The sequence below is a fragment of the Ylistrum balloti genome, unplaced genomic scaffold, assembly GCF_031769215.1.
Source record: "Ylistrum balloti isolate Yb309-2 unplaced genomic scaffold, AGI_CSIRO_Ybal_v1 Utg369564, whole genome shotgun sequence".
NCBI classification, from domain to species: domain Eukaryota; kingdom Metazoa; phylum Mollusca; class Bivalvia; order Pectinida; family Pectinidae; genus Ylistrum; species Ylistrum balloti.
The window spans coordinates 803,725-875,813 of record NW_026781863.1 but is presented as its reverse complement, the minus strand read 5'-3'; the positions used below and the strand labels follow the sequence as shown (position 1 = coordinate 875,813).

General features: G+C 36.6%; 2 protein-coding genes and 1 pseudogene across 2 annotated transcripts; 2 read left to right on the top strand and 1 right to left on the bottom strand.

Annotated features, from left to right (window-relative positions):
* Nucleotides 1–30,694: 30,694 nt before the first annotated feature.
* LOC132553430 (uncharacterized) lies at nt 30,695–31,554 on the top strand (annotated as a pseudogene).
* Nucleotides 31,555–31,923: 369 nt separating this feature from the next.
* On the bottom strand, nt 31,924–34,399 carry LOC132553328 (uncharacterized). The gene is made up of 5 exons (XM_060217599.1): nt 34,151–34,399; nt 33,888–33,989; nt 32,803–32,994; nt 32,314–32,453; nt 31,924–32,023 (listed from the first exon to the last, which is right to left on the bottom strand). Exons 1-5 carry the CDS (start codon nt 34,397–34,399, stop codon nt 31,924–31,926), a joined length of 783 nt encoding a protein of 260 aa, XP_060073582.1.
* A 2,607-nt stretch (nt 34,400–37,006) lies between these two features.
* Nucleotides 37,007–46,137, top strand: LOC132553229 (uncharacterized). Its single transcript, XM_060217494.1, has 6 exons — nt 37,007–37,152; nt 41,455–41,686; nt 43,013–43,132; nt 44,171–44,285; nt 44,967–45,205; nt 45,925–46,137. Exons 1-6 carry the CDS (start codon nt 37,007–37,009, stop codon nt 46,135–46,137), a joined length of 1,065 nt encoding a protein of 354 aa, XP_060073477.1.
* Nucleotides 46,138–72,089: the final 25,952 nt, after the last annotated feature.

Sequence of the window (72,089 nt, the reverse complement as noted above, 5' to 3'; positions counted from 1 at the left end):
ACCCAAATTTTGAACGTCCCTTTATTTTAGACACTGATGCTAGCCAGCATGGCTGTGGGGCGGTATTGTCCCAAATTCAGAACGGACAGGAAAAGGTTTTGGCATACTTTAGTACAACTCACTCCCCAGCTGAGAGAAAGTACAGCACCACCCGGTTAGAACTATTGGCTGTAATCAAAGCTGTAAAACACTTCCGGCATTATTTGTACGGGCGGGAGTTCACACTTAGGACCGACCATGCCTCCTTGAAATGGCTTACCTCATTTAAACAACCCGAGGGTCAGGTGGCCCGATGGCTGGAATATCTCAGCGCGTTCCAATTCAAAATCGAACATCGCAGTGGAACTAAACACCTGAATGCCGACGCGTTGAGCAGACTTCCGGGCACTTGTTCGAGCTTGACCTTTGGTCAGTGGTCACGGGCGGAGGTGCAACAAGCACAAAGTGCAGACCCCACACTGGGCCCAGTAATAAAACTGCTACAGGAACATGCCGCGAGGCCTGGGGGTTCTGGCTTAGATGGGCTGAGCACCCAGGTCCGTGTGTATGTGAGTCAATGGGAACAATTACAACTTTGCAACAACCTCCTGTACCGTAAATGGTATGACCCTAAAACAAGGGACACAGCTCCCTTACTGATCGTACCCCGGGAATGGGTGCCTGAAGTGCTCAAACAAGCTCATGATGCGCCTTCTGGCGGACATTTTGGCACGCGTAGAACTTTAGCAAAATTACTCCAGAGATTTTATTGGAGTGGAATGCGGCCGGATGTCCAGCATTGGGTTAAGTCCTGTTTCGTGTGTGGGGCAGCGAAAAATCCTGTTCAAACCCCCAGGGCCCCCCTGGTGAATATGGGTGCCAGTGAACCTATGGAGAGGGTGGCGATAGATCTTTTGGGGCCATTCCCCCTTACCGAAAGGAACAATAGGTACATTTTGGTGGTCGGGGACTACTATTCAAAATGGAAAGAGGCCTACCCCTTGCCCAACCAAGAGGCAAAATCTGTAGCCGAGGTTTTGATTGGTAAATTTTTCTCCAGGTTTGGGATCCCACGGGAATTACATTCAGATCAGGGACCAAATTTTGAATCCAGACTGTTCCAGGAGGTTTGTAAACTATTGGGAATTCGGAAGACCAGAACCACACCATACCACCCCAGTGGGGATGGTATGGTGGAACGTTTTAACCGAACCCTGATAGGGATACTCCGGGCCTATGTAAGTAAAGATCAGTCAGATTGGGACCTGAAGTTGCCTATGGTCACCATGGCTTATCGTTCTAGTGTGCAGGAGACCACCGGCTTTACTCCGAATCGACTCATGTTGGGCAGGGAAATCAATATTCCCTTGACTCTGATGGTCGAGCCCTCACCTTATACCCCACCCCCAACTTTGGGCTTTATTGAAAAACTTCAGTCTGATGGCAATGAAGCGTTTGAACTTGTTAAGACCCATGTAAAACAACAACAGCGGAAACAGAAAATAGGCTATGACAAAAAGATTCATGGCGCAGCCCTCGAGGTCGGACAGAAAGTTTGGCTGCATACACCGAGGGGTAAAAGAGGGTTAAGTCCCAAATTGTTGACATATTGGCAGGGACCCTTTATTATTGAGGAAAAATTGTCGGAAGTGAATTTTCTTATCTGCAAACAAAGCAGTCGAAACCGCCAAGTTGTCCATTTTAATAGACTGAAACCTTTTTTTGAAAGGGGAGACAACCCCTCTGAGTCATTGGGGTGGGAGCCAACACCGGAAGGGCCGAGTGAAATCAGTCATGGAACGGGTGCTGCTGCGACTTTCGATGACCCCCTGGAGCTACTGGGTGATGAACCACTTGGGGACCCCACGGGATCCCCGAGGGAGTCGCCACCTGGTGGCCAAGTGGGGTCGGACTCTGCAATTGATAACCCTCTCGAGTTGGAACTTGGAGAACCGGGGGGGAGCCTGTGGGCAACTCCGGACCGTCGAGTGGGGAGGCGTCGTAGACGGCCTCCCGACTGGATGCGGTCCGGGGCCTATGACCTCACCTGATTGGCCCTTCAGTACATTTATTTGTGTAGGTTAGGGAAGATGTCTGTATAGTAATTTAGATTATGTAGATCCTGTCTGAACTATACTTGTTTTATCTTTCATGTAAAATGGTGCTCTTGACACCCCCTGACCTGGGGGAGGGATCAAGACAGAAGAGGATGACCCGGGCCCCGGAAACTGCCGGCTGGAGACGTCCTGGGAGACTCTCGCCCTCCAGGAACCTTTGGTATTTGCAATGATACAGTTTTCTCTTATGTGCGCGGGTGATTGAACATTGGGATAGCCACCATGGACCCCTGGGGTGGTGGCCACACCCCAGACGTGGCAGTGACCCCCAAATACCTACTTGGAGACCTGGAGACAGGGAGACGTCCCTGGCGGTGAGAGACCTCCACACCCAATCAGGAGAACTTTCGTTTCTGGCGGTAAATAACTGTATGTACGCAACTCGAGGACAGATAACCAGGGGCCCGTGGGACACCAGAGTCGACGTCCACAACAAATTTCCCTCCCCCAGGGAAGCGTGTCAGGCACATCTTTAAACATTACGGACATAGTGACTTAATTGAGTAGGATGTGATGTTGTATATAGACCAAATTAATTCGTCCTAACCTCCTGTTTCCTCTTCTCTCTTCCCTAGACTTCACCATGAACAGATTTGTTTCGGGAAAGGTTGCCCTTATTGGACACAGCTATATCACCAGACTGGAGAACCAGGTTAGGAGGGAGTGGGAGGGGAGGTTTAGAGAAAATTTGGGGTTGCAGGGGGTGGAGGTGCGGTTCTATGGGAGGGGGGGGGGCGAATATCTGGACGCTATGGAGGTTGGTAGATGACATGATGGCGGGGGGGTTTAGGCCGGGGGTGGTGATATTACAGATCGGGGGAATGACATTAGTAATCGGGATTTCAACATAGCACAGTTTATGGGGTTATTCAGGGGGCTTTTGGACAGGTTAGATAAATGGGGGGTGGCCAGGGTGGCGGTCATGAAGGTGTTTCCGCGTTGATAAGACCAACACTTTTTGATTAACCTTGTCCTGACTCCCCCATAGTCAAAATTCATAGGGTGGGTTATTCGGCTTGATAGGTTAGATAGGTTTACAGTTTGGTTGGGTTAGAAAGGGAGGTCACCGGGTAGGGGCTGGTCTGGGTGGCCAGAGTTGATACGACCAACACTCAAGATTAGCCTTGCCTTGACTCTCCCAGGGTTCAAAATTGATGGGGTGGGTTATTCGGCCTGGTAGGTTAGTTAGGTTGGCTTCGAGTGGGGCTCTAGTCCTTGTGGCTAGAGTTGATACGACCAACACTTGGGCGGAGCACCATTCACAGCCATTTAGTTAGAATAGGGGAGGGTGTCCGAATGCCTGGACCGGCTTAATTTAGTCATATGTTAATATAGGGTGGCTTCCCCAGTGATAGCTGTGGGTAGGGGGGGAAAACTCTTGGCCGCCGGAGGAGGAGCAGAATATTTTTTTTCAAGTTTGCTAATTTTATATATGTCATATATTTTTGTTATTTTTATTTTTTGTTATACAAGTAAATACCTCTGAGAGGAAATCATGTTGCCACCAAGAAGATGGTGATTATGGAGGTATTGCCCCTTAGCCAAGAACCTGACTAGTGCTAATACGGGTATTTCTGTTCAAAATGGGGGGTTTCTGAAGTCTAGAATGATGAATTTATATATTTTCATTCGACTGTGGTAATAATATTGAGGTACCACTAATAGACTAGTAATGATCATCATGATAGCCAGTAGTGAAATTCGAACATGGAATGTAATGATTAAGCGGCAGCCATAACTAGTCGGGTTCTTCTATATTGTAAACTGTAGTTCAAATTGTTATAATGTAATGTACACAGTAAAATTGTAACTGTACTCTCTGAATATTTTTCTTGGTTCCAGTCAAACTTGTTGAGATAAAAATGTGAAAATTCGATTGTTTGGAGATGACAGAAATGGACCACAGTGTATCAATTCAAATTATACTAATCAAATAATGTACTGTTATATTGGCTGCTAGCCTGAATTATCTGTAACTTAAGCACTAGGAATGATTACCATGAACATTATGCACTTATCTTAGAAAGATGTTTAAAATATGCTCAATTGTGCTCATCTGTGCTTAAACAACCATTACCATGTACATCTGGTGCTACTCATAGAAAAATGCTCCAAGGATGCTTAAAATAAGCTCAAGTGTGCTCATCTGTGCTTAACAACCATTACCATGTACATCTGGTGCTACTCATAGAAAAATGCTCCAAAGATGCTTAAAATATGCTCAAGTGTGCTCATCTGTGCTTAACCACCATTACCATGTACATCTGGTGCTACTCATAGAAAAAAAATGCTCCAAAGATGCTTAAAATATGCTCAAGTGTGCTCATCTGTGCTTAACAACTATTACCATGTACATCGGGTGCTACCCATAGAAAAATGCTGCAAAGAGGCTTAAAATATGCTCAAGTGTGCTCATCTGTGCTTAACAACCATTACCATGTACATCGGGTGCTACCCATAGAAAAATGCTCCAAAGAGGCTTAAAATATGCTCAAGTGTGCTCATCTGTGCTTAACAACCATTACCATGTACATCTGGTGCTACTCATAGAAAAATGCTCCAAAGATGCTTAAAATATGCTCAATTGTGCTCATCTGTGCTTAAACAACCATTACCATGTACATCTGGTGCTACTCATGGAAAAATGCTCATAAGATGCTCGCCAATGCTCAATGATGCTTAACATGCTTAGGGATGCCAAAAACTTTCCTCGCAGTGGAGAGAATGTAAATTGTATCTACAGCCTGAAGAGATCAGGAGTTGTTGTGATTGAAAGTGTTCAGAAACTGAGTTAACTGCACCTTGAGAACATCTGCTTAAAATTATAAATTTTATGGTGCTTCCCAGAACTTTAAACATTCCAGACAAACAACCATGTGGGGACAAGGACCGTCATGACCCATTATTTTATGGGAAGCACATATTTGTAATATTGATTACTTACTGTTAAAGTTTGGCAATAATTATTTGCTGACGCTCTTGGAGTTGCACCAAAGTAGAAAAAAAAAATCCGATTATACAGTTGTGACTCTTAACTAAATTACAATTGAGCAAGACTTTATATAAGTGACATTTAGATACCAACCAATTTATCTTTAGTAGATTGTAATTTAAAATTGTACAAGCAATTATAGTAATAAAGACTTGGGCCGAGTCATCTGGAAATTGAGATTATGTGTAATAATGCCAATGTTTTTGTATTGTAATTTTAAACTTCATGCTATAGGGGCCTGCCTCCATTGGGTATTATTATCAAATGGTGAAATTTTGTTGTATGTAAAGACATGAAATGTCATTCAAATTTATTGGCCAGTGAGGAAATGATGGTACTTAATCAAATGCAATAGTTCATTATTATTATTAATATTATTATTATTATTAATATTATTATTGTGAGTCGAGTTGGATGTGGCAATTGATAGCACATGGCTAATCTTTTAATTTTAAGTTCAGTTCCGAGAAGTTTGGGCGGCTTTGGCCCACCTGGTTTGTCCTGTGGACCACCTGTTGTTTCAACAGCAATCCATGTGGAACCATCGATGGCCAGCCTGGTGATACATTACCCTTATGGGTGACAAACCTTAACTAGGTCAAAGGTCAAGGTCGGGGTTTGTCTTTCACTGGTGGCAAGACATGAGATAGAAAGGATCAGAGGTAAAGGAGTCAAGGTCACTAGGTCAAAGGTTGATATTGCCGAGTAAAGGTCGAGGTCGGGGTTTATGTCGTTCACTGGTGGAATTGTAAGACATCCTGAGAGGAAATGAGTCATAGTCAGTCGAGTCCAAGGTCATTGGACCAAAGGTCAATATTACCAGGACAAAGGTCATTACTTAACATAGAAATATTTTACGGATTTTGAAACAGTAAGTTGAGTCTCGGCTACGCGGTCGTAGCCTGCCCGGGTGGTTGGGGGGTGTGTAGCGACGCGTGGGTCGCTTCGTGTCGTTTTCCGGAATTTAGTACAACCCTGTCCGAGGAAGCGAGGAACTCTGGGAGAAAAAGTGACGTCACAGCCTCTTCCTTTGGAGGCCAAGATACGATAGGTCGGTATTGAAATTCAGGCAGGGTAATCTGTTAGATTTTTGTGTTGTCAGCGCCCATCTCTTCCCTAAAATGTTATAAAATGGTTTACTAAACATCAGTTGCCACCTACAACCCGATAGGTTTGATTTCCGACCGTGTAATTTGGTATATTTTTCGATTTATGCAGACTTAAGTTTTGGCTGGAACCTCGTGTCGTGATTGAGGGGAACGTTCGCTAGCTGTTGAAATTTTGTTAAATAGTGGATAATTCGAGAATTGGTATTCTCGGGGAGTAGTTTTCTCTCGTTCGGTGAGGCTAATTTTGTGTGCCCCCCTCGCCAAGACGAACGTAGGAGAAGGCGGTAGTGTCGAGTTGGACTTTGTAAATTTGGAGTCGGTCACGTGGCGGAGATTTGTCCGTTCGGCGAGGTTTGAGACTCGCTCCGAGGAACGGTGTCAGATTCCGTGGGCCGAGAGTTAATTTAGCTAGAGAATTTCGACAACCACGACATTGGTTCCTGTCTGGTAGTTAGTTTAGGTAAAAGTTTGTTTATTTCAGGTGGCTTCTGTACATTGTTATGGTTAATTTAAAACGCTCACTGAGCCGGTTAAATGTCTTTCATGCTAAACTTTACTCTTATAAAATATATAATAAATTGTTGAATCTGTTTAATTCTTCTCGTCATTATTGCCAGTACTTGGTCGAAATTTGTTAGTGAAATCTGCAAGCGAAAGCGGCAGTCGAACCCATTGGGCACTTTTATTATTGTAACTACAGAGTTGACGTCCGCGGTGCGGCCACTAGCGGGTCGCGAGACGTCGTTCGTTACACATGTATCATTTTGGGCGATGAGAAAAACCACTCAAAGACTGAAAAGTCGCTTAAGATGTGTATTCAGGATCAGTAGACCATGTTTGAGTACAATGAAATGAGCAAGGGGGCAATGGGATAAGACATTAGCAATAACAGAGTGTCAAAAACACGTCTGCACAGCACAACGAACGAGCTCAGTCTGCCCGAACAAAGGCGGACGATTTACAAAGAAAACTCATGGCCACTTGACTTACACACTCTTACGCCCCTTATAAACTATTACAATACAGAATACAAGACAACTCGACAACATTATATGACAGCTCGGCCCACGCACGCTAACAATGGAACAGGCACCCAGACCGGTTGGCCAAGTGTGACGGCTAAATATAGATCGACTCACCTTGACAGCGGTACGCGCACATGTCCAAAGATAAAAAAATACCACAGGCACTCGATAACATAACTCACGACGTATCCATACGGATATACACTTGCTAAAACATTACTAAAATAGACTACATGTACGTGACAATATACACTTACCAATACTGCCTTACGTTCACTACTTCGGTTTTAATTGTTTGCGAATCCTATCCATTTTGTCACATTACATTTGCATTTGTTATTATCATATTGTTGTTGCTGTTCAGCTGACTTTTCTCAGGCATACGCTCGGCCAATCTTTTTGGGGCGCGTGTATAGAGAGTCGCACTCGTGCACTCGATAACTTACCTGTGTTGCGGTTCATTGATCACGCTTATACAGTTCGTCGTCCTAGAATCAAAATGTTCTAAGTCCACTTTTTGAAAAAAATGACTTATTGGTACCGTTGGATTCGGAATTTAATGTTCTATCTCCCTATATCATGTTCAGCAACTGTCGTTGAATTTTAAAATATTTGCAATGCAATTTTGTTCTATATCCATCCAAGCACTTTTCTTTAGAGTAGAAACGTTCTAAATCCATCCACCAATCGGTATTGGCCATATGAGTCACGTGGTATATGATGGTGCAATGGATGCGGAGAAAAATATGCTGAGGAGGTAGGTGCATTTGCACGCCAAATATCATTGGTTTGTTTCATTTAAGAATCCTATTTTTTGTTTTAAACATAGGGTAAATATTTGTTAATGATAATTGATATAATTTAGAAGGTACAGAGAAATAAGAATAGTTTTGTTTTGTTTAGGAATTAGAACATTTTGGCTCTGGAATATTTTCTTTTTCCATGGCGTAAGAACATTATGTCTCTAAAGACCCCTTACTACTGAATGCTTCTGAACGGATTTAGAGCATTATTGTCCGATATTGATAGATACATACGCGTAAAGCCAATAATTAAGTCAAATACATCCGAAAGTATCTTAAAACGTGATCAACAAATATATTGTTTTATTTCAGTTCACCTGCATCATCACTACTGAAATTCTCAAATATTTAGACTTCCCTCATCTTTTGCAACTTTCACTGCCAGATACTGTTAGTAAGGGATTGTTTCACAGGCAGATCGAAAGCAAATACGAACATAGCAAATTAAAAATACACTAGTCAAAATGAGTCTTATGAATACCACACAAGCACTGTTGTTGCTAGATACCCTTTGTGAAGCCGATACGATTGGAAGTAGCACCAAAACAGTGGTGGAACCCATCATTTCGTTTTCGCTTGATTCTATACAAACAACTTTGAATGAAACAAACGGCATATTGGAATCGAACAATGATATCCCCATGAACATTGCCACGCATACTCTTTTCGAAAACATGGAATTACTGGAGATTCTGTACTATCTCAATCGATTCAAAGATCGTCAGACATATCTTCGGTCCCGGAACATGGTACTTCTTCCATGAATATAACCTGCAACAGGCTGTCTGAACAGAGGAATCAAGATGATGTCTTTATGGTCACAAATGAAGGTTCTATTGTCGATAATGATACATTGAATAATGTTTCAACGGAAGAAGAAATTCATGTAACCACAAATGGCACAAACGATGGAATTAAGCAAGGAAATTAAGAAACCAGAACGCAAAATTAAGACAACAAAAGACTGTGAAGGAAAATGTAAATTCAGATGTTCTATAAATATTACAGCAAATGAAAGACATGTGTATTTCAGGGAATTCTGGGATCTATCCTATGCAGAAAAAAACGTTTTCTATTCAAGGACAACAGAGAAAAAAGGCAAAGGAACGGACAAGATCAAAGACAAATACAACAAGAAGAAATTTCAGCTACATGTATTATTTCTGGAAAGGAGATCAGAGAATCCGTGTCTGTAAAGAATTTTATTTGGCTACACTTAATGTAAGTCAAAGAAGAATAGAGTGGTTCTATAAAAACGTAGAGGAAAAAACATACAACGGTAAACGAGGAACGCGTACAGAATCAAGAATACCAAAGGAAGATTTGACGTACGTAAAGAAACACATTAATTCATTTCCCAGAATTCCAGGTCACTATTGCTGTCAGTCATCACAGAAAGAGTATTTTGAAGCAGATCTCAACCTTTCGAAAATGTATCGCCTGTATCAAGCAAAATGTGAAAGTGAAGGTCGCGCTCCACAAAAAGAATACCTTTACCGACACATTTTCAATAATGACTTCAATATAGGTTTCTATATTCCTAAAAAGGATAAATGTGATATTTGCGAGGAGTTCAAAGCCCGAGGCAACAACAATCAAACAGATGACAACTTGCGTGCCAAATATGAAAATCATTTTGACGACAAAATGAACACAAAAAAGGAAAGAGACTGCAGATAGACTAGACAAACAAAAACTTATTTGTTTTGATATGCAAAATGTAATGACATTTCCAAGGTCAAATGTGTCTAACGTCTACAAAAAAAAAACTAAATGTTTTGAATTTGACAGCGCACTGTTCACTGAACAGAAAAAATTACAATGCGATGTGGCATGAAGGGATCGCGCGCCAGTATGCCTTTACTTACCTGTTAACTTTCTTTTCTTCCACTTAACGTTTTCTTCTGCTTGTATTTTGCATAGATTATATAAACCAGAAAATAAATTATAATTGTCACCGTGTTGTGTTGTGAAAGATTACTCGGAGGCCAAAAGTTCAGTTGTTCGTTTTTTAATATATACAAAGGAAAAAACCTGAAAAGACAAGACGAACTGTAACATAGTTGTAGTGTCTGTAGCCGTGAATAAACTAAAGATGCCCCAGATTGCATCTACCCTGGAAACCATCACAAAACACCCTGGCTTCGTTCCCTCATCTTTACTATCATAACTGATGACGTAATACACAACAAGTGGAATAACTCCCTAGACAAACAGCACAACGTCTACATCTCCTCCCTTTCCAAGTCAATTACTAAATAGTAATACAAAATTAACTTCCGTTTCACTATCTGATGAAATATCTAGTAACTGGAGTTACTATTAAATAAAATACTGAAATTATCTTCATAAACATTTAACTTGCATTACAAGTCTCAAAGTTCCTAGGTGGTTTCAATTGTCACCTCATTTAAACTATAAGAAAAACATTTAACTGTCATTGAAAAATTCCTAACTTTAAAGAACACTATAGAATATACACAGTTCACACAGCAGGAAATGTTTACTAGTCCTAGGTTCCAGTCATCACATAGTGATCAAATTTCTTTGGCAACACAATTTCACGTTTCGGACGCGCGACCGTGCAACTTTGAGTACTGTCCAACTGTCCGTTCACAATTTTACTGTCCGCTACAACACTCGCGTTATCACCAGGTTTGCTTTCTGTTTAATACAAGTCTACAGAGTCATTGTCATCAGCTGCTGCGTTTGAAATGTACTTTTTCACATGTGTGCTGTTTCTTTTGTACCTGGTCCCCTCCGGTGATTCGACCACACAACTATTTCCACGTTTATCTACCAGTTTATATGGTTCCGGATAAAAGTCTGTGTCCACCTTGTCACGCACAGTTTGTTTTAACAGCACCCTGTCACCTGGTTGTAACGTATTATCACACGCCCCTCGTTTCGCGTCAATATACAGTTTGTTCAACTTTACGACAGCATCTCTGTCCCTACTTCCCTCGTACTGATCTCGGCATTTTTCCAATGATTCAACCTGCGGTAACTTTGTCCGTAATTTCCTACCGAACATAAATTCTGCTGGCGACACACCAGTTATGGAGTGTGGAGTGCTGCGATACGCTAATAAGTATGTCCGGACGTCCGTTTTCTAAGTCCTCGGAGATTTCGAGAATGCAATTTTCACACGTTTCATTAACGACCGATTCTGTCTTTCTACTTCCCCGTTAGCTGCAGGAGATAACGGTGTAACAAGTCTATGATGAATGTTGTTCGACTCTAAGTATTGCTTAAACTGACTGGCTCTGAACTGAGGGCCGTTGTCTGATGTAATCAATGATGGTAAGCCGTGGCGTGAAAACATTCTCCAATGCCTCAATTATCCTATCACAAGAAATGTCCTTTGTGATTTCAATCTCGTAATACCTGCTGTAATAATCAACAACTACAATGATGTGATTTCCTCCCGGAAGCGGCCCCAGTAAATCTATGGCCAAGTCTTGCCAAGGCCCCGAGGGCATTTCTGTTGGCTTCAGCGGCTCTGGGTGTGGCTTTGACCCAACTATTTGACACTCATGGCACGACTTAACAAACTTCTCTGCATCTTTGTCCATGCCCGGCCACCATACTTTGCTACGTAACTGTTGCTTAGTAGCCACGATACCCAAATGTCCAATATGTGCTAATTCAACACATTTCTGTCGGAGTGCCTGTGGTATGACAATTCGCGTACCCCGTAACAGAATGAACCCAATTTGTGACAGTTCATGTCTAATGGGAAAGAAATTCACACATTCCTTGCCCCACTTATCATCCGATAAGCATTTCCGCAATTCACTGAGTTCGGGATCGACTTTCGACATTTCCTCGACTTCCCGAGTTGATAGTGCAACTGGTGTTGCTTCCCTTGTCACCATGTACACATACTCCTCAGTTTCGTTTTGCAGTGCATTTCCCTCGGTTTCACCAGACACTAACTGAGACAGAGAGTCCGCAATGTTTCCAACCCCAGGTTCATACCGGACTGTGAATTTGTACGGCATTAATTTCATAATCCATCTCTCAATCCTGGCATTCGGCTTGGATTTTGGTCCATAAATTGCTTCCAATGGCTTATGATCGGTCACTAAATCAAACGGAATTCCTACCAGATACAGCTTAAATTTGTCACAACCCCACACGACTGCTAATGCCTCTTTTTCGGTAGTGGAGTATCTAAGCTCCATGTCTGACAGTGACCTGCTAGCATAACTGATCACTTTCGACTGGCCAGAAGAATCCTCTTGGATTAAAATAGCCGCTAATCCAACATTGCTAGCGTCCGTAACGACGGTTGTCTTCTTGGCGTTCAGACTGAAATGACCTAGCACACTAGCATTTGCTAAACAGTCCTTTAGCTTTCCAAAGCTCCCATGTTGTTTACGTCCCCAAACAAACGTAACGCTTTTCCTCACGAGCTTCCGTAACGGTTCTGATATCGTAGCGAGATCTGGTATGTAACGAGCACTGAAGTTCACAAGTCCCAAGAAGCTCCTGTCTTCTGAAGCGGTTTTTGGCGCTGTCGCATTCAGTACAGCTTTGACACGCTCGGACGTTGGTCCGATACCACTGCCAGATATAATATGACCCATAAACTGAATTTTGTCAAGTCCTATCTCACTTCTTGCGATTTAAAGTAAGTCCCTTTTCACGCATTCGTGACAGCACTCGTTCTAACCTCTGATCATGCTCCTCTTTTGTAGTACCATGCATGACAATGTCGTCCGATATACTCTCAACCCCCTCGATGTCATGGAAAATCTGAGAAATAATGTGCTGATACAATTCCGGTGCTGCGTTTATTCCGAACATCAACCGTTTGTATCGATATAATCCAGCATGTGTGACAAAAGTTGTAATGTCACGTGACTCGCTATCCAGCTCAATCTGATGGTAACCGTAACGCAAATCCAATTTGCTAAACACGGAACTTCCGTTCAACTTGTATAAAACTTCATCGATTGTCGGTATTGGGTGGCTTCTCTAATCACTGCTTGATTAGCTTTGCGCATGTCTACACATAAACGTACATCAGAGTCGGGTTTTGGAACAACAATAACTGGGCTAATCCACTGACTGGGAGAATATACAGGTTCAATTATGTCCAAGCTTTCTAACTCCTCAATTTTCCTGGTCACCTTTTCACGTAAACTATACGGAACACGATACAATCGTTGAGCTACGGGTGTGACAGTCTCGTCAATGTGTAATTTCAACTTAAAGTCCTTAAGTTTGCCAATTCCCTGAAAACATTCGGGATATTTGTTGCACATATCCTCGATATCTCGCACCACATTGACTGTATTAAATGTCAACAACTTCAGTTCATTTGCTGTGGTTTTGCTCAATAATGCTGGACCACTACCTTCCAAAACGAAAACATCGTCTTGTATACAAACTCCGCCCTGTGACGTCATTGGTGTGGTAAATTTGCCCAGTAATGGTAATGGTTGTTTTGATCCATACGAATACAACTTTTTTTGTTACTTTTTTCAGACGTACACTTAATGTTGTTTCTTTTTAGCTCCGCCCACAATGTTTTGTCAATGATGTTAACAGAAGCACCAGTGTCAATCAAAAAGTCTACATTTTGATTATCCAGTTTTATGTGAACTACATCTTTTGCCGATGTTTTCGACCTCACTTAAAAGGAATATTCGTCATCTGAATCACACTCTTTATCAGATACTAAGGTATTTACCTTTTCGGAGTCTCTGTGACGATCATTTGCCGAAGAGTAATGTCCCTTTGACCGACCAGCATGTTGCCCATTACGTGATCTGCATCGTGCTGCAAAATGTCCAACTTTGCCTCATGACTTACATTTCTGTCCGCGTGCTGGGCACTCACTATCACGTCCGAAGTGTCCTTCACGTCCGCAATTAAAGCAAATTTTAGGCTGACGTCTCCCTTTGCTTTTTGGACTTATTTTGTGAATTTCACCCGTTCTCGACGAATTTTCGGTGATAGAATTTTTCTCCATTTGCACAGCATGAGACTGTGACGTTTCCAGACTTTGTGCTATAGCCCTTAGCTGATCCAGAGTAAGATCCTGCCCTTTTTCTAACAAGCGTATTCTGAGCTTTTGTGATGCATATTTCTCGATAATCTGATCCCGTATCTGCTCATCCTCATTTCCAAAATTACAGAATTTGGCCTGTTGTTTAAGTTTCGTTATAAACTGATCAATACTGTCCGTTCCCTGCACCAAATTTCTAAACACATACCGTTCATATGGCACATTCACCTTTCCCTTGAAATATTTGTTTAATGCCGCTACTGCCGTCCTATAAGCTGAAACTTCCTCAACAGCGGGTTCACGATCAGGTAAGGTATAAAAAATGTCCTGCACCTCCGGTCCTGCACAGTGAAGTAACATCGCCGTTTTTTGAGCATCATTTGCTACCCCTTTTCCTGTCACGAACAGCTCAAATCCCTTCAGCCAGCGCTCCCATGTCTGACCCTGCCTGTCTCCACGAGGTTCGAACTTTTGCACACCATTCAGTTCGATTAATTGAGCCATGGCCGAAAATAACAGCAATACCCGTATAACAGCCCTTATGAGTATCCTCGTCGCCAATATGTAGTGTCGGTAGCCGTGAATAAACTAAAGATGCCCCAGATTGCATCTACCCTGGAAACCATCACAAAACACCCTGGCTTCGTTCCCTCATCTTTACTATCATAACTGATGACGTAATACACAACAAGGGGAATAACTCCCTAGACAAACAGCATAACGTCTACATCTCCTCCCTTTCCAAGTCAATTACTAAATAGTAATACAAAATTAACTTCCATTTCAATAGCAGCGTATAGTGACTACACAAATGTATTTGATAACACTAGACTGGTTGTTCATTGTTTATTAAAAGTCATAGTACATAACCATCCTAGATGTTTCTCCCGGCTTCAACTCTCCCTCCGACTCTCTCACAATCCCTAATATCCCCTATACTTAAGTTTTACAACTTTCCTATCATCACGCCTATTGTGCATATAATTAAAAGGGTACGTGCGTCCAGGAGTACCAGTTTTCAATTCCACACCCTTTTGATCTACCTCGTACACATAGCTTCTTATCTTATTTACTTACCAATATGTTCGAGAGAGCGAGACATACAAATGAGAGCATCTATCTGTCCTGATCAATCATGCTGGCGATATTCTGCCACGGTGCTTCAACAATGGGGTACACACCTCGCCCGTTATCAGGCGTGCATTACTACCTATCACTCACGGGATTTTACCTCTGTCCAGCATTGACTGACTTTTGACCTGATGTACTTTTAACTAAGATACTGCTTTCTACGATACACACCATTGCAAAGTTACCGTTAAACCCATTTTTACTCATTTTGTTACACAACATATAAACTCAAAACTACTTTCAAATCGAACACTCGCCAATCACGAATGCGCCACATAAAATAAACTTCCACAGCATTGTCAACTTACCAAGCTTTCACTGGGCCCGCACTGCACGTTGTGGTACATATAGTGGATATATATAGGCGATTTGCTGGACCGCTCGCGCCGACGTCCATCAGTAGAGTCCTAGGACAGAGAGAGACAGAATAAACAGGTGTGGGAAACGCAATCAGCATGTAGTACATTAGCAGGCATTAGAAGTGCGGAGTTGTGTTCACGTTGATGTCATGTGAAGGTCCTATAGGGAAGGAGGAAATATTAGCTATCAAACATGAAGAACAATAAGTCCCCTGGTAGTGATGGTCTCACTAAGGAATTCTACATTACTTTTTTTCATTTATTAGGAGATCATCTTGTCACATTATACAATGATATTTTTCAGAAGGGTGAGCTATGTGACACCCAGAAAACGTCTTTTATTTCGTTATTATGTAAAGATCCAAGTAATTCTACTGGTATGAAAAACTGGAGGCCCATTTCTCTCCTGAATATTGATTATAAAATTCTGCCCACGGTTATTACCAACAGGATAAGTAAAGTTATTGATAAACTTGTTGGCGTTGACCAAACATGCGCGATAAAAGATAGATCTATTTTTGAAAACTGTCATCTTCTTGGTAATATTGTTGATTACGTTAATCAAAAAGACTTGATGTGTGCTTTCATATCTCTTGACCAAGAGAAAGCTTTTGATAGAGTAAGTTGCACATTTTTATTTAAGGTACTTGAAGCTTACAATTTCGGTCCTGATTTTGCTAAATGGGTAAGTATCTTTTACAAAAATGTCTGTTCGTCCGTTATTGTTAACGGGTTTATTTCTGACCCCTTTCCTATCACTCGTGGTGTACAGCAAGGCTGTAGTTTATCTCCTCTTTTATATGTTTTGGTCTTGGAGCCCTTTGCGAAAAAAGTCCGTGACGATCCTGAAATAACTGGTGTAAAACTTCCGGGTTCCTCTCAGTCAGCTAAAATTTCCCTCTATGCAGATGATAGTACTGGTATTTGCTGTTCCGATTCCTCTATTTCAAAATTATTTCATTGGTGTAATCTGTATGGCAAAGCGTCAGGTGCTAAATTGAATAAACAGAAAACTAAGGGTATTTGGCTTGGGAAATGGAAATCACGTTCAGATAACCCTTTCGGCATTAGTTGGGTTGAAAAACATAAGATTTGTGGGGTATTAATTGGTTATAACATTACTCCTGACGATATTTGGCAGCCAGGTTTTCGGAAATTTTCAAGGACCTTGGATTTATGGAAAATGCGAAATTTATCCTGAACACAAAAATCCATCGTTATAAAAGTCCTTGCTTGCAGCAAACTTTGGTATACTGGTACAACCGTCATAATGCCAAGGCATTATTTAGATCTTTTACAGAGAAATTTGTTTAGATTTTTATGGAATTCCAAGTTGGAGCCACTTGCGCGCTCCGTAGCCTATGCCTCTACTACTAGTAGTTGACTTGGTATTGTTAACATTAAAAGTAAATTTCAAGCCATTTATCTAAAACATTGTCAAGATTTTGTTTTCAAACATACCGAGGCCAAGTGGAGGTATTTTACCAAGTACTGGCTCTCATTATATTTTCGAGAATATTTTTCACCTGTTGATAATAGTATTCCACATAGTGAGTTGTGTCCTACATTTTATTCTTATATTTATGGATTTTTTCAGAAATATAGAAAAGACTTTCCCCAAGTCTAATTTTGAGTCTGTGACAACCAAAGAGTTGTACGTTACGTTATTAGCTGGTATTACTAAGGCATTACGAGTTGTGAAGATTTTTCCAACTGTTGATTTTAAAATTGTTTTTCGCAATATTTCAAACAAGTTCTTAGATACTCGCTCACGTGATGTTGTCTTTAAGATAGTACATGAGATTTTACCTGTGAATTTTCGAATGTATAAATATGGTGTTGAATCCTGTAAATTTTGTACTTTCTGTATTGGTTTTGAAACAATTTCACATTTATTCTTTGATCTCAGAGAACAAGATCCCAACTGATTCGGCACTTTGGCGTTTCCATTCACCAGTATGTCTCATTCTAAAAGAAGTCTGTTGTCCTATTTCTTGTGGCAGAATCCGTATCGTCCATTTGGCATAAACGTTGTGTTAAAAGATATGACAAAAAGTCTCTTTCTGATACTCTCGTCTGTCACTTTCTCGGAAATGTTATTCTTCGCATTAAGTCTGATTTTACGCGCCTTTCCAGAAGCACTTTCTCTGAGTATTGGTGTACTACTGATATCTGATATTTTTTGTACCTTGCGGGATGATGATCTTAACATAAATCTCCCGTTATAATTAAAAAAACGTGCTGTGACTTACATGAAATAATACCAATAATTGTCATTATTCTTATTATATTATTTATGTTAACTATCGTGTAACCAGGTAACTTCGTTTACATATCTTGTCCATCTTAGGATGTAGGGATAATGGCACTTTACCGGGGCTACCGGTTGTACAACAGTCGCTGGCGTCATTGGGGTATGTCTCGTAACGTTTTTACCTGTATATATACTAAACAAAAAAACAAAGGTAACACTACTTTATCTGTGATTAATTAATTAACCCCTTAATAAATCCTTACTAATCATGTACGAATAAAGTAATTGATCAATTCTGATAAAACTGCAGTCATGGTTCATTATAAAACTTTGCGTTCATTTGATTTTATTCGACCCTGCGATAATCCCAAATGCGGATTACTCGGGTACGCTATTTTTTAGTGTGGGGGTCTGCGTTCGCGCTAACCCTCGGCCATAAACAAGCAATAATACAAATACACTACACGTGGCGTTCGTCACAAGCCTGTACTAATATCACGACTTAAGTGCACAAACACTGCATTCTGCAGCAAATTATACCACTTGCAAACAGCATATCGACGGCCAAATAACTAGTTTTCTCTGGCTGCAGACCACATTGCATTGCAAATCATATTTGTATATTATATTGCATTGTTGTATTATTCGCTTAATAACACAGAAGAAATCTGCAGGATCTTGGCTCCATTGACATGTATAGTTTTAACATATTTCAGTATGTGTAGATATGAAATGTCTCAAGTGCACAATGCATGGCACTGATTGATCTCCCCTGTCAAGATTAACTAATATGATGATGAACACAAATGGCATCATCTTGGATTAGGTTATGGTTCTTTTTTTAATTCGACATTATCTGCAAATATGTTGGCAACACAACGGTTGTATTATTGATGAAGTGCGAGAATAACAAACTCGTATTCACAAAAGTATGATAATTTTGCGTAACCCCGACTTTGCCAGCTTAGATACACGTAATCTAAAACATTGATTTTTACATATACGCGTGACCTACAACCCTGTGATGTACATGTTCACGTAATCTACAGCATAGATATGTACCACGTGATCTACAACATAGAGATGAACATGTACCTGTGATCTACAGCATTGAAATGTTAATGTACAATTGATAAGTGACAGTGAGATGTACATACACACGTTACCGATCAACATACTGTGATCAACTGCTATTGCATGAATCAATAAAATCCCAACTTCTGGTTCTCGGTAGAGGTCAAATGCGAAAATGTCTATTTGGGTAACAATTTTTTGATAACAAAAGTTTTTTCAAGTTCTACAATGTCGAGTACATTGTTTTTTTTTACATGTAGGGAACTCCGCGCATTGGCTATAAAGATTGATAATATAAATGAAGTCGATACGATGTCAAGGCCATTGGATTTAATTCTGTAAACAAATTACATGATAATATGTATTCAAATAGAATTTCCACAATAACCAAGAATCACATAGTGATACAATTTTGTCAGTAGCATACTGGTATTGATTGCTCTTGATTTTTACAATCTGGTCTGGAAAACCAACTTCCGGTAGGTGTCAAATTTGAAAATTGTTATTTGGGATAAATAATTTTTTTTCTCAAGTTCTACAATGTCTAGAGCATTGATTCTTCACATCAGGAAGCCCTGGGAATTGGCTAAAATGTTGGATAATATAAATCATATTGAACCACTCTCAAGGTCATAGGATTTTATTTTCAAATAGAATTTACACAATAATCAAGCGGCATACCGTGATAAAATTTTGTCAGCAGCATTCTGTGATTTATTGTTATTAACTGTATTTAAAGTACTTTCTCTAAACATTCAACTTCCGGTTCTCGTTAAGAGTCAAATTTGTAATTTGCTATTGCAGATATCAAACTTTGAAAAAATGTTTCTCAATTTCACCAAGGTCCATAAACTTAATAGTTCAGATGCAAGATGAAGATGTTATTATCTATATGGTATGATCACATGAATGATTTTGACCCATTTTGAAGATCACAGGGATATTTTTTTTTGTTTTTGGTCATTTCAGTAACTAAGAAGTCCTGAGTGGTATTGTTTGGTTAATGGATATTGAGTTCAAAAGCTATTGATATTATGAAGAAAATATTGTGCCAAATGTCAACTTCCGGTCCTAGGAAGTGGTCATATTTAGAAAGATTTTTAAGGTAACACAAATAACTGATCTAAAGTAGTTCAAATTTGTGTGTAGATATGTAATATATAAATTACTTGAATGGTTACCTATTATATTGGTGGAAAAGTCTGACCATTAGTTCAGATGTTGTGTATAGGGAAAACGCCCGTCAAGTTGTTGGTCAACAATTTCTAGTTTGTTGTCTTAGTTGTGTAATATCATTGTTTTCGTATAACAAGTTAAGGTTATTGTATGGTTTTGAAATTTCATGTTTAGGAAATAAACATGGTTTTGGATAACACGTTTAGGTTATTGCATGATTTTCTATTAGCAAGTTTAGGCTATTGCGTAGTTTTTGGATAACTAGTTAAAGTCATTGCATGGGTTTTGGGAAAGAAGTTAGGATTATTCCATAGTTTTTGGGTAACAAGTCCAGGTTATTGGATGGTTTAAAATTGGCGACCTTAAATACCCCATAAGCAGCACCGAAATGTTCATAATAGACAATCTATTTTTAGAACAAATGCCAAAGAGGACGGCGATGCCTAAAGTCTATTACAAAAATCCATATAATTTCAAACATTACAGAATGGATAACGTCGTCTTGAACAAGGATGGCGAACAAGTTACTTCAAAACATTACATAAGGATCATAATGGGTTTATTCAATAGTATTGGCAAACTTTTTCACGACGAGGGTATTAAATCTCGAGGAAAGAATACGCCAACGGCTATACTTTGTCTGGATTCGACCTGACGCTCGATCATCTTTCCTAATCAGACACATTTCACCTTATAAAGAGAGGAAATCTGTCTCTGGAAATTCATTTCGCTGAACTCTTGACCCAAACCATTAATGTCTTAAAAAATATTTAAATGTGTCTATGCCAGGAACAGTATCTCGTGCATTAAGTTCGCCATGTTAGTTAGCCTGTAATTGGGATCCAGATACGAAACAAGGTCAACACTTGATTGCCGTATACAAATACGAAGAAAGAAGTGGAGAGTATTACGATCCGTTTGGATTACCTCCCTTTCACAACGCTTTCGTTAACATTTTAAACAGTGTATAAAGTGGACATATAATCCTATTCGAATACAGCAACCCAACTCTAGTTCGTGGTTAGCAGTGTATAGTCTATTCGGTGCACAGAGAAAGAGGGATGGCAATGTCTGACTTAAAGGAAGTTTTTTTTAGAAAGATCCCGATGCAAATAGTTATAATGTAAATGGTTTCCTTCAAAATCTTATAGGTGGTAAACCAGGTAAAGGGAAATAACTATAAAAGTTTATTTTCAAATGCTCTATAAGACCTCTAAATTCAATGAGCCGATTGGTCATCGATGATACCCTTTTATATGGGTTCTTTATAGTTTCCTAACAATCCGGGGTACCAGTAGCCATCATTAGAAGAATATCTCTGAATACTGAAAAAATTAAGTAAAACAGTTTGAGGCCAAACATGATTTTTAAAAGTAACGATTTGCAAATAAGAAATGTAAGATGTTAAAATTTTTATATGACAGAAATTTTAAAAAATGTTTTTGTCATTTCAAAATGTTAAACAGTAATATTTTGTTAGTAAAAATTCAAATCAAATACCAGCAGTAAACAACAGCAGCCAAAGTTGAATTTTGTCGACATTACATATTTTGATGAAAGAAAAACAATAAAAATGTAGTTTTGTAAGAGAAAAATGTAAATTTTCATATAGAAAATGTTTTATTTTCAGTAAAATAGTAATATTTTGCAACAAAGAACTATGAAAAAATACTTTTTTTGCACACATAATACCAACAATACACGCCAAAACACGCAATACATGTTACGTATCGTTGTAAAAGGATGTATATACTCTACAGAACAGCCGATAACTTTATCGAAATACATACACTATTACAACCAAATACATCAATGACATCGTATAAATGACGCTGTCAAAATCAACTAGTGAATGAAAATTCTTCACCATTAAATAAACATAAAATATGCCGTTACACACACTGACTTGGGCAGGGGGGTGAGGGCATTGATTTGGGGTTGCTTAGGACGTCATATTGAATATAATATGGTAAACTAACTTAGCAACTCCGCAGCCATCCTCTCGTATTTATCATGTAGCATTTAATCTACGGGTAAATCCATTGCCTCACGCGAAACACCTACATTTATACCCCATGTGTATATCTAATACCTCACGTGCATATTTACTTGTTCGTAATGCGGAATTGCTTGCACATTTATACTTAATCACGTGTATCTCTATGAAAGCGTGTGTGTAGCCATTTACATACCTCTCCTATACAACTATCTGTAGAGCTACTTCCTAGCTTGGGTGCGTATATCTATAAATGCATATGTATCTACTTCAGATGCACGTGTACATCTGTCACCTAACGTGTATAAACGTTAGTGAACGCTCAGACACACAGGTATCCATTACTAGGCATAAAGTATTAACTCGTGTTTATCGTCAACTCAGGCGAAGAAATATTTAGCCATGTACCTATTCACTAACACATTTGTTTTTAAATTCCCCAGTAGCAGTGTTACACCACCTTATAATTTACACATGATTGGTGGAATGATCGGTTGAATGCATTTGACGTTTTATTTATAACATCTTCGATGTATGTTACACGTCAGGGAATCACTACAGACAGTTTCACCAGTGCACGACTGGGAGATGTTTTAAACCCATCATTGAATCCAAAAACACTTTTGTTATGTGGCTTCACTGGATTGGAATTTTACTGGCGATTCATACTTACTTTGCTACAGGTAGGACCTTTTCTATAAAAAAAAAACACACTTCAAATTAAAATATCGTCTACTCTATCATTCCAGTCCTAATATACTGACGGAGAAAGGAACTGCATCTACTTAAACATTTTAAAATAATAATAATCCGATTATGTTTCTCACCGTAATTTAAAAATTGTATTTTGAAGTATTGTTCGTTAAGTGAAAACTTTTGTTTCTACTTGCTTTACGGTTTACTCAGTAAACATTTTTTGTCTTCTTTTTTAATTTCGAATCAATGCTATACTTAAAGTTGCACCTTTCGGTATTCTATGTCGGAAATCTGTAATAATGGGTTATCATTATTTCGTGTAATTGAACAGGTAGTTTTGATTTATATATCAATGCCTAGTAGTTTCCAAGTCCAACTGAAAATATACCGAAAATAGGTCATAACAAATCTGAATGCCCATGTGCAATGAAAGGACTTGGAAAGCCTCAATCATGGCAGTAAAGATATTGTTTGTCTCGGTAGTCATTCCTTCATTCAGTAATAATTTGGTGTCTTCTTATTCATTCTAAATCAAATATTACGTATTAGGTCATCCGAGACAAAGTCTCATAGTGATCTATTGCAATCACCTTGTGGCCTGCGTCGTGTGTCGTGCATGGTAAACTTTTTTTTTCATTTCTTCTGGAAAACACCCAAACCGATTTCAATGAAATTTTGCATAAACCTTGCATAAAGGTGCACCTGAATTATAAGTTATATAGTCCCCATCCTGAGGGGCGGGACTAAAAACGGTCAGTTGCAATGAAACTTCTGAATATCGAAGTATGGTAGAATGCAATACCCTTCATGGAAGGAGAAGCCTTTACCAAAATTTTCTATTTTTCTGTTTGAAATAGATCAGTCTTGGCTAGACTTGTTAGTAGAGGATGACAGTTTGATGATTAGCACATATTGATCATTGCTCACCGCAAACGGCTGATATGCTGAGCGAAAAAGGGTCCAATTGAATGACATTTCAAAAATTAACTTTTTTATAACTATATAAAGAAGTATCAAAACCTGTTCATTGTGGAATTGTCGTGACGCATTTTATCAAAATTATAAATTTCGTGAGCTCAGGGTCTCACATTTTCCCGTGGGGAGGGAGTAGACTTTCATATAGTTTATATAGGAAAAGTACAGTTTTGCGTTTGATATTTTTTAAAAATTGGAAATAGTTTAAACTTAGTGAGAATTAAGGGTTAAGCAAAAAAGAGTGACATTGACTCGAATTTTATTGACCGTTTTAATTCCAAGATATGTTAGATTTTTATAATATGCTGTTCATTAATGGAAGAGTTTATATATGAAAATTACATTTTCGATTGTAATTTCTTTAAATCTAAAGGAAGTTAGAAACTTTGAAACATGACATGCCAGTTAATTGTTATGCACAGTTTACATTTCCATTCCGATGTACAATGAATCTCAAGTCATCTTGCTCTATCGACGAGATTATTTCTATTTTACGCGTGTGGCAATCGGATTATTTTGCGATCTAATCGACTAATTTAAGATAACTCATTTGACACTCGAAAAAATTGTGATTACTGGTTTGACAATCGGATTATTTTGTGATCTAATCGTTTGCCGGTCGGGCTTATTTGTGATAACTCATTTGACAATCGGAAAAATTGTGATGAATCATTTGACAAATGGACTAGTCAACGTTCGACACTCGGAATAATTTATGATAACTCGTTTGACATTCAGGCTAATTTGTAATTACTTGTTTGACACTCAGAATATTTTGTGATTATTCTTTCGAATATTTAAGGAGAGGAAACAGCGCTTTGTTACCAGAAAAACATGATGAAAATGCAAATTTCCGTCCTTATATGGTTGTTTGTGTTCCTCTTGAAACCCCTCCCCATATGACCCTTGATGTTGGTGTCCATTTGACACCTGTCTTTATATAACCATTGCTTCTGGTATTCCTCTTGACATCTGTCCTCATGTGGTCCTGGCTTCTAGTGTATCCCTTGACACCTGTCCTCATATGACCCTCGTTGATGTGAGGAGAATAAATCTAATAAAAGCAAAAACTCTCCCGATTTGCTCCGCAACGAAATCAAGATAGCAACCCCCTACCAAATGCCTCTCAGTAATGTTCTTTCATTATTGGGGTGAGTGACATCATCGTTTTTGTTTATTTCGATTGAAGGGTTTGTTTTGACAACGTACTTGATGTTTTTGACTAAGGCAGAGTACATATTTCGACTAGCGGGTCGGGTTTGTTGTTTTCGACTGTACCGTAGAGTGTATATATCCATTTTTTTAACCACAGTAGATTACTTGTATGGCACGTTCTGTTTATATTGTTTGTATTTTGCATGCCAAAACATATTTTTTGTTTCATTTTTGTATTACAAAACATTAATCTTTTACTGACCAAATAGCATAACGTTATCACATTTCGTTATATAAATACATTTTTCTATTTGCAACATTTACATTTTTCACTCACAAATTTGTATTTTTATTATTTTGTTTTTCAAAATGTGTTATGATGACAAAAATCCAACGTTTGCTGTTTTTGTTGATTTTTACTGTACTGCTGATGCGTACTGCAGTTATTTGCTCTTTTGTTGTTTGCTGCTGTTTTGATGTTGTTTGCTGTCGATATTTGCTCGCAAATGGTTGCCGTTTTTATTCACAAATTTTACCTTTTTACGATTTTTAATTACACAATATTACTAATTTACATTCTATTCTGGCAAAAACATGATTCTTTCTGAAATTTCAGGATTGAGGAGGATTAATACTATTACCCCTTAAGATCTATTATACATTCAACTAGGTCACATTCTGGTAACAGAATATGATCATGTTTAATGTAATCTTAAAGTTACCTGAATTAAAAAACATCGTACACCATTTTGTTTATTTCCAAGCTAAAGATTTCTTATTGAAAGAATACAAATTTAAACATTAGTTCTAATCATAATTAGGACACAAAAGTTAAAAATTGTTAAACTTGTCTTTGGTTAAAGTACTTTTAACTCTTTCCGTACCGTTGTCGACAGTCGACAAAAATGTGTTATCACTTCTACTTGTCGACTATTTGACAAAATTATGAGCCCCCTCCTCCCGACTGTTGACTATAGTCGCCAAACTATGTTGATGCTATGTAAACGTCTATTGTTTGTAAGCACACACTCGGGAGTATTTATGGGTTGCAATAGCAATTGATTCCGTCAAAAAGAAATTGTTTCCTATTGGCGACAAAGATGAATTTTTTTACCCTTAATTTATCACCAGCAATCCAAGATGGCAGCCCTCCTCCTCCTCCAGAAAATTCGGGAAAATACCGTGTACGTTTATTACAAATACACAGATGTATTCGAGATGGATGTTTACCATAACCCGAAGATTGTTACTGTTTTATAAAATGTATTCTGCTTTCACACAGGGTCTCAAGGTTTCAACTCGGAAAGATGTGTGACCAAAGGTGTAACAAATTGTCAACAATATATCTTATGTACCGAAGACGGAGACGGACATATCTATCCAGGGATAATAAAAACTATATTGCAGGAGTTGCAAATTCCACGTGGACTGACGAGGACGGCATCAATCACTCTCACTGTACCGACCGACCAGTCTGTGATAATATCAAAATCATACCTGGCATTCCAAGATGACGCGTTAACTTTGACAGAAAGAAAGTACAAACCTGAAAAAACACCAGGGGAGGTAAGTAACTATGATCTAAATAATACCAGTAAAGAAAAAACAGATTCACATTGAGGTGTTATCAATGAAGCAAAAGATGCTTACCTTCTGGAACACTTGTTGTTTTCAGGGGTACCTTTCATTGGTATATAATTTGTCCAATATTAAATTCTATTTAGAATGAAAGATCTGTTGAAATGCCAGAATATACTTTGTGTTTTTGTCCAATTATGAATGTTGAAATGAAGTTAATTTAATAAGTTGATGTTTCACGAACTTTGTAAGCATAATATAGCACTTAGACGCTTGCCATAGTTTGATTGAACTTGAGTTTGGATTATGAATATGTTGCCATGTAGGTATTTTCGTGTTGTTTTCTCTTATGCTTATTGCTCATCCATTTCTTCTCCTTTTTAAGTTGGTCCGAGTTGTTACTAATGCGGTGTACATATTTGGAGACATGAACTGCGATATTAATCAGACTGGAAATCCGTGTGCCTACTGTCTAGTGAAGTTAGCTGTAGAGTATCTGATGTTGGACATACAAGGAGTCTCTGATGGTGACACAAGCATGGTCAATATAGCTTTCATCTCAGATAACGAAACTATGGAAGTGCTACCAACGTTTGTGTTAAGAACTATTCACGTAAGTCTTAAACATGTCGAGATAACGCCTTACGTTGCTGCTGTTAGACGAAATTAGTGGTGGCTTATTTAGGGATTTCCGCTCTAAACAACGACAGGAATTGTCGTAACAAATCCGTTGTCCCAGAGAGTATATCCCTATACAATAATAATTCAGATAAATACATTGTGCATGACACAATCCCTATCCACGATAAGACATGTATATTTAGGTTATCTGAAAGTCAAAGTGACCAACATTGGAAACAAATTCTTTGTGTGATATCAATCTGAATGTGTTTGATGCTCGTTAGTTTGCCTGTTGGGTCCGTTGTTGTATACTTTATTCTCATTTGAGAACATGACATGAAGCAGAAGACGTTTAGGTAAAGAATATTTATCTCAACAATATACCAGTCTACCTCCATTGAATATCTTTACCCTAAAATACGTTTGTAGAATTATACTATTTAATCTAGGAAATATATATCGCCAGAACATAAAATGTTTATTGACTTCAACTTTCGTCTATTTCAGAATATTTCAAACAACGTCAACTTACTCACAGATATTCCAGATGTGGTGAATTTTACAGCAGGTAGTGTAAAATCATTTCATCTAGATGCAATGTTTGGAAATCCGTTATCCACATACGATCTGGTGTTACAGAGTCCGGATGCACACCTCAGAATTGCTTCAGTCCGTGTACAGTCTGTAGGGGGGCACTTCAAGGATTTCATACCGATCCCGACAGGTCCTGGTCCGGATGACGGATTGTTTTGCTTGGACGGCCCAGACACTCGAACTCTTCATTTTGGTTACTTGCCTAACAAAGGTAAATAGAAAACTGTATAAAATTAGGATACTGTACAATCATAGTACGTTGATGAGATAATCAACGTTTTTTTATCGCTCCAACCAAGAACCATATCGTCTGGTGACCAATAAGCATCTAAGAGGTAAAGTCAGAGGTGTTCTGAAAGCAAACTATTCTAAATATGTAGCATGCAATACGACATGGTATACTTTGTCCTTCCTGGCCAATAGAAAAAGCTAAATTACAATGAAAAAAAAAGTATAAAGGTTGTAATGTTATGTGCTTTAGATTGAAGGGAATTTTTCATGGTCATAATGATATAGAGAAATATTGTATTTCTTTCTGCGATATGAAGCTTGACGTGTTTGATGCTCGCTAAATTGCTTGTTGGTTCTGTTGCTGTATATCCTGTTCTCATTCGAGAAAGTGATATTATTTACTTGCATTGACCAAGATTCGCATGGTGGGTGTCGTCGATGAAGCTGAAGACGACTGCACTCCCGAAACACATTGTCTTATTCCTGTAGATGATTCTTTTACTCATAACCTGCACTAGTTTCATCATGTTTGAGTTTGAATTTTCTTTTCTTTTTTCATTAAGTGTCTATATATACCGTCATAGTATAATTAATATGAGCAATGTGTTTATATCGGCTGATAAATAATTTATTAGATAATTTAAACACCATTGATCAAGATCACATGTGATGAACATCCTGTAGATGTAAAATGAGGTAGCCACTAGGTAGTACAAAGATATCCGGTATAAAAACAACCCGTCTGTTTACGGTGCTTTAACACAAGAATAACCCAGTTTATTGTGCTTTAACACAGTAATAAAATTACCCATCTTCTTATGGAGTGCTAACACAGTAATCAGTTTTCCCAGATATCTACGGAGGGCTAACACAATCTTAATCCTACCCAGCTGTTTATGGAGGGATAACACAGTAATCAAATTACCCAGCTGTTTGTCTACGTCTGTTAATGAAGGGTTAACAGTAATAAAATTACAGTTATGTATGGAAGGATAAAACAATAATAAAATGACTCAGCTGTTTATGAAGTGTTGACACAATAATAGAATTAAGCAGCCATTTACGGAGGGCTAACACAGTAGTAAAATTAGCCAGCTGTTTATGGAATGTTAACACATTAATAAAAAATACCACACTGTTTACAGAGTGTTAACGTAGTAATGAAATTACCAAGCTAACTACGAAGCAGTTTACTTAAAAAACTTTATGGTCATTGTCACCACATATTATTATACATCACAATCACATATAGATCACTTATACAGACCGACCGACCAACAGACAGACAATAAGATTTAATTACTACATTCAGTAAGTTTAAGTCAGGGTTTTTTTAATCGTAAGATAAATTTCAGTCAGTGCTGATATGTTTATTTCAGGAGCTTATGCTAACACCAACATATCCGCTAATGCTGTAACAATAGAAGTTATCCTGGTGATGACTGATCAGGCGACTCCAGGCCAAATGTACTCTCTTGATGTAAGATTGGAAGTGGATTTTCTGGTAACAAACTACACTACAAAATACTTCAACGCAACTGAACTTATACCTGTAAGTACACAAGATTTTGTTTCCTGTCAAATTGTTTTTCAATTCTTTTATTATCAAAAATTGTACAAAAAACACAACAGAATAGCACCTTTCAACACAAATCTAGATTATACAAAAGAAAGTCATGTGAACAGCTCCTTTCAAAACAAGTATTTAGATTGTACAAACGACACACACGTGAAAAACATCTTCCAACACAAATTTAAATTACACAAAGGACATCAGTGTATAGCGCCCTTTAATACAAATGTAGATTTCTAAAAAGACACGCAAGTGAATAATAACTTTCATTTAGATTGTGCAAAAGACATGAGTGAATAACACATTTCAAATTAAGTTTAAATTACACAAAACACACACATTTTAATTGCAAAATGCAATTAAAATATGATATAGAAAATGGCATGCAGGCTAGTAAAACCTTATGACTGAAATGTCACCAGCTTTACAACCTATACAATCTCAAAAGGATTGTACAAAAAGGCACATAAGTGAATTGTAGGATATACTAAAATATTATACATTTCCGTGTTAGAATGAAGAACCATTTTTAAGGAAGCTCCAAAACAGTTTACGTGCAGAACATAACAAAAATATCGTTGTTTTATAATGATGGTCTGACCGGGAGCTTACATCAGAGCTGGATCCCTTTCAATAAACAAAATTGTAACTATATTTCGAGTTTTAACAATCAATGTGAACTGAACGATGGAAACAACATGACCCAGATGTGGTTAAGATACAAATTTACCAGTGTCGGTAATTATACGGAACGCAGTTCGATACTCAAGAAGTACCATATATGACATAAATTGGTGTTGCATATATTTACTCTTCACGATTAATGAAAATATAAACACTTGCCTAGAAGGTCACCGGTGTTCGCTAAAAGGACAATACAATTATCAAAGTGCACTGCTATAAAGTTCTTCTACTTGGGAAAGTAGTCAATTCTCCTCTAATTGTCGTTATAGAAGGTTTTACTGAATCAGAAGTATATCTCAGTAGGCAGGTTTAACTGTATTAAGGTGAACGAAATGCACTTTTGTTTTTGTAAATTTCCTTATTTATAACGTTCCCTGGTTATTAAATGTAATATATTTATAACTTGCAAAGATTATATATGTGTCGTTTATCTTAAAATGGTGAAATAATAAATGTTCGGTAGAAATCGCATCAAAGAATCTTGGATGAGTTATCGCCCTTGAATTCGAAACCGCTGTGACGTCATAAGTGACAATCTGATCAGAAACTGATCATGGCGCACGTATATAACTCCGATTGTAGCGACATCGACGATATTCCAGAGGTGTCATTCACGCTATATATTCATCCATATATGTATGAACCTGAGACATCGAACAAGGACAATCACATCGACTCAGATTTGTCACATTGTTCCGCGGAACTGCATATAAGAGGTAACGAGGGTGACGAGGATGACGAAGATAGCATGGCTTCCGATCAGCCTGTCTGATAACATGTGTTTCCATATGGCCACTGAGGAGGAAAGAAAATGCTGTCAGGACATGAGTATATTAGAAGAAAAGTTGACCGACATAAGCTGTATCGCCCAACATGAAGGGTTTACTGCGAATTGTCTAAACATGCATGTTTTTGAAACATCCTACTATGAATATGCTGAAACACACGACCCAAGAGGACAACAAGACATTCACAGGTATATACTGTAAAGGACAATTTAAATGAACATCTTTGTCTAACAGATTAAATTGAACATTGATATCCTCTCTTACTAATGAAACCTCTACATAGCATACCTAACTAAATAATCAATTCCTATATTTCACCACTAAGTAGTGGATTAGCAATAACTTTTGACCACAGTCCATTTTGTAGCACTTAAATTACACTGCAAATTCTTGTATATATGCCTTCATGTACCAGTGTCTTCAAACTTTTCAAAATTTCATAACAATTTTTTTTCACTTCAGGAAGTATCGGCTTGTAATATATGGTAAATCTCCGACAATGGTTATGGATGATTTCGTCTCTGTCGAAATTCCCCATGGCACTGCGGAGTTGACTTGCAATGGAAGGAGGAGGAGTATCCATTTCCTTAAAAAAGTGCTGCTTCAGCCTGTTGAATGGTTGTGAATTGGAGCCTTCTGACTACAACCTCCTCCATCAACACTGTGATGTAATCTGTTGGCAAGTTGACATTAACAGTTTAAGGCAGAACAAGAACAATAAAAACTATAACTTGAATGGTCACAGTCATAATGAGGTGTCTTGTTATCACCATCTAATTTGTTATGCCAGGTAGTTATGTTAATATGTTATAGAATACCAGTAAGGTTCTCTAAAAATTGTTTAGATTTATCTAAAGTAAAACAGTGAAAAATTATTTACTTCAATAAAATGGATATCATTAATATACTTTTATATTTAAAATATCACATTAATTTTTTGTTAAGATATCAGGGCAGGTAAATAAAATTAACATACTGAAGTTCTGTTTGACTTTTAATCTCCTTTGGGACAGCATCTCCTTTTCTTCCTTTCGAGAAAGCAATTCGGTATCTGGCAATCCCATCCTCCAGAGTTGAAATGAAAAGCTGCCAGTCTGAAATATGGTAGTACAGTATGTGTTAAGCAAATAGTCCAGTCTGTGCAGAATTATTAAAGAAAAGTATTCAATAAGGTACCATATCTTGTGAATTTATTCATCAGGGTACTGTATTTATCCGGTAATAAGCCCATGCCTGGTAATAAGCCCACCCATTTTTTTTTCTATTATTAGACACTGGCCCCCTGGGCTTATTGCATGATAAATACGGTATCATATCAGGGTCATAGTGATTTATTTCTGGTGTTTTATTTCTATAAGCACTGCAGTATATCGGTATATCTCACCTTGCTTTCATCTGATTGTAAAAGAAATAGCTGGTCTTTGGTGCATTGTGTGAAGCGTCCAAGCATGACGTCTGATGTGCTGAGGACAACTCTCGAACATCTTTCATCAGGAGTTTCCCACATACAATTTTTTCCATTTCCTGAAACGAAAGGGCAGAAATAAGATCTTTAACAAGTGCAGTAAAAATACTGAATGAGTAATAAATATCAATAACATCTTGAAAAGCAAGAACTACTTCCCTTTGCTTTCCACCCTTATTCTGTGCATAGACTAGGTTTGGAAGTGTTAACTGAGACAAATATTTACAAACTGTAACTTTGGTTAATTCAAAAGGATCACTGTGCATTTACATTTTTATATATGTATGATTAGAAAGGAAGCCTGTTATTTGAAAAGTATTACAAATTCATAATATGATAATGGAAAATATCTTATTATCTAATTAAAATTCTTATTATCTATAATCTCAATTAGTATCTTATAATTACCTGGCTTGATCCACCTTCTTGAGATGTCCCCATGTGGAAAAGATCTCTATGCCCCTCGTGAATATTAGCGACATGGTTCAGGATACTTGTCAATTTTTTTCGTACAAGTTCTGCATTTCCTCCACTGCTGGCAGCACACCAGTAAGCATGGTTGCTTATAGATCTGGCCCATTCTCCAGCTATTTTGTACTTCTAGTTTCCAAGAGCTTCTAGTTTCTTGTAGACACCTTTGTAAAATAAGAAATTCATTAGCAATTTAATACTTATTAATTTCCATATATATTCTAGAGTCATGGATAGTAACTGGCTATTTTTCTCCGAAGGAAAATGTACAGCATTTGTCCTCCAATAGCCCTAAGAGGTGTTCATGAAATAAAGTCGGAAGAAAGGGTTGGGTTTTTTTTTACTGGATATGGGTCTAAACATCCTCGGTTGCCATCTTTGATTTTTCACAATGGACATTTCATGTAGATTCAGCCAACATATTAATCACTTTGTTATTAAAATGAAGGATATCAAAAAAGAGGTCTATCAAACACTGACAGAACATACCTGGTAACAGAATATTTTGCATATGTATTGCGACTTGGCAAGGTCTACTCAGGTCAAAGGGGAGGTGTGTGTGTTTATTAATACAAGACATCCCCTAATGGGGTTGGGGGAGCTTATTACCCAGCATTGGCGCCTATTGCTAATTCAGCAAATCTTCAGAGGTGAAATGAAATAAACACCTATATATAGCTAGCAGTTAATACAGGGTAACATACCGAAGTAAGTGCTTACCCTTTGCAACATGCCAAACATCAAACCTATGGTCTATATTTGGATGGTCACTTTTCATCAGCTTTTGGACTTGGCAGTGTCTGTCAGTCAACAAATCAGATATTGGTATGTCCTTATCTTTTAAGAATTGGAAGCAGCGCTTCAGTCCTTTCAGTTCCATTGCGTATGAATTTTCACTTCATTTGACTTTAATATAATTAACATGGGTATTAATGAACTGAAAAATGATTAAAAACATGGTTCCCCCTTTCCATAATACTGATCAATAAATGCACACATATACAAAGTCTTCACTTAATTACCTGGACAAGCTGAATATCCACCACTTTGGCAGTTTCTACATGGATAAGTGTGTAGGATCCGTATTTTGCAGTGTCCTGGGAAACTGCATCTAGCATCACCACCTAGTTTCAAGGAACTGCCACTGTTTTTGATGTAATTCAAATATACTGATTGCTGATGTTGCCAGCATGATAATGTGGATGGAACAATGTAGGTCCTGGCTCTGCCATTTTCTGATAAATCCACATGCACATATACTTGTTACACAAACACAAGTACAAACTGTTGTTTTCATGTGTTGCAAGTTTCTCCTGCTGCAGACAGCACATATGTCCAGCAGTTCAAACAGACATTGTTCAAACACAACATACTTGTGGGCTTTGTCTGGATCAGTGTCGTCACTGTCCAATTCATGTGTTGTTGTGAGATTGTCTTCCAAATCTGCATAATCCTCTAGATCTTCTTCTGAATCATAGTCCTGATCTGGCAGAGAAATATCCATGTCGCTCTCATCATTAGAATAATTCTCCATATCTTTCTAGATGGTGTTGTATCTGTGGTATTGAATGGATGTAGACACAGTCAGGCATGTGGCCTATACCCCACAAGATGTAACCGGAGTCTTCATTTCTGATATTTTTGGTCTGTAGACTAACATGACGACGTTTCTGGGAAAAAATTAATTGCTGTGAACTCCGTATAGATTGCCAGAACATTCCAATCTATTGATTCACATCAAATATTAGAATAGCCATGTGATTCACATGAACTAATCATATACGTTAATGATGTTATTAACACTTCTATTTCTTGGATGGGCAATACATTTTGAACCTACTTACACTATGAGATGTTCATATCATTTGAAAACATATAATGATCAAGAATTATAATAAAAGATGTACTTTTCTGTATTTTATCAAAAATTATATTGCATCACAATCCATTTTCAAGAGCAGAAGTGCATGGCCTTCATAAATATGCTGGGTGAAATTATATATACCGGAGAGGAAGAGGGGGTGGTATATATGTGTACCCGAAATGCATTCAGAGAACACCATAATAGTATATATTATATGTACATTCTGCAAGGTTGTATGAGGTCTGACAGCCAACATTGTATGTCTCTAGTGTCTCCATGTGCAGCTGATTTGGATGGTATTGAATTTGTTCAGACCTGTAATTCGTACTAATCAGCTGTTGATTTGTTACGTCTGTCACAATCTACAAACAAAAAAACTAAAAAATAAATGGATAAACTAAATAAACAAGTGGAAAACATTTTATGTGCTGCCAGTAATATCAGAAAGGGGGGGGGGGTGCAGTTCACTGTGGTTAGGCATAGATTAGCTTATATTATAATTACATTGTATGTGGCTTGCAAGTACAATACATTATTACTTTAAAATATTACGTACATACTACAGTTTTTAATACAACTGATGCAGTTATTTACCTCGAGATGTCGCCTTTTCTGGACTGCTGTGCTAGGCCTAGACCGGCTTCTGCTCGGAGTTGAGCCGACTGAATAGTGTTGGTCATTACGGGCATTGGCAGGACTGGTACCGCTGTCTTCGGTCTGGATGGGAGCGCTTGTCACATATGACGTCACAGATAAGGGCGATAACTCAGTCAAGACCGTTGTGCTTCGCAAGATCGACTGAAGAACTCAATTTACTTACCAAACCCTCTAAATTTGTGTGAAATATCACGTTTTTGTTTGTTATGATACTTTATAACACTCATCGGCAGTTATTTTATTGGTTTTGGTTTTCTGTCACCATTAATATATCTCAGCTTCCTTGAATGATCTTTGTAGACAGGTTTAACTATATCAATACAACATCTGCTTCTTCTCCTGGTCTTACCGACATGTTTGACTGTATGATTACTGTTTTCAGCTTACGGATATACGCGTTAGGACGACTCAGGAGTCTCCGTCATTACCTAAAAGTGGATCAGGAAGTGTGATGTTGATTTGGGAGGTTCCTCCGTTAACATCCGGGTTATACAATTTGAAGGCATCAATATGGCGGTATTCTGGACTGGGAAGTGGCGGAATAACCGTATCGCATACACGATTTCCATTGGTGGGATCAAATATCCCATGTGTTTCTCCATTAACATTTTTAAGAGGTAAACGTCAATGTGACATCCATATCTCCAACATACCCTACACTACAGGAAGTGTTGAGGCAAACAGGATTGGTGTAAATATTACCGTTCTTGTGCTCCCTGACTTTGCGGAAGCATATTCAACCTATAAAATGAAAGTGGTTTTGACCTTACCAGGAAGCAGTTCATCACAATTATTCCAATTCTTCTTCACCGTTACGGATCAGGAAATATTCGCGGTAAAGAATATACTATTACCAAAAGGTTGTTATGGTTATTTCAAAAGCTTCTAAAAATAATGCTCTCATGAAACACAATATAGTTTTCTTTTTCATTTCTTCTGTTTTATGCAATTATGTAATATATATTATTCCCGGTACAGACCTAAAAAATGTATGGGGTCAACCTGGCCCGACCACGTTGGTTTTCCCCGGGTACTCCGGTTTCCTCCTAATGGAAGACCCTCTCGTGCTTCTATCAATACTGAAAAATATAAACTTAAAACTTCTTTCTCTATTGTTGTAAAATATATAAAATTTATATATAGATAACAACCAGTAGAACAAGTAAAACTGTACAACCTTTAATATATAAAATGTTTTACACTATAAAACGATGAGAATCTCGTTATATATTAACCATCGTACAACCAGAAATGTTTATTAAACAATATACCATAGCTATTATGAATGCATGTTTTACATAAATTAACAAGGCGGTGTCAGCCTTCTGTAAAAACATATATTTGAACTCCAATTCAATCAATCTAGGACAAAATATGAACAAAAGAAAGATTTACACCACGAATACCCCTAAATAAAGTATGAGGAGAATAAGACCAGGTGTTCTGAAAGAGTAAGCTACTTCATCGACGACGTTTACTTTGATGTACAGACATGTTTGAATTATTTTTGCACATTATCTAATTATAGTATGATGCTTTTTCACGTTATAGATACCCGATAGTATTACACTCACGGAGGTATGTCCGTCCGTAACAGCCAGCACTAATCTGATGCTAAGAATGCAAACTAAGCCTGATACATCTTACGGCCGTATGCTAGTGGAGATGCCAACAGAATCTGCCGAGCAGGCCTTCATGTTGTGTGGCTTTGAAAAAATACAAAGAGGAAAGAGTGTGGCTTTTCGACAGAAAACAATAATTACAAGGTAGGAACATTCATAACAAAACTAACCGTTCGTTACTTACTTTGACAGCTCTTGGCATCCATAGCGTACTTATGTTGATGGTTTCATATCTTTAAGTTGATTTCTAATAATAGAGATGAGTTTAAGATTAAATCAATATGATAGGTCTCTGGACATGGTATTGGCAGCTGTGGTGTTTAACATACTTTAATGGTATGTATGATGTATTTAAATAATGGGCTTTAGTGTTGTAGCATCAAACGACAGACCTTCGCAGAAACGCATATTAATCATTAAGATACAGACATTATAACCAAGTTGATTTCAAAAAATTCACAAGGATACAATAAGATACCAGGTAATCAGTGGACGTCCTAGTTGTTGATCTGAACCGTTTTCAGATCTTTTAAGTAAAATTGTCAGTCAAATTAATATTACAATCTGTGTGATATTGATTGCTCTAAACGTGGAACTTAATGGATTTTTAATGACTTCCAGAAACGTTTGACCAATTTAACACATTTCTTTCTGAACACTACTATGTAAAAGGAGAAAGCCTTCAATAATGAGAGCTGTATTTTCCTAAAAAGTTGTTACCAGTAACCAGTGATGTATATTTCAATAAGTTTTACGGACTTTTTTTGTTTAAAGCTGAATTTGTTGAAGATTATTTCAAGTTAAAGATGCTTCGTCCCTAAATAATTAGAGGCTGATTTGATTAACTAAGATTAACGTTTAGGGTGTTGTCGATATTGTGCAGGAAAACCGTGATTTTGGGAAAACGCCCATGGCTATTCAGTGAACTGCGATATATTAACACCGTAGGATGGAGTAGAAGGGATGGTGTTATATAGAAATAACATATTCACAATAGGACAAAATCATCACGCTTATCTTACAGCTTGATGAAAAACTGTTACTGATATTTTCATCGCAGGAAAATATCGAAGTCAGCAAAATCAAGGTTGCGGCCTTAGCAACCTCCAACCAAAGGCTGGTAACCACATGATATAATCATTGGAATGTGTGATGCCATCGGTTTTGTTTACGTATTGTATAGGAGTGTGTGACGTTTATTATTGGTATTTTGCATGCAGAACATCATTTTTACAGTTTTATTACAAAATATTACTATTTTACTGATAAAAGAAATTTTACAATGCTTCTTTTTAATTTAACACTCACATTTATTTATTGGCCAGATTTAACATTTTTCACCTCCAAAAATACAGTTCATTCTAATTCGAGCAAATGTAAAAAATTAAAATTAGATGTTTCACGTACCTTCTACTCAAGCTAGTGTAGAAGACGGATATTGCATCAGATATGATCTGTAAATGCAATAAAAGATGGTGGACATTTCCGGAGCCGGTGAAGAGTACCTAGACCTGGGAAATACCTTTATATACGCCACAGCACGAAGAGTAAAGAACGACGGTTCCAACACGACTAACGACGACAGTGTAGCGGCTACAAAACTATAATTACATAACCTTTTTTCGGATGTCGGCTTTAAGTCTGAACGAAAAAGTCGTTTCCCCATCGAATAACCTGTATGCTTATAGAGCTTACATGGAAACTCTCTAAAGCTTCGTTAAGCGGCTAAAGAATCTCCGTTGAAGGGAAGTATATTATAAAAAAAAAACGAGTACGAAAATGGACACGACTAGAGCCGACAATCACGGTTATATCAGAAGGAAATAACTGACATCGAATAGCTACATAGAGATACTAAATTAATAAAGTAGATGTGAGGATAACTTTAACTAGAAGTAAAGATTCGTTTTGTCTGATGGAAGAAGTCGACGGGTACATAGTGACCATAGAAGACATTTAACTGAACGTGTCGAAAGTGAAACCTAGTTCGTCGGTTAGATTGGCACATAGGGACGCGTTAGACCTGACTCTCGTCAAATACCACATCAGCAGAATAGAAATGAACGCTGCTTCCATTCCGAGGGGGAAACTCGAATTCGTAAAAGACAAACTGTTTATAGGACAAATGCCCAAGAGATTAGTCGTGGGATGCGTAGACAGCAATGCCTATAGCGGCGTCATTAACAATAATCCATTTAGTTTCAAACACTAAAGAATGACTTACGTCGTGTTGAACATGGATGGCAATCAGGTTCCGTCAAAACCTTTACAGCCGCATAAGAAGCTATCTGGGTTTATTCAGTAGAATAAGCAAAATTTTCAACGACGAGGGTAATAACATTGCAAGGGAGGAATGCGGAAACGGCAATACTTTGTTTGGATTCGTCCTGACGCCCGATCTTTCTGAATTAGCACAATTCACGTTATGAAGAGAGGAATGTTGTCTCTGGAAATTCATTTCGGTGAACGCTTGACCAAATAAAATCAACAACAGCCTGTATGCCGAATTCGGCAGCATCTTAGAAATCGACAGGTCTTATTTTCTTTTCATTTAATTTCATTGTCTAAAAAAACGAATAGAAATAAGAAACATCTTAAAAATATTTCACCTATTTTGAAAAGTGTCTATGCCTCGTGCAATAAGGTCGCCATGTTCGTTAGTCTGTAATACCCATCCACATACGAAACAAGGTCAAAACTGGATTGCCGTATACATAGAAGTGAAGAGTATTAACGATCCCTTAACTTTAAAATAAACAAGTGTATAACGTGCAGATATGACCATATACAGCAACATAACTATCTAGTGTGTGGTGAGTACTCTATATTTTATTTGGTACTCAGAGAAAGTGAGATGGCTAGGTCTGATTTAACGGAAATGCTTAGAAAAGATTTCGATGCAAATATTTAGTATGTACATTGTAGATAATTTTGTTCCAAGAAAGATGATTTATTATTAGACCATAAAAATCGATGATACCCTGTTCTTTACAATTTTTGCAATAATTGTTAACAACCCAGAGACCGATAGCCATCATTAGAAAATCACTGAATAGTTTAAATGTCCAAATTGCACATTTTGAGTCCAAAAATGTTTTTCAAAAGTAAGATGTTAATATTCAAAGAATAAGAAGATGAAAGAAATGTTGTTCTGTCACTATCAAAATGTTGAAATATTCTGTAAATAAATATTGTAAAATTCTAAACTTTTGTCAATAAAAATATCAGTGTTTGCATGCAAATACCAGCAGTAAACAACAGCAAAACAGCATTAAAATGTAGCAAACATTCGCAAACTACAACAAAAAGCAGCATACAGCAGCAAAACATCAGCAAAAGTTTGATTTCCAATCATCATTGCATATTTTGAACAAAAAGGTTTAACATTATAGTTTTCTTCGTTAAAAATATATTCTACAAATAGAACATGTGATAATTTAAAGAAATGTAATATTTTTTTGTGTTTTTTAGCAATAAAATAACAATATTTTGTGATAAAAACGTGTAAATTATGTTTTGCATGCAAAATACCAACAATGCACACCTTAACACGCCTAGAAGTAATATACCTTTTTTAAAAAAAGGATTATACACTCTACGGTACAGTCGAAAATTTGACATCATCAAAACCAACTTGTCAGTCGTAATACGTACAATACAACAGCAAAAAACATCAATGGCGTCATCAAAATCAACCCGTTAGTCCAAATACACAGACTCCATTTTAAGAAAAAGAAACAGGAATGGTAAGTAAATAAAAGCGATGATGTCAAACACTCTTATACAATAAGGGGGGAAATGATGACGTCACACACTCCAATGGTGTTATTAGGTGGACGGAGGTCTTTGGTTGGGGTTGCTGAGACCGCCATACGCAACGAAATCTAGATGGCGGAATTTCTTTCGCAACCCCTTTTTTACTTGGTTAGTTTTCAGTTTTTTGACCCCTCAAAGAGATGGAACTGTCTGTAGCGGTGAGAGCCTGATTATGGTAGACGACTCCACTGCCTAATAATGCCTTATTCTAACTCTAGCAGTTTGAAACATGTCTATAAGTTGACAGGAAGGATTAGTGACAAACATGGTTTAGGTAATTTGCAAATTCGTCAAATGCCTAAAACACATTGTATGGCCTAACTTTAACCCTAAATCCTTGGATTGTAGTTAGCACGCCTTCTCTTTTTCGAAAAGCCACAGAAGGATATTTAGCGTGCGGGATTTTACAGTCCTAATAAACCCCTTACTAGAACTTTCAATGTTTGTAAAATCCTAACATAAGTTTGGGTTGGTGATATTCTAATAGCCCGTTCAGTTCACAGCGTTACTATAAAATATGATTTAGTCGTAATGCATCCTTTCATAGCATCTGTATTACAGGTGAGATCAAAGATAAAAATCAATCAAAACTAATTCAGAGAATTTTACAATTTCTCTTCACTATTTCAGACGAGATGACGGAATGATCGGGAGACTACAAGTGAAATTTAGTCCTCTGACTAATACAGTAATGTTAAATGAAGAAGGAGGAACTACTCACTACGTCAGAATGAATATGATGGTTACTTATATTAATGACAGTTTACATGTCAATAATTCTCCACTGCTTTTTGAAGCCAGGATCGTCAGTAACAACGTAACAGAATGGAGAGGGAAAATACCAATACATCGACCAGCAATCGTAAGCATGAATTGTAATATTGCCAAGCTTTTTCATTCTGACAATGGATAAAAGTCGAGAGATAAAATATAAAGAAAAATGAATCAGTTGAGAAAGACATAGGCCAAATGATGCTTCGTTACAGGATTTTCGTCGTGTGTTCTCTGTAATGGGACCCTATTCAGAAATATCTAGGTCTCTCTGTAAAGGTTGAATCGACTTACAGAAAAAAGTGTTGTCCTTTAAAATTTTTATAATTGAGAATTTTCAACGTATTGATAAAAAACCGCGATAATTTGATAACATCTAATTAATCGTTCTGTACAGTAACACTCTATGAAAGAAGTTCGAAGGTCTTTTGCCCTGGTGATGTGTCTTAAAAGGTATAATCTTAAAAAAGTAATCTAAAGCAACAAGGTTGTTTGTTGCTATTATTCTTTTACCGGTAGAGACAACAGAGAAGGTTTACAGATAGAAATCCATTATTTCTTATCATTAATGCTTTTCTGTGAATAACAGGTATTTGTCCTGCATTTCAAAGTAATTGTGTGGCACGGACTTAATGATGATTATATGTAAAGTGCTACTTCAAGCCCAATCATCAAAATCGCTCTTCGTCTGTCTTCCGTCGTCGTCCGTCTGTCCTTAAACAATTCTAATTGACTTTTTTTGCTGAGAAGGCAAGATGGATAATTATCCCCAAATGGGACGGCTACCGAAAGTCGTCCATCTTCAATATTGTATAGGGTCATCTTTTATTACTCTCTTTTGGGAGACACAATAAATCTTTCCAACATTTTACATATAAGTTCCCTTTGGTCCTTAGGTACGTCCTTTTGATTTTGAGATTGATAAAAAAATGACTGACAGACAGTCACCTTGTATTTTGATAAAGAAAGTTTCGTTTCAGTGTGAGAAAACTTGGATGGATTTTTCTAAAATTCTAGTTAAAGGTTCCCTAGCTTTGTCATTTGATTTCGGAAGTAACAAGAAAAACCAAAATGGCCGACAGTTAACCATCTTGGATTTGAAAACACAAAAATTATTATTCCTATTTCGTAGAGGAATTATCAAATTTGATATAAGTAAGAACTACAACAGAGGACAGAATACAAAACAGGTTTCATCAAATATTGCTCTCTTGTTTCATTTGAATTTACAGGCTCAAGTTTTCATCCAATCGAAATATTTTGAAAACAATTGATAATCTTCTCACTTCCTGGTACTTTTCTCCTTATACTATCCGGAGTCCCCATGATAAACGCTTTTTATGATATTTTGTCTTCGTATTACGATTACGATTTAGTCGGAGGAAAGAATGTTTTAATTTTGAGATTTTCATTTCAGGAGTATTATCCTGATTTTATAGTTCTGACAGAAATCACAAAAACTGCTGACGTCAATCCCAGCAACCTTACGTACCTCTACAGTCAAAATGGTTCTTACTACCATCGCGAGGCAGTAGTGGTAAGTTACTCATACTAGCATCCAGACGTCGTAGCGTTTTCAGGTATGATAGTGTGGCCCTTACTATCATCTAGAATTCCTCGTGGTAAGTTACTCATATTAGCATCCAGAAAGCATAGCGTTTTCAGGTATGATAGTGTGGCCCTTACTATCATCTAGAATTCTTCGTGGTAAATTATCCATACTTACATCCAGAGATCGTAGCATTTTCATGGTATTAAGTATGATTGTAGGTTTGCTGTTGTCACTATATCTATAATAAGAAGGCTCTAATTCCTCCTTTTGGAATGTCATATTCTCTATTTGTATTGGCCATGATTTCCATGGACTGCCGTTGAAGACGCTAAGATTTCCAGAACACCTTATTCACCTTGTACATGTCATTGGTCCGTTTGATTTTACCCTTGTCACTATTCTTTTTTAAATTTATTCATTGTAAACCCTATAAACAAAATAGATCTTCGTGGGAACAATTAAAAACAGAATGTATTGAATAGTGAAAACACTGACAACAGCATATTTATGGCCCGGGGACATTGCATGTTGAAATATATATGGCTTAGGCACATTAACATTAAAATATTCAAGGCAGTGGAACATTAACATCAAAATATTTAAGGTGTTGGAACATTAACAGCAAAATATCTCGGGCTTTGAAACATTGGCAAAAAATATTAGAGGCGAGGGAAAATCGACAACGAAATATTCAGTCGGGGACTATTGACAACAAAATATTCAAGGCGGAGGATCATTTACAACAAAACATTCAAGGCTTAGGAACATTGAAAACAAAATATTAAAGTATTGAAATTTTGAAAACAAAATATTTAAGGCATGGGAACATTAACAACAAAATATTACGGGCGTGGGAACAATAACACCAAAATATCCCATTGGTACTTTGAAAATAAAATGTGTATGAGATGAGAACATTTATAACAAGATATGCATTGCAGTGGAACAAAAACGCAAAAGCAAATAGGAGAACCTTGTCAGTTATATCTATTCAAAGTAAATTCTATAATATTATATTTACAGTGGAATAACGGCAGTGATGTGTACAGGTTTGAGTTTCCTAAAGTCATCGCCTACTTTTCCTTTTCTGCAAGTTCATGCATTGTGATATGTAACGTTACCGCTGTAAGGTTACCACGTAAGTAAACTACATAAAATCAATAAATATCAAATGACGTCTTAATATAGATACAAAATAAATAAACATCAAATGATGTTACGATACAGATAAGATAAATTAATATACATCAAATGACGCCACAATACCGATAAATACAATGAATATACATCAAATGACGTCACAATACACGTAGATGAAATATATAAAAAAAAAAATCAACATATTTTAATAAACATTGGTATTATGGAAAAGGATTTATTCTCTTAATAACGTTAACACATTACACGAATGTACAACAAACGTCCTAACAATGATACGAACTCCTTCAAATCGAGTGTTCATTAAAGACGAATGTTCTAAATAGTCCATAGACATCGAGAACTTGTATACTGTAAAAACCACAAATTTCCATAGGAAGATTGATTTTCGATAATTTTTGGGGCACTCCTTATCCACGAATTCATATGACCACGAAAATTATAATTTAATTTGTTCAACCGTATCGATCTACGAAACAAGAAGTCCATGAAAAATAATGAAAACCACCATAATAAATTCTCACGAAAATATAGTATTGCACAGTATACATCTAAAGGGAAGAGATATTCATCGTGATCATAAAAGTATAATGAAACATGGCTGACATGAAAACAAGTAAATTATGAATTTAAACAAACATACAATGTATTTATGTTTCAGTGTTGGATTACATTACCATTGTAAAAGATGATAATAAGGTCATGTTGAGGATGTTGCCATATGCCCTGGACCAGGACTTAAACACGTGCTTTGATCTTCCCGTCCCAGGGGATTTCCCCCCAATGCTGTGGCTGAAGATTAAAAACATGAGTCTGTTCGGTGTGACGTCACAGAAATTTGTAGTTCACGCCATAGGTCAAGGCATAGAGTGTACACGTATTGGACAAAAAAGTATACAAGTAAGTTGTTGAGTTCGTTGCTATATTTACATTGAGTTCACGTCATATGTTTAGGTGTCAATATCTGCATTAAAATCCTGTCGTAATACATTTTTATTGTCGAAATTTACATTGAATTCACGTCAACTCTCTAATTCTACATGGAAACCACATTGAGATAGGTGTTAGTTGCGTTGTGAATTTACGATATAAAGATAAATCTGTGTAAATTGCCATGGTTACAAAGGAATGATCGAACAAGAAAACATTCCTTGTAAATAGTAGGATCGATGAAATACAGAAAACAAGTACATTGTTTCTAATGCTGAGAATAATACGAAAACAACAACAACCGTAAAAGTTATGTTGGTGGTATAAATATTATTTTCAATATTCTGTACAGGTTATCTTTCAATGGTTCAGATTGTGGTGGTTTTTCTTAAAGATTGAAAAAATGGCGTTTTCACAAATGTCAAATGATATATAACGAATAGAAGTTGGCATGGATTAATGAACAATGATTAATGAGTCAATGACGATTTGTCAGAGAAAGTAATAAATAGGTTTTGAAAACCACGAAATTTCAGTCTCACCAAAATATGTGATTATACATTATTCTATAATTCTGTGTACCCACTATATTTAAGTTTCTTTCTCACAAGAAAACTGAAGCCTTAACAACAATGAGTGAATCTTTCTGTGTGTTATTTCTGTTAATCTTGTATACCATTAATCTTCAGGTCGGAACCTCTAAACCCGCCGATAGTAACAACTGCAGCATCGACTCCGATGTAGAATTTTGTAAGATCATGTCTTATAATTCTTCTGCGATCATCACCTACTGTGATATAGAATGTGTTTGTAACAATTGTTCCAATGTTCATATTGTCATGCAAAGTGCAAACACTAAACCCTGGAGGCTATGTGAACTCACCATTGAGGATGTAATATAATTATATCGAGAGGAATCCTGAACTGCATACTATACGATAACATGATATTTTTGTATAACACCAAACGGGATTGTACATATCAGAGGAACCTAATAAAGCACTTTAAACATCTAACATAGACTTGTTGAGTATTCCAAACACGATATATACACAATGGTATCGCTGGGTGGTAAACATTATTATGGAGCCCAGGTTCTAGTAAAGAGTAATGTATCCCGTATCCCATATTCTAGTAAAGAGTAACGGAACACAGGACCTGGTACAGATTTATGGAGTCTAGATTCTAGTAAAGAGTTATGGAGCCGACGTTCTGGTAAAGCGTATTGGTGAAAATTTATGTAGCAAAGGTTGTGCTAAAGAGTAGTTGTACTAAAGAGGAGTTTAGAACAGGATCTGGTAAAGAGTAATGGCGCAGATTCTGGTATAGAATAATGGAGCATAAGTTCTGGCAACGAGTAATGAAGTATAAGTTCATGTATAGAGTAATGGAGAATAGGCTCTGGTATATAACAATGGATCATAAATATTGGTATATAGTAATGGAGTATAATTTCTGACAAAGAGTAATGGAGCATTTGTTCATATATATAGTAATGGAGCATATGCTTATGTATAGCGTAATGGAGCAGAAGTACTGAAAAACCGCGGGATTTTGTTCCTGTCATCCATTTCACACCGTTGTATGCACTATTCTATTTTAGTCTATACTTTCATAGAGTTCAAATCAATATTCGGAACCCTTATATTAAGTGCATTGCATTTTCAACATTGCGATTCTTATAATTTTCGTTTTGTGTTATCTGTGTGACTTTTTGTTCTGAAATATTTATTTCATAACTAATACTTATAGCTAACATAACTTCCATTAAGAAAACTAAGTAGAAAAGAGCTTTTCGAATTCCCCTGTGAGTGCTTGCTTACCCATAGACAAGTTGAAATATTCAATAGTCAGACATGCCCTGTGGCTTATGCTGTATAAATATATACTATTTTTATTAAATATATATATATATATACTGGGAGGATAAAGAAACGCAATTAGGAATTTCCAGGTCAACTACGGGAAATAGAAAAGGGTTTTAGAATGTAATTATGGTGTAACTGGAAGATAGTTGACCACTATGTCATCTACGAGAATTTTATTCGTGTACGTTAAGTAAACCTTTCAAATTTGACGTTGAGTACCCCGCTCAAAATGAAGTGCGTCCTGGACCCATCAACTCGTCCCATAAATGTTCTATTGGGGAGAGGTCAGGTCTGTTTGGGGGCCAGTCTAGGGTGGGGGACATTGTTTGCTGCGATATAACCATGGCAAACCCTCACTACGTACGGCCGGGCGTTGTCCTGCTGAAACGTCAGCTGACGCTGCTGTACTAGAGGAACAACATGCGGCGCTAGGACTTGATCTCTGTAGCGGACGGCCGTGAGATTTCCCTGAATAACGACCAGAGGAATCTTGATACCATGCACACTCCCTCCCCATACCATGACCGATCCTCCTCCAAAGCGGTCATTCTCTATCACGCAAGCATCTGCATAGCGCTCGTGGGTACGTCTATAGACACGACGTCGGCCGTCTGCCCGGTAAAGCAAAAACCTTGACTCATCTGAGAACAGGACCCTTCTCCAACGTTGCATTGGGAAGCGCCTTACGGAATTGCATTCGTCTGGCACGTCGCCGCGCATTAAGCTGTGGTCCAACATATGGCCGCCGCAGTCGAGTACGCACTGTCTTTGTATCAATTGGAACATGATGACGCCCAATTGTGTTCCTTGCTGTTTCCGTGGCCGTCAGAAAGCGATTTCGTAGGTGAGAAAGTCGCATTGCCCTATCCTGCGGACGCGCCGTCACACGAAGACGACCGCTTCGGGAACGGTCTGCAACCCTTCCGGTGGCATGTAGTTTTTGGATGAGACAGCAAATGTTCGATGGATGGACTCCAAATTGATTAGCGACCTAATTTTGCGGGGTACCTTGCATAAGAAGTGAAATGGCACGACCCCTGTCAACTTCGGACAGTCGTGGCATTTTTACGGTGAACTGTTTATGCTTAAAATGTGGGAAATCAAGACGGATATGTCTGAAGATTCGCACACAGATTTTGAACCAATCATTTATACTGGGTTCGAGATAGCGTGCTTTTGTCTCTTATTCTTTTGTACAAGCGGCGTGCGCCGTTTAATTATGCATCAGTGATTTTAATACGGTACCATAGGGCCTAACTCAAATGCACACATTTGTCAAATTTCAAGGGTGTACGTCAAGGATTTAATTTACAATGTTAATTTTTCTGCTAATTGCGTTTCTTTTTCCTATATAATCACGATGGGTGATTTTCAAACTTTCGTATCTATGATAACACATATAATCGAGATCCGATAATCAATAGTGATTTTTTTTAAAAAATCCGTTTTGTTCTATTTAACTTTAGATTGGAGATGTGAAGAGCTTTTTAGTTCGCAATATCCAAATAGGAGTAACTTGAAAAAGTCGATTTATACAAAGGATGATACACGTATATTTGAAACTTCCTACACTGCTCTTAAAGAGGTAGAGTAACAAATACTTTGTTTACATAGTTCATCGCCCCCCGCCCACCCTCACCCCCCGAATAACCAGTCATTCTGTGGCAAGGTCATGTTGTAGTAGCTGGTTGCTTATCTCAATGAACAACATATTAGAGGCCTTTAGCATGCTGCCCACAGCAAATGTGTTCAAGTGTATTGGTCAGTCACAACCACAATACAGTCTGGTCTGTTTATCGATTTCTGGGAATCACAAGCAGGCACAGTGAGTACTTTTATTGATGTACGCTTTAAGATATATTCTCTAAGGCTCGCCATCATGAGATTTTAAGTGGTATGTGAAATATTCATCGTTAAAATATTATCGATGCACTTGAGCATTTAAACATATAAATAGCTCCAGTTACTATCTGTAGCTTTTAACGCATTACGAGTGCATAAGTATTAAAACTCAGATAAAACGGTCTTTATTATGCATGCGGAAGGCGGCAGGGCCATTGGCTGATATAAAACGTCTCGGGTAAAACAAACAGCGATCCAAAATTAACATTAAGAACAGAAAAATAATTTGTGAAGTAATTCGAGATAAAGCATGTTTCATCATTACGTGATACAACATCAAAGTCATTGTTCAAAAGTATTGTTTGGAAAATCAGCAAATCCTGTTTAATTTCCATTGGTTGTCCAGATATTAACAGAATGATTATAGTTTGTCTCATGGCATTATTTAAGCATTTTAGCACTATCATATTGACATGTAGTAATTTTGGTTTTTTAATAGTCCTTTTCTTTGTTCTATCGATCAAATTAGGATTTTTTGTGAAACTGTGCTGTTTTTCCCTTGTGTGTTGGTGATTGCATTCTGTATATTGTGGTTGTTTGAAAATTTTCAAAATTTCAGTTTGTGATTTTTTGAGAGTGATATATATATAACACCCTGTTTTTACAAATTCCCTCTATGAAATTGTTTTCTTAGCATTTAGACTTCCTCTATTCTTCGTAGCATTATAATTTGTTAATCAGTGGAAGGGTTATTGCCCTTTGTTGATTTAAGAATTTTCATATACATTGAAGTTATTCATATGCTTAGATCGATAAAATATTATGAAGTCATCGACATAAAGAGCGCCCTCCATTGAAGGGGATAATGTTTTGACTATACTGTTAATAAAAAATCCCGAAAGAATGCTGCCTTGTGGTACACCCATTCAGTGCTGATAAACATCGGAAAGGGTCGTTCCATTCCGGACTTGAAATATTCTATTTGAACATCTCAGTACCAAAATTATCAACACCATTGATTTCCTGAATTTATAAGACCTGATATAATTCTTTACTACAAAACTTCATGGGAAAGCCGAAGAATGTATACCAAAGTCCAAAAGAAAATGCAATAAAAAAAACTTGGATTACTGAAGATTGTGATAAAGCTATTCAAAATAGGGAAAATCGCTTTGAGGCAATTAAAAAACTACCCCACAAGCGATAGCTTAAACAACTACAAAATTATTCGGGCGGAAGCCCGTCGTGTTATACGCTTACACAAACAAATGTCTTGGAGGTCTTATGTGTCCAAATTAAATTCCAATACATCCAAAAAAAAGTATGGGATATGATTAAACTAATCAGCGGTAAAACATCATTCAAACCAATGGGATATTTCAAAACTAATGGAAAGATAGCCACATCGAAATTTAATATTGCAAATTCTTTAGGATCTGCTTTTCCCCCAAAAATTCGTCTGCAAATAATCATTCCAAACAAAATTTAAAAAAAATTAGGCCCCACGTGAAAAAAAACTCTCTTCCGAAAACAATGAAACTTACAATCAACCTTTCTCAATGTAAGAACTTCGTGAATCGTTGAAAAAAAGTTCTTAGTTGTAATATTCGACAGGAAATTGTCGTTCCTTCCACGTATAAAATACCTTAAGGTCAAATGCCTTAAGGCACTGAATATTCTAAAGGAAGATTTGGGAGCTGATAGAAAATATTTGCTAAGACTTTATAGAGCTCTTATTATATCAAAATTAGACTACGGTTCCAATGTGTATGATTCTGCTAGACCTTCATATCTCAAATCATTAGACGCTGTTCATCACCAAGGTCTCAGGCTCGCTCTCGGAGCTTTTAAGACCACACACACAGTAAGCATCTATGTAGAGGCTAACGAACCATAACTATATAGCCGTCGAAATAAATTGGCTTTGCCATACACCATTCAGCTAAAGTCAAATCCTTCAAATCCTGGTTTTTCACTTGTATTTGATCCAAATTATAAAACCGTTCAAAACAAACCAAAAACCATTCCATCATTCGGTATTTGGATTTCCACTCTTTTACAAAACACAAACATTGATATTGACCAAATTCAGTTATTTGGAACGATAGAAATTCCACCCTGGCTCATGAATTCACCTGAAGTTGACTTTTCACTTCTTGAAATGGTTAAATCAGACAGACAATTACACCTTTCGTCCATCCTTCTCGAAATTGCAGTTGAAATATGAAACGTAATACATTAATACTATATCATGAACTTGCCATAAACTTTCGTATTGCATTTTGCTGTGTTCCTGGGCATATGGGAATACCAGGCAATGAAAAAGCAGATCGTGCCGCAAAAGAAGCTTTATCACTACAACCAGTTGTTTTTAAACTTCATTTTACAGATTTTTAACCATTTATTAATTCTAAAACCTCAGTGGCAGGAGGAATGGAATTCAAATACCAATAACAAATTGCACTTCGTTAAATCTATTATCGGTGAATGGACTCCAGGCTATAGAGACAACCACCGAGACGAAGTTGTTCTTGCCCGTCTTCGGATGGGTCATACATACCTTACACATTCATATATGTTGAAAGGCGACGATAACCCTTGGTGCATAAGATGTGATGAGCCATTCACCGGTAAACATTTTTTATTGGACTGCATTGACCTTCTGTCTTCTCGAGAATGTTCTTATCATAACGTAAGATTTTTAACATTTGTCTTTTACCTTTTGGTTTGTTTAATGTTATTTCCTTTTGGATCGCTGTGTGTTTTACCGTTTGATGGCCCTAATGACCTTTTATGTGTTGACGGGCCGTTAACGCATGTTGTCAGCCATAACACTATCGCTTCTTTATAACCCTTCTATTTACATGTCGAAATTTCGGTTGCGTCGAAGCGATATTTCAGTCGCTTCAATTGTAAAGCAAGGAAAAGGTAATTCGTTATCTGGAAATTACTGTCAAAACATCGGCACATCATCTGACGAAATCGGTAGATACATACACATAGTAGAAAGTCACCAGTGCGTTACAAATGGCTAATAACGGCGTATCGGTCAATCGTACATACAACACTTTGTCTCTGACGATTAATTACTTGTTTGATTATCCAATTAAAGGTTGGCTTCTAAATTAGTGTCAGCATCCTGGCATTGACTTACCGGTACGTTAAAAAAGTAGCTCGCTTACACAAAACATGAAAACATTTAGCTTGGTTACGTGCATCTTCAGGAAGGATAAAAACGAGACCGTCAAACCAGTACGAACTTTTTGTCGAAATGTGATCCCCACAATCCCTAGAGAAACTAATTTTGAGCTTATTTACTAACGGACTGTGATCGAGCACTTTGTCAGATTTAGTGTTTGGACAATGAAGTGTTGAAAGCATTTTTTTCCTTAATATAATCTATATGTGTGCGGGATTTATATGTCTAGTGTTTTATGTTACAGGTAAAACATTTCCAGTGCCGCATTTTTCTTGTTTATTTATCCATGATAAAGTCATTAATATGATCTTAGCTTCATACATCGTTTCTTGTACGCTACAAGAAACGATGTATGAAGCAAATTTTAATTTCATTTTTTTCATTCCGTAAGATAGATTATGTACATATGCTTGGTCAGTTAGGGTATTGTACACGTGTGCGGGACGGAAGAAAGAGAGTACAAATGTATATGATTTGAATTGTTATTACACGTTTTGTTGTTGGATGAATAACAATAAAACGAGAAAGTAGAAATAAATATATTTGTTTATTTATTGCCATTTCAAATAACATATTAAGATACAATTTTTGCATGCTATCGTAGCCCTACTTCCTTCAACCGTAATCAAAGTCAAGAAACTGATATTGTCAACTTTATTTATACACTTCGTTTGAGTCGAATTACGGATAATTCGAAATATTTCCCATGGTCTGTATGTACAGCAGAAGAATGCATCATAATGATTAAAATAAGATTAGTGAAATTTGTGAGAAGGAGCTTCCAGTTTAGGAGATGACATCCTTTCCTAAGTCAGCTTGTACCTCTTCGTCTCCTCTTTATTGTAGGCAGTCCGTTATCCTGTATCAACATTAATATGTTATTGTCATTGATATGATGTGAGTTTTCAATCACACGAGATTTACCGAGAAGTTTCACTACGAAATTGAAACATATTTAAGATTATGATTATTTCATAACTTAACCGATTTCGGCAAACACTCGTGAAAACAGATCTAACTGCGCCCTTCTGTTGGCTGATTTGTTTTTGTTTTCATACAAGACTGCATTTATTGAAGAGCTTATCAAAACAGATCACAAAGACAGTGCAAAGTCGTTTAATTTCACCTTCAGATATATTGATGGCGTCTTTCTTTAGATAACAAGAAATTTATTGATTATGTCCATCGTATATATCCACCAGAGTTTGAATTCAATGATACCACAGACTCTTCTTCCACATCAGCTGCGTATCTCGATCTCAGTCAAACCAACATAGACGGCTTTCCATCAAGTTGTATGATAGACGTAATGACTTCAATTTCCCTATTGTGAGTTTTCTATTTCTTGATAGTAATATCAAGGTATCTCCAACCAAACTCGTAACACAAGGGTTCAAAAGATGTAAGTTGATGAACATTATGGGGAAGTTTTATGGTCGCCATGGTGATCTTATTGAGAAATATTCGACATGAAGCTGGATGTATTTGATGGTCGTTAGTATGCCTGTTGGTTCCATTGTTGTATACCTTGTTCTCATTTGAGAATTTGACATTACTTACTTGGATTGACCAAGGTTTACATGGCGGGTGCCGTCGATGAAGCAATGAAGGACGTTTATATTCTAAAACGCCTGTCTTATTCTCTTTGTACTTTTTCAAGAGTCTCCGTGTAAATCGTTCTTTTGTTCATATTTTGCCCTGGTTTTATGGAGTTTGGATTATGATTATGTTGGTGTTGAACCATTTACGTTTTAATTTAATGAGTTTTGTTTTCAATTTAAATGATATCATTGCATGTTTGAAATATGTCAGAACTTCCTGTTTGCTCCTCACAGTAGTAAAGCTATATATCGGTCACAACCTAGAAAATGGTTTTGAGGGGTCATGTATATAATCTGGGAGGCGAAAGCATCAACGAAAATGCCGACACGTCAACAAAAGTTTACTTTAAACTCAAAGTCGCTCAAAAAGTGAAAAATATCAGTTGAAAGACTTACACGAAGACTTAAACACAATTAAAGTGATATAAAACTAGTTGTTCCGGATGAACGACAGAATAGTTTATGCACTTCCAAAGTTCATGCAAAACATGTGTATAAAGCTCTAAATTAAACTTCTCATTCTTCTTTAGAAATAATGGTAATTAAATACGTCACAATTAAACAAAGGTATTGAAATAGCATTCCAGTTATTTGACATGGCTGAAACTGAGCATGTGAAAATATACTGGGCCATAAGACAGAAAGGAGACGCTTTCGATGAATCCAAAGAAACAGAGGAAACTGTTTTTAACAGACATCTATAATATTTGTGGTGGGGTGAAAAAAATCAATTTCTAGGACCAATATTTAGCCTATACAATTTTTAAAACAATTTTTGTAGTTCTTAAAGATACTGGAATTATCTATCTACAAAACAAAAATAAAATCGATAAACAGACAGACAAACCAAGGATAAAAATAACCCATCAGTTTATACCTTTAGTAGAGTCATAATGGTCCAGTCTGAAGAAAATAAAACATTGCAACACTTTGAAAGTTTTTATTTATAGATCATATAACCTACTCTATAAAGACCAATAAAGACTTTCCCAAAGGACTAGGAAATACTTCCTAGGTTCTATGTAAGGAATAGCATAGACTTCGTTGGCTCTATCTAAGGAATATCAACGATTTTCCAGACTCTTTGCAAGGGCTAAGATTTCCCCTATTCTATATAAGGAATAATAAAGACTTTTCAGATTCTTTGTAAGGACCCCCAAAAAATCCCAGGAATCTATGTAAGGAATAGGAAGGGAAAGAATTCTCAGATTCTTTATAAGGAATAACAAAGACTTTCCAGGATCTATGTGAAGAATAACAAAGCCATCCCTGATTCTAAGTAAGGACCAACAAAGTCTTATTCCTAGAAACTATGTAAGGATTTTAAAAATGGTTCCCAGACTCTACATCAGATTTGCCAAAGACTTCTCACGTCAAGGATTCTATATTAGGACCAACAAAGACTTCTCTGACAATATGACGAATACGATTTAGACTGCCTAGACTCTATATAAGGACAAGGACCAACAAAGACTCCCCATACTTTATGTAAGGAATGGCAATGTCTTCTAAGACTCTTTGTAAGCACCAACAAAGACTTCCCAGATTCTATGTCAAATTAAAAAAGTCGTATTCCTAGACGCTATGTGAGGAATAACAAAGGTATCCCAGATTCTATATATGGACCAACAAAGACTTCCCAGACTGCCAAGACCAACAAAGACTTCTTCCTAGAAACTATGTAAGGATCTTAAGAAAGACTTCCCAGACACTACCTAAGGAATGACAAAGACGACCTCCCACACTCTTTGTAAGGACAAACAAAGACTTCACGGGTTCTATATAAGGATCAACAGATACTTAAACGACAATATGACAAATATGACTGAGACTTCCTAGACTCTATGCAGGGACAAGGACCAACAAAGATTCTTCAGATTATTTGTTAGGAATGGCAAAAACTTTCTAGATTATATGTTATGACCAACAGAGACTTCCTCGAAAATGTGACAAATATCATTAAGACTTGCTAGTTTCTATGTAAGGACAAGGACCAACAAAGATTCCCCAGATTATTTGTAAGGAATGAAAAAGATTTCCCTGACACTATGTAAGGATCAACAATGACTTCCCCGACTCTATGAAAGGACCAACAAACACTTCCCTGGCTTTTTGTAATGACTAACAAACACTTCCCCGACTTTATGTAAGGACTAACAAATACTTCCCACACTATATGACAAATATGATGAAGATTTCCCAGACCCTGTGTAAAGACAATGACCAAGAAAAACCTCCTTGACTCGACATCAGACAATGTTTACCATTCAGTATGTTAAAGATTTATAGCACAATCGCCGAAGTAATCATAAAGGATAAAAGTTACCGGGAACAATAATTTCATATAAAATGACACCGCATGCTCAGATCAAGAGTAACAACCCTTTATTTTAATGGGTAATGAACATTTCCAATTTTTGATGTTGGTATTGGAGCGTAGGTTCATCAACAATCATTGCATTCTGATATCCCAGGGGGAACTTCACGATTCACTCTATCAGTATATACCAATAAACAAGTGGTCAAGACAATAGTCAGGATAATCAATAGCACTCTTACATTAAGATATTATAACATAATAAATACAAACAAATTTGTGATTCAAGATACAATGAAACGTAAAAAAGTGCTTGACCGTTAAAACGTCATAATGTATGACACAAAAAAAGACGATGGCTAACCATCAAAATAGCTGAATTACCTCACGGATTACGGAATTGGTATGGTAATGGATACATTATTTTTAAATTAAGACAACTGCAACGAAAGGGAGAGGAGTATAACCATTGAACGTAATGGCAAACATGGTCATTATTTTATATACAAATGAAAGTATCCTCATGATATATGCAGTCTTACAACGTTACGATCTAAGAAAATAGTTAACGATTCCTCGACATAAGATGGCCAGACAGAGTGTGATTTAGGTTGCAATAAAGACAACAAGCGCATAACCATTACAGACATTCTACCTGACGGATAACACGGACGATAAAGAGAAATTTTTAGCGAAGGCTTAATACTGTCGTCTTATGGCGATTATGGAAGCTATAAATGACAGATCAATGCTTTACTAAGCCTCATTTGCAATGTGTTGCTGATAAACAAACGTTATAGTGTGCTTAAACATTCTGATTATTTCTCTCCTACCTGGGGACTAATCGGGTTCGATATATTCCATGTCGTCATCTGACCTGGTTTCATCTTCTGTAGCGCCACCTGTTGGATACGGTTGAATAATAAGAGAGAGTATCAGAGGCAGCCACAATATTACGGCGTTATCGCTTTTGATAGACTCAATCTTTGTAAGTGATTGACATCAAATTCAGTACTTTTCCACTTGATAGCGGTATTATTCCTACGTTCAAGTTCACGATAAATGAAAAATCATTTACTCGTACCTGCTGTATTTAATGATCGTACTATTAACTATAACAAACAATAAGAAAATATCAGCATACGAACTTAATCATAATACAACCTAAGGCAAAATAAGAACAAAATACAGATTTAAGCGGTGACTCCTGAAAACATACAAGAAGAATAAGACCAGGTGTTCTAGAAGAGTAAGCGTCTTCCGCCTCATCGACGACACCTGCAGTATCAACCTTGGCAAATCAAAGTACGCAATGGCACGTTCTGGTATGAGAACACGATATGCAATAAAGACGAAACAGAAAAATATTCACGGAAATAAAACTATGTCAGTATAAAGGAATTTTACTCACACTTTCCGGCCTTGACCCTGCCAGTGATACCGCGCTGTAATTGATTAAGGTTTGCAGTATACACATGTTCCTGTCCTATAAAACAAAACATTGAAATGAAAAAAAATAACTAAAAGTCTACAAAAGACGCCGTTAACAATCATTTGTTTTAAGGGCTGATTGACAGCGATTAATACCTATAATTATACTTATAATTAATTAGTGATCTTTAAATGTCTTGTACTCGACATCATTTAGTCAGCCATTTACCTTTATAACCCAGGTTCCCAGTATGATAACCATGAATACTCCATCAGATATAAAATACAACCTGTTGAAGCACATTACTTTACCTGCCAGCCCCGACTCTAAATAAGGTTCAACAGATATTTCCCTGAATCGATTTAATACTTCGGACACTATATCATGACTTTCTGTCTTGTGACAGGTCCAAATACATGTAAATTCTCCCGACTCTATACAGGTAAAATTGTTTGGTTTCTGTCAAAGCTATTCAATACTTGTGTACCTACATATCAACATTTCTAACATTGCATTTCAATATCTATACAATTTCAAAACTTTACATTCCTACCTGTAAACTGGTTCAGGTCGGTATAGTCGCTTTGGTCATCTGTAGGATAAAGAAAAAAGAACGAAAATTATTGAAATTATCGTGGTTTTAAAATAATTGATAGGCGAAATTATCTAAAAAAAAATAACGTAACATTATTCATACTACTTTTAACTTAAAAAATAATCAAAATTAAAGTCGTACGTTTACGTGGAACAATATTTGAAATGCTTGTGACTTATGCATGTCTACTTGTCTTTGGTAATACGTTTCAGCTCGAAAAGGATAAAATGTTAGATGATAATCAAAGACGGGAACTCACTTTTTGTGGCCTTGACATGAAGTCCGCCAACAGTGGTGCCGAGTTGTGGATGATTTATGTCTGTGGTATAAACATGCTCATGCCCTGTGAAGTAAAGCAGTAATTCGCCAAAAATAAGTTTATGAAAGCTCATTTCAAGGAGATGCTTACACATTATTTCTTAACATTTTACCTGACAGTGAGAGACACTATACTTCTATTGTCAGTTTATTTGTTGGACTATGACACGTGGGGCACTTTTCTTCTACTGCCAGTTTAATTCGTAGGACAATGACACGTGGAGACAATATACCGCCACTGTCAGTTTACACTTGTAAGACTATGACACGCGGAGACACTATACTTCTACTGCCAGTTTACGTTTATAGGACTGTGTCCCTATGCTAAATGACAAGATAGAAATATGACTTAAAAGACTGCAAGCACTTGACAGTTACAATGAACAATATTGAGGTCCTGAAATTGTTGTCTTTTTATCTAGATGGCTCTTACTGTTGACGAAGTACACCAGTGTGGAGAACTTGGTTTTTAATAAATAAAGATAGGCATACGACAACTACATATATAAGGAAATTTAAACATTAAACTCCATTGTTCACGCATTTATTGTCAATATAAATGACATATGACGATAGTTCAACAAAGTAATTAACTGTCGTCTGCTGCATCCCATTTCTTGTTAAAATGTATATCAATATCCATAACATATTGATGTTTAACCCTCCTACCTCCACCAGACTGGTCCAGATCGGTATACACGCTTTGACCATCTGTGCTGTCAACTGGTGTAATAAGATGCAAAATTAATAATTTGAAGAAAAGAATCAAGAAATCAACTAAACAACGTCATTTTGATTTTCATTACACGAAAAGTAATTCAGATTTTAAATACCCCTGAGATCTCATTCCGTATGGCTTATCCTCACAAATAAATGGCACCGTTTATAAAACTTGAATAAGATGCAAAATCGATCCTTTTGACAATAACAGAAACAGGAAATCAACTAAACAATGTCATTTAGTTCTCAGAAAGAAGGAAAAGTAATTCAAATTTTAAGTAACATTGCGGCTTCTTTCAATTTGATACGCTCAATCCTCGCAAATAAATTTAAGATAGAACAAATTTTACTTCTCATAGGCTGATGCTTATCTCCTCTATATGCAGACCACTATTTATCAAAAAGAAATTTAACTCACAGTTTGCAGCCTTCACATGGAGTCCACGGTCATTTGTGCAGTGTTGTGGTTGGTTGAGGTTTGCGGTATACACGTGTTCCGGTCCTATATACACAACAGTTAATGATCAGTATAGACTACCAAACAAGCAATTTACAATAATCATTTCTCAGGGCTGGGTGAAGTATGGTGAATACTGATAATTATATATATAACTTGTTCTTGAATAATTGACACAAAATGGCGTTTTACTTTTTACTTTTACTCGGAATAGTTTTTATCCAAATACCTGATGATAACATTCCCAAACCTGATTCTTAGAACTACTTCATCCCACAACAAATACAGTATCTGGAGACATATTCCTTCCTCTAGCAACCCTCTTGTGATGTTTAGAACAACTGCATCAAACCACAGATACAATATGTAGAGACATATTTCTTCCTCTAACAACCATGTTGTGATGTTAAGAACAACTGCATCAAACCACAAATATAACATGTGGAGACACATTGCTTCCTCTAATAACCCTCTTGTGATGTTCAGAACTACTGCATCAAACCACCGATACAATATGTGGAGACATATTTCTTCCTCTAACAACCCTCTTGTGATGTTTAGAACAACTGCATCAAACCACATATATAATATGTGGAGACACGTTGCTTCCTCTAATAACCCTCTTGTGATGTTCAGAACTACTGCATCAAACCACCGATACAATATGTAGAGACATATTTCTTCCTCTAACAACCATGTTGTGATGTTAAGAACAACTGCATCAAACCACAAATATAATATGTGGAGACACATTACTTCCTCTAATAACCCTCTTGTGATGTTCAGAACTACTGCATCAAACAAAAGATATAATATCTTGAACATATTTCTTCCTCCTCTAACAACCCTATTGTGACGTTCAGAACTACTTCAGAAAACAATAAATACAACATGTTCAGACATATTCCGCCCTCTACCAAACCTTACTCTCTACTAACGCCAACAAATAAAAATCCCCCACTCAATTAAATGTTAAACGATACTTTCTCTAACTCTCGGACTCTTATCGTATTTAAAAGATTTCCCAGCATTAAGTTTAACCCTCCTACCTCCGGACTGGTCCAGATCGGTGTACTCGCTTTGATCATCTGCGCCGCTACCTGTTTTAATAAGATGCAGAATCAATATTTTGAACAGCAATTACGTGTTATATGTCGAATCTTTCCGAATGACTTTTTACTTCAGCATATATATCATTACTGCTCATTCAAAAGTTGTGCTACCACAAACTTGTAAAGGTTAAAAAAATGTTGAGAAATTCATATAGTTTTAAAGATAGAATTGTGTCGTCATGAAGGAGCTGAGCACACATTTGTCGGCAATGTCCGGAAATCTCCTACCAGTCATACTCCGTTTTGGTTTGTTGCAGTTTTCTGTATACACATGTTCCTGTCCTGTTAACATAACATCAAAACGATATATTGTTTTTCTCAAACAATTACAAAGTAGTTTAAATCGTGTTTATTTAAGGGTTATTTCTGAATGTTCTATTTTATATTTCATTCATTTACCCACAGCATTGTGATATTCGAGATCAGCATTCACCATGTGGTGTCCGTAATTATGACAGATCATGGTACTAGTGAAGACGCAAATGTTGCCTTAACCCCGTCCATGAAAAAAGTTCTGTAGAAAATGTTTTTGTAATACTAATGCTCTTAATTTCCATCACTTTTAATTTAACTTGACCTGCTACAAACATACAAAACATATTGTTTCCTTTATTCCAAGATTCCATAGAAGGGGAAGTTATTACTAATTATTTGCCGTAATCACTACAAGATTACATAGACACGGAAGTAATAACTGATTATTTGCCTTAATCACTACAAGATTCCATAGACACGTGGAGACACTTTACCTCCACTGTCAGTTTACAATGGTAGAATTATGCCTCCATTTAGAATTGATTTTTTTGCGTCATGTAAGGTGAAAAGCGTGCAAGTAATGTGAATTACAAAGCAGTTGACAACCTTTTTTATTTCAATATCCCCATATCCGTTACTTTGTGTATCATTAAGTTTAACCCTCCTACCTCCGGACTGGTCCAGATCTGTGTACTCGCTTTGATCATCTGCGCCGCCACCTGTTTTAATATGATGCAGAATCAATATTTTGAACAGCAATTACGTGTCATATGTCGAATTTTTCTGAATGACCTTTTACTTAAGTATATATCTGATTACTGCTCATTCAAAAGTTGTGCTACCACAAACTTGTAAAGGTAAAGAAAAATGTTGAGAAATTCATATAGTTTTAAAGATAGAATTGTGTCGTCATGAAGGAACTGAGCTCACATTTGTCGGCAATGTCCGGAAGTCTCCTTCCAATCACGCTCTGTTTTGGTTTGTTGCGGTTTTCTGTATTCACATGTTCCTGTCCTATTAACATAATATCAAAACCATATATTGTTTTTCTCAAACAATTACAATGTAGTTTAAATTGTGTTTATTTAAGGGATATTTCTGAATGTTCTATTTTATATTTCATTCATTTACCCACAGCATTGTGATATTCGAGATCAGCATTCACCATGTGGTGTCCGTAATTATGACAGACCATGGTACTAGTGAAGACGCAAATGTTGCCTTAACCCCGTCCATGAAAAAAGTTCTGTAGAAAATGTTTTTGTAATACTAATCCTCTTAATTTCCATCACTTTTAATTTAACTTAACCTGCTACAAACATATGAAACATGGAAGTTATTACTAATTATTTGTCTTGATCACTTCAAGATTCCATAAACGAGGAAGTTCTTACTTCATTATTTGCCTTAATCACTTCAAGATTCTATAGAGGGGGTATTCTAACTTCATCTTTGCCTTAATTACTACAAGGTTCCACAGACGAGGAAGTTATTACTCATTTTTTGCCTTGATCACTTCAAGATTCCACAGGGACATAGACGAGGAAGTTCTAACTTCATTATTTGCCTTTAGTACTATAAGGTTGCAAAGACGAGGAAGTTCTGACTTCGATTTTTTGCCTTAACCACTACAAGATTCCACAGTCGAGGAAGTTATTACTCATTATTTGTCTTAATTATTCAAGATTCCATAGACGAGGAAGTAATAACTGATGTTTTGTCATAATCTCTACAATATTCCACTGACGAGAAAGATTTCTCTTCATTATTTGCCTTAACCACTACAAGTCTCCATATGTGAGAATGTACTTACTTCATATATTCATAATAGTCACCAAGGACAGAAACAAAAACTTCCGTTATGTGAAAAAATAACTACCTCTGTTGTTCTTGACTGGGACGCCTCTACTACTCTCACCCTCTCGGCACATATTGTTGCTGTTATCACTAGCTACATCTTCGGTGGTTGCATAGATGTGTTCTACCTCTTCAACAGGAGATAAACCATTATCATGTCATAATGTAATGGAATATTTGGTTATATATATAAAGATGAATAATTCCTTATTGTCAGGAAGTGTTGTTCACTTGTTCCATGCATCTTATGTTGAAGACGCTGTCTATATATCTTGTAGCAACTCAACGACTCTTTCAAACACTTTAGTATAATTTTGCGTAATGGTATTTAATTATATCAAACTGGGCACCTTTCGGTACTGATATAAATTTGCTGAACATGTTCTCGTGACAGTATGTACAAGGCGACGTTTTGGTGATGCGATTTCATGCTTTTCATATGTATGCAGAAACCGACATTAAATCCCGTGCTGATATGACCCTGGCTGTTACGATGACTTCCGACCCCATATAAAGAAAATATACAACCAAAACTGACAGAGAGAGAAATGATCGCAATGTGATATTTTTAAGATGACTAGTTACGATGTTAACATACAATAAATGATGTTAATTACCTTATACCTAGCTACTAGAAGCTGATAATGACTGTTTATCTTATGATTTAGCAGAGGATGTTCTTCATTTTTGTTTAGGGGATAGTAAACCTGTTTTGCATAAATTTATTGGAGATTATTAATTTATGACCTAATTAATTTCCAGTAAATGAATAAAAAGACAAAGTATAGAAAACTTTAACATAGGCTTAAGCCTGACGTTCAGCACTATTGAATTTTTAAGGAAGATCGCATCATCAACAGATATCCAACAAAACCTTTTGTTCGCCTCTCCTTTGTGCGAAGTCCGTCAAGTTAAATGGGGTAAAGTGTAGATATATCAACACGCTTATTTTTCCTTTATAGATTATCTATCAAAAATATTTTTGAATGGATTTGTGACAGTTTTGAATTGATAGCGCCTGTCTATAATTTGCAGATGTAAATTATATAATTTATTTGTCACTTCGAATAGACATTTCTAAGGCAGAAGAAAACCACATGTGACAGAGACATAACGTCATTTACCTAGGACATTATCGCAATTTTTATTGCTGGCTGGCTGGGTTGGAACAATTATCTGTCACATTTGTTGATGTTCTGATATCACTGACAAACTTATTAGACTCTAAGGGGAGAAAATCGGGAAATATCACTGAGATTATCTGTCATCTTATATACGATTTTCAGATGTCGTTAACGTGAATTTATTCAATGCCTATGTCGATCATTTGCCTCAAAAAATCCAATGGTCGCAGTTTTGTCGTTAATTGTTAAAGCTATTAATACATTGTTAAGTTCTTCGTAAAACAAGGTGCATACAAAAATATCAAATACATGCAAGGTAAGTCGGCTGCAAATTGTAACTTGCATAGGACTATATTTTCACAGTTTCATCATGAATGTTGTTCCGTAAGGGTTTTCTGCTGATAATGCGATCTGATTGGTTAAAAATGCATGAAAATTTAAAGACTTGTTATCTTGTGAAAATATATCTTAACTTTTCAACGTAAAAACTTACGATTGTTTGCGAAAATGTAAATACGAATTTTGATCAGAAATTAGGAAATAAATATTATTGTTAAACAAGAGGAAATCATGTTACCTTCGTCAACAATGGCCCTGGATTGGGGTTGTTGGTTGTTAGTCCTGTATCGGTTTTGTTTCTGTCCTATCAAAATGTAATTGATAATTGTTAGCATTAGAGAATACAATATCTGCATTTCGGGCATAAAAGGAAGTTCGGGCTATAGAGTTAACAAATGATACAACTCTAATGATGGAAAGGCGGGTCAATTCATGCTAATCATGATCAGTGCCATTAACAAGGAAACAAAAAAACAAGTGACATCATTATAATTGACCTACTGAGATCCCTATAAAAAGATAATCAGTGGTATTCTTTCAAATTATCCCAATAACCTTCAGAAAGTGAATATACTACATGATGCCCAATCATACTTACATTATTTCTAAAAAAGACAAATTATAGAAAACTTTAATATAGGCTTAAGCCTGACGTTCAGCACTATTGAATTTTTAAGGAAGATCGCATCATCAACAGATATCCAACAAAACCCTATACCTTTTGTTCGCCTCTCCTTTGTGCGAAGTCCGTCAAGTTAAATGGGGTAAAGTGTAGATATATCAACACGCTTATTTTTCCTTTATAGATTATCTATCAAAAATATTTTTGAATGGATTTGTGACAGTTTTGAATTGATAGCGCCTGTCTATAATTTGCAGATGTAAATTATATAATTTATTTGTCACTTCGAATAGACATTTCTAAGGCAGAAGAAAACCACATGTGACAGAGACATAACGTCATTTACCTAGGACATTATCGCAATTTTTATTGCTGGCTGGCTGGGTTGGAACAATTATCTGTCACATTTGTTGATGTTCTGATATCACTGACAAACTTATTAGACTCTAAGGGGAGAAAATCGGGAAATATCACTGAGATTATCTGTCCAATCTTATATACGATTTTCAGATGTCGTTAACGTGAATTTATTCAATGCCTATGTCGATCATTTGCCTCAAAAAATCCAATGGTCGCAGTTTTGTCGTTAATTGTTAAAGCTATTAATACATTGTTAAGTTCTTCGTAAAACAAGGTGCATACAAAAATATCAAATTGTAACTTGCATAGGACTATATTTTCACAGTTTCATCATGAATGTTGTTTCGTAAGGGTTTTCTGCAGATAATGCGATCTGATTGGTTAAAAATGCATGAAAATTTAAAGACTTGTTATCTTGTGAAAATATATCTTTACTTTTCAACGTAAAAACTTACGATTGTTTGCGAAAATGTAAATACGAATTTTGATCAGAAATTAGGAAATAAATATTATTGTTAAACAAGAGGAAATCATGTTACCTTCGTCAACAATGGCCCTGGATTGGGGTTGTTGGTTGTTAGTCCTGTATCGGTTTTGTTTCTGTCCTATCAAAATGTAATTGATAATTGTTAGCATTAGAGAATATAATATCTGCATTTGGGGCATAAAAGGAAGTTCGGGCTATAGAGTTAACAAACGATACAACTCTAATGATGGAAAGGCGGGTCAATTCATGTTTGCTAATCATGATCAGTGCCATTAACAAGGAAACAAAAAACAAGTGACATCATTATAATTGACCTTCTACTGAGATCCTTATAAATAGATAATCAGTGGTATTCTTTCAAATTATCCCAATAACCTTCAGAAAGTGAATATACTACATGATGCCCAATCATACTTACATTATTTCTAAGGTTTAAACAGGACTCAATCCTGACTGATCAGTACACTAATTTCTTTTGAAAGAAAAATTATGTCAATATCGTATTCAGGTAACTCCGTTTTAAGTTTAAGCTTATATAAATCAGTGTTGTTGCCCCAAATGTAAGCTCGCGAGGAGATTTACTGTGGAAGGAAACCCAAGTGGTCACGCAATCGACCTCATACATTTGTATACTTACTTTTTTTAACACGTTTTCTCCTTATCACCAAAATTATGACAATGATAATGATGATGGTTAGGCCCACAGTGACCGCCAGTACTATTATTTTCCATTCGATCAGAGAGGACGTATCCTCTGGAAATACAAACACACTGGTAAAAAAACAACAAAAAATACCAACGTTTTACCAGAATCGTTATCAGAGAGGGGCTATCCTCTAGAAAAATATAAACACACCGGTCAAAAAACAACAAATAAAATACCAACATCCGATTGGCGTTTTCCTCTAAAAATACAAACACACTGGTAAAAAAATACAAACATTTTACCAGAATCGTAATCAGAGAGGAATTATCCTTCAGAAATGCAAACAGACTTGTCAAAAAACAACAAAAATACCAGTATACCAGGTGAACCGTAATCAGAGAGGGACTTTACTCTAGAAACACACTGGTCAAAAAACAACAATGAAAATGCCATCATTTTACCTGAATCGTAATCAGGCATGGGCTATACCCTAGGAATCTGGTAAAAAACTTAATCTACACTTACATTTTAATTGGAACCAATAGCAAATTAGGAAAAAGATTTTAACGGCATGCTCGAAAAAGTACAAGGATAATAAGACTAAATGGTCCAACATGGTTAACGTCTTCTGCTGTCAATTAAAGTAAATAATGCCACGTTCTCAAATGTGAACGAAATAAACAATAACGAAACCAACAGACAATAACAACAACACAACCTACCCACACCTCAGCATAATAATAATCCAAACTCAAATTCAATAAAGAGAGCACACAAATTGATCAGAAAAAAACTTAACACGGAAAAAAGGACAAGTACACTAAGATCAGGTATTCAACATATTTAGAACACTCCATATTGCACAAAGAAATCACACATTTATGTATTTAGGTTTTCTATGATTAGTTTTTATTCTATTTAATCTGTTACACTTTTTATTGGACTGCATTGACCTTCTGTCTACTCGAGCTTTTTTTCATTGTAACGTTACATGTCTAAAGACCCTTTTTTGTTGAGATTTATAAAATTTTCGGTTATCTGAAAGTTGTCAATCTTACAGAATATAACATACCATTTTGATCTTTTGTGATAATATACTCATTTAACATTTTTATTTTACCTTTTGGTTTGATTAATCCTTTTGGATCGCTGTGTGTTTTACCGTTTGATGGCCCTAATGACCTTTTATGTGTTGACAGGCCAATGAGAATGTAATAATAATAAACATAACTAGAAATTGTTGCTAACAATTTTGTGGGCTTTTCACTTCTTTGGCGACAAGTTGACCGGAAGTTGACATTTATCCTGATAACAATATATGAGAAAGTTTCCTTGTTTGTTAATCTCTACAATATATCCACAGATGAAATTAGTATCTTGAAACGTTAAGGAGATATAACTACATAATAACGAAGAAATACACTTTTTAAAGGTTCAAACATATTTGACCCCTGTGACCTTGAATGTCGATCAAGGTTATTCATATTTGCAAGCCCTATAATGTAACATCTGATGATCAATATATCCCCAATATTAGATCTCTAGACCTTGTGAAACTTGACAAGAATATTGTTGAACACTGGTACCTATTTTGTGTCTTTGAACTTTGACCCCTTTCGGAAACCGGAAGTTGACATTTTGAGGGAAGTTTTTCTATTGACAATCACTAGGAAGTCTCCACAGAAGGTTTATAATTAATTTTCATTATTGTGTGCCTTCTAGAAATTGAGAAACTGTCATTTAACGATTTTTAGTTAATTGACATCTGTGACCTTGAAAGTGGGTCAAGGTCATTTATATTATCAAACTTTGTTGCCAGTTACATATGCTTCGTATATGTGAAATATCAAGCCTCTAGGCCTTCCAGAACTTGAGAAGAAGGTTTTCAAAGATTGGTACCCTAAATGGCGCTTTCCAAATTTGTGCCCTGACGAAAACCGGAAGTTGAACTTTTAGGGAAGTTTTTCTTATGACAATCAATAGGAAGTGTCCACCGAAGGTTTATAATCAATTTTCATCATTGTGTGCCTTCTAGAAATTGAGAAACTGTCATTTAACGATTCTTAGTTAATTGACCTCTGTGACCTTGAAAGTGGGTCAAGGTCATTTATATTATCAAACTTTGTTGCCAGTTACATATGCTGCCTATTCGTGAAATATAAAGCTTCTAGGCCTTTCAGAACTTGAAGAAGTTTTTCAAAGATTGGTACCCTAGCACTTTACAACTTTGACCCCCTACCGCAAACCAGAAGTTGAATTTTGAGGTACGTTTCTCTTATATCAATCGACAGGAAATTTCCACAGAATAATTATGTCCAAAGTTGAAGACATTGGGCAGCTTAACAACGGAGAAATTACTATTTAACGATTTTTACATAATTGACCCCTGTGACCTTGAAAGTGGGTCAAGGTCATTTATATTAACAAACTTAATAGATAATAGATAACAGACATCTTACACTTGAAATATCAAGATTCAAGGCCTTGTAAAACTTGAAAAGAAGTTTGTCAAAGTTTGTAACTGAAAATAACACTTTTGAACTTTGACCCCTACCGAAAACCGGAAGTTGACCTTTGATCCCAGTTTTTTTCTTGTGAAAAGTGTTTTCTTCATAATTTACATAATATGATTAAAACTGAGGTCACTAGCTTAAACAGTTCTTGGGTAAAGGCAAAATCGGAAATGACGTCATGGCGGCCATTTTATTTTTCCGATGAATTTGTCACTAAATGGTAGAAGACTTCTGGGGAAATCTTCTCAGTAACAATTTGATAAAATATAGCCCATCAATATTGATCTAGAACGAGTTTTTCCTATTTTTTGGCATTTTTAAAAGATCAAAGAAAATTTTCAAAATGGCGTGCAGCGGAAATGGTAAACGTTTCAGAAGAACTGAAAACACTAAATTTATCGGAAAGACGTTTTGCATCGATCTGAAGAAGAAAATTTCAAGAAAATTCAAAATTAAAAAATTCAAAAAAATTGTTAAATTTTGAAAATTTTACCTCACAGCGAGCATTTTTATTTGACATATTTTGTATTTATATGGCGTGGGAAAAAGTTAGATATGGAAATTCTCTACAAATTATATTATTGCTGAAACTGTACAATCAATGGTTTTCGAGATATTGCCGTTTTTAAGTTTTTAACTTATGACGTCATGGCGGCCATATTGGATTTTTGACCTACTTAAAAAAATCGGCATCGACAACTTCATATACGTATCTACAAATAGGTGAGTAGACTGTATGTCTAGCTTTTACAATTTAAAAGATTACGAACCCACAAAATTGGAAGAAGAATAATAAGAATAAGAAACATAACAAAAACAATATGTCTTTTCACCAACTGGTGAAAAGCCCTAAAAAAACAATGGGTCTTATAATAATAATAATAATCTATAGTAAGTTACCATTACGCAGTGTAGTAACTAACCACTACGTTCTATGGCAACAAACCACTAAGCTATATAGTAACTAACCGGTAAGCTGTAAAAAGGCTTGATAATTTAATTTCATGATTTCCCAAATTTTTAATTTTGATTTGAAACCTACAGTATTTTCAAGTAACTGCTAGATATTCAAGGACTTGTTATCAGGATTTCCCTGTAGATGTGATATGAAATGTGTTCAATGCTCGTTATCTGGGAAATATTCATTTTCCCTGTACAATGTAAAATTAGATCAATTCGATACTCATTTCTAGGAAATATTCTACCTCCGCGCAGGCTTTTTCCTTGTTTTTAGAAAACAATATATACATAATCTGTACTCAAACTAACAATTAATAAAACTAGAGTACGAGGAAGACCAGGTGTTCGGGATGAGTAAGCGTCTTCTGCTTCATCGACGACACCTGCCATGAAAGTATTGGTCAATCCATGCAAGTTATGTTACGTTGTCGAAGGAAAATAAGGTACAAATCCACCGAACCACAGGCAAACCAACTAGCATTAAACTGGCCCTGCCTCATATTGCACAAACAAGAATAGAATATTTCTTAATGATATCACTATGACGAAAGTTAAACTTCCTCATAATTCTCATCAACCTGCACCTTACTAAATCCTTAGCTATGAGTTTATCTGTAATTAAACTTACCAAGAGTCTTAACTTTTATCTCGACGGATTTCCCTGGTCCGCGTTCGTTGGACACGTCAAGCCTGATGGTATATTCCGAATCAGTAATAAGGTTAACCAGTGTGTGTTCAATCAACATTCCTTGGCCAGAATCAGAAATAGTCTTTGCTACAGGTATCCATTCTTTATCAGCAAGCTTGGTATAGATATGAAATAGCTGAGGATATCCACCATCAAATCCGGATATCCATTCAATTTTAATGTCATTTTGTCCTACGTCTACAGCACGGAATTCCGTCGGTTGATCAGGAACACCTGTAGTGTGGAAATACAATAATGAACTCACTGAAGCAATATATACTGCCTTTACGGTGTACTGAAGAATCATAACCAGGTCACATTTCACAGACAACAGCACGAGATGACGACGTCCTTCCACGCATGACTTGTGGATTCATATTACTATTAATCGTGTTAATTTTCGCGTTATTGGTTAAAAATGCTTTTCAAAAAGTGTTCGCTTGTCAGATAATCTAAATAATATAAACAGCGGCAAATAAGATGTTTTACAGTGGTTAGGATAAAGATAGTTCATATCATGTAAAAAATGGTTAGGAGAAAGACATGTTTACATCATATTAACAGTGGTTAGGATAAATTGAATGTTGTTAATTGATCATACCTTGTTGTTATTTAAGTAGTGACATCTTTGAATTAAAATAAATGCATCAATAAAACTTATGTTGTCCTCCTCTAAGTCTGATTATTTTATCCAAGGTAAAAGAACATTCGGAGAGACTGAAATATATTGATGCAAATCTACGGAATTGTTTATGGTCTTAACCCAGGTTTTTCAGAACAACAAACTGATGAATGATACCTTCTTCACGGATCTGAAATGTGACCGTCAACCCCTCCTGTATGTCATTAAAGACGTTGACGGTGTGTTTCTGGAATTCTGAGGGCCCGGAGATATCGACACTGCCCCTGATGTTGTATCTGTAATCGTTAATTTTTTGGACAGGAAGTGACGTCACACCGTTGGACCATGTAAATGTTGGCATTGGATTAGAGATCAGAGTAACGTTAAGAGCTGTAGATTGACTCCCTTTCCATGCCACTCCAATGATATTATTGCGAGAAGTTTCTCGTCGTGGGGTGCCTACGAAGCAAGACAACGGACACCTATTCGACTTCCGTTAATCACATTGTTATCTAAATATAACTATTCTCACAAATAAAGATAAAGGCTATGATAATCAATAGAAGGCCAAAATGTAACTTGTGAAATGTTATTATGTATTTCCTTGATAGATGTTCAAAATATGTATTAATTACATTTGAATAGAATTGAAGACAATTCCATATCTGTGGATCCGATTGTAAGTCAGTATCTTATACGTTATATGCGTTTACGGTTATCTTCTTACTCACAATTTTGAATACTTACAGCTAATTTGTAGATTAAATTGCCACAATGACGGAGGGATGCTACTTGTAATCCGAGTGACGTGATTAGAGGCGCTGACGTCATACACCCCTGTGTGATTACACTGTAGATTTTCTAATCTGATTTCATAGTATCCATCGGAAAGCAGAACACCGACTGCGACTCTGATCCTG

Bases quoted from the DNA above. Each gene is read 5' to 3' on its own strand.
- LOC132553328 (XM_060217599.1), bottom strand. From the start codon at position 34,399: ATGGAGAATTATTCTAATGATGAGAGCGACATGGATATTTCTCTGCCA. The intron at 33,990-34,150 runs GTTTGTACTTGT...CCTTGAAACTAG, and splicing joins TGCAACACATGAAAACAACA to GTGGTGATGCTAGATGCAGT. The intron at 32,995-33,887 runs GTAATTAAGTGA...CTTGGAAACTAG, and splicing joins TGGATATTCAGCTTGTCCAG to AAGTACAAAATAGCTGGAGA.
- LOC132553229 (XM_060217494.1), top strand. From the start codon at position 37,007: ATGCAAACTAAGCCTGATACATCTTACGGCCGTATGCTAGTGGAGATG. The intron at 37,153-41,454 runs GTAGGAACATTC...TCACTATTTCAG, and splicing joins CAGAAAACAATAATTACAAG to ACGAGATGACGGAATGATCG. The intron at 41,687-43,012 runs GTAAGCATGAAT...TTTTCATTTCAG, and splicing joins CAATACATCGACCAGCAATC to GAGTATTATCCTGATTTTAT.